Below are 72,089 nucleotides of genomic sequence, written 5' to 3'. Positions count from 1 at the left end.
GTAGTCGCTCTGGGAAAAGTCCTTGCAGAAAAGCATGCAGGCTAAGCTCCTCACAGGCTGCCGCTGGAAACTCCGGGTAGCCACGACGAGCATACAGCAACACGTCTGCTGCAAAGGTGCCCAGGCTCTCCCCCGATCGACGGCTCCGGTTGGTTAGCTGCTCTCTGCTCTGATCAGTGGAGTGCCGCTGCCCGAATCGCCTTTCGAGTGCACGTTGAGGGCCTGGAGCTCATGCTGCTCTGCCGGGGCTAGGTCAAGGAGTATCTGCAGTGCATCTCCCTCTAATGCTAGCACTAGGTGTGTAGCAGTCTCCTCTTCACTCCAGCCACTATGTCTGGCAGCCAGCCGCACTTGTGAGAGGTAGGGCTCTAGCGGGGTTAGCCCGTTGTATTTCGGTACCTTAACTGGTGTGGTAGGCATGACTGCTCGCGGTTGGGGGCTCGGCGTGTAGGTCGACAGGTCGCGGTGCGCTCGCGCCATCGGGACCCGTCGGGGGACTGACATGGCCATTATATTAATCCTCCCACTGAGGGAAAGGGATAATAAGTTCTAGCAGGTGATGTCCTTTTTCAGACTCTTCAACATTGGCAGGTAGTTTATTTTATAAAGATCTTTGTAACAGCCGGAGATCCAGATTTCGAGGAATTTAAACTTTTTATTATTTATTTTGAATGGTATTAGATTAAATGGGATATTTTTTGCAGCTGCATTGATTGGGATGAATTCACTTTTCTGACGATTTATTTTGTAGGCAGACATTGAACCGAATCTTTGTAGAGTGCTTAGTAGTTTCGAGGTGTTTAGGGTGGGGTCAGTTATAAAAAGCAATATATCGTCTGCGTAAAGAGAAACTTTGTATTCTTGGCCTCCTTTAACGACTCCTGTGATACTGGTTCTTGCCGTATGGCATTGTTAATGCTGTATGAAACAGAAATGAAGGAGAAAATGTTTTTGTTCATCTGTTTTTATATAAGCTTTGTTTGATTTGTTGAGTATCTGAGGCTGAGACCACGGGACTGTAAAAACATGATTGCCAGGCTTCATTTCTGTACTGAACAGTCATTTTAAGATTAGCTAGTAAATAACCATTAGCTAATGTTTTTCATGAGACTAAAGTCATCTCACTTTGGTAATGTAAATATAATATGGGAAATATTAAAGTTATTTTTATATTAATCATTATTAGTTATTACAGCAGTGAACTTGAACTTTGTCAAATACTGAGCTTCAGTAAAGATTCAAGTTGCATTTATTTATATTTCCTATCACCTTAAATCGTCACTCAAAGACAATTATCTTTGACAGTGTATATATAGATGTATTATATATAAGATACAAATATTGTTATTTCATTTTGTTGGCATTACTAAATTAGTCTCAATTCTTATACATATGTGTAACAAGAAAATGTCAGAGCTGTGATAACTGTTTCTGATAGAATGAAGAGTAGACTGATATATTAAATATTCCTTTATTGGGTGAGAAAATCAGACCATGTCATAACTGCTTTAAGTCATACAGAATAGATATCAGAGCCTTAAACAGGCTGACTTCTGCTAAATGGGTCAAACTGGGCAAAAAGTATACAAACACATAACATCATTATAGAATATGATGTAACACTATAGATCAACTTACCTCAGAATATATAAAGCATATAAACAATTACAGCAATGCGATGCAACAAACGCAGCAGTACTACTAATCCACAATATTCAAAGCTTCATATAACTGAAACAAACATGGGCACTTATTTTCAGGTCCATTCTGCTGCTGATACATACTTTAGGTTTCTGAATATTCTAAACATCACACACACTCCTTTGTGCCTTTTGCTTTGCCCTGTCCAGATGTTTACCATAAAGGACAGTGACTATATTAGAACTTATAGGTAAATGAATACCACAAACATAAACTAACTTCAATGTTAGTGCTTTCAAAGTCTGGGGTAAAACCCAGATGTGGCCATGTAGAGCCAACATATATCAAACACTTCTGAGCTAAATTTTTACAACAGACTGATAGATCTTTCCTCTATATCTATGCAGTGTACTGTACTCTTTACTATTGTAGGGCAATAGACCCATTTAAACAGTGTAAACCCTCTCAAAGGAATTTACAATCATCTTTACTTTGCCCACATCAGTGATTGGGGAAACCAAAACAATCACATTAAACACTGGAAGAACTACCTCATTCTTTAGGTGCTTCAGGCATATTTGAGGCCAATCAAAAATCCCTCAATGAAATGTGACGAACCCAAAATCTTACCTATACCTCCTCCCTCACAGAGAGAATTATTATGACCTTGTTTTCTGCTTGATCGTCACCTAAGGATTTACATCCCTGATAAGGAGGAGTCCCACTGTGTGTTCAATGTCTCCCATTACAATGGCCTCACTGTGTTAACATTCCACATGCATGCAAACTGGTGACAGGAGTGCTCTTACTATAGTAAAGTGAGAAAGTGATATTACTTTAACTAATGTGATATGATTAAATATGTGATTAATACATGAGAAGAAAAATCTGCCTCCACAACACCTACAGGCCAGTGGACACTCTTTCACTGATGAGGATGTACACATCCTGGACAGGGAGGAACGCCGGTTTGCGTGTGGAGTCGAGGAGGCCATCTACATGAGAAGGGAAAGACCATCTCTGAATCGAGCAGGGGGCCTAAGGGGACATCTTTCGCCATCTTACAATGCTGTGATTGCAGCCATTCTCCAACTCTCTGTGAATGGTACTCATGGCCATTGATCAGTGGTCATGAGAATTTACATAATTATGATGAAGGAACTGACCTACCAGCCCATTGTTCCTTCAGTGGTTCTAGTTACTGTTTACAAGATTGGGGAAACCTGCAGTCAGCTGAGACTGAAGAAGTCACTTGGATGAGTGACGAAACGTTTCTCCCACTGAAAACACTACGTCCTGATGAACAGAATCAACTTTTCGAGATTTACTTACCTGGATGATTGAGCATGCATCAAGAAGAATTTCGAATGGATTACCTTGCTGAATCCTTTTAGATAAGGGACTTAGGACTTACTATCTAATCGTGTCCCACATAGGTGATGTTCTCCAGTGCCCATTGTAATGCGGAGAAGCTCACTTTACGATTGTTGTATAGTTAGTTCCAATCATGCAAAAATAAAAAATGTAATCCGATCCATTAAATATCACGAAAGCACCTCACAAAACTTGCAACACGCCGTAACTCACCTCAGAACGTTAGCACGTCGAGCAGTATGCATCACGTGATAGAGCAGCTGTGGCATGCGGGACCTGTCCTGGTCTGGATAGCCTGTGGAGCTTCGCTAGCAACCCGGCATTTCATCTCCGACAAAGTTATCCCAGAGAGAAGTAAAGCAAGTGTGTAAGTCCATCTCTGAATGTTTGTAAAGCTTTCCCACGTTAAGCTTAACAAGCGACTGCCTCTCGCTCTCCGGCTGCTACTTCAATCGTGAAACTGCTCAATGATCAGCTGATCGGCTTTTCTGTCGCGAGTCCGTCTCTCTTGTTTGTTTTTGGCCCACTTTGCACCAGAAAGAGGAAACCAGCGGCTGAACAACAGCAGCATGTTTAAGCTTGATAAGCTGTTGTTAGAATTTATTTAATATTACTTTCTACACCAGGATCTTTTTCTACGTAGCTGACGGCTGGTAACTGTGCAGGGGCGGATCTAGCAAAGTCTAGCCAGGGGGTCCGATAGGGCATGAACAGGGAAAAGGGGGCACAAAGACATACTTTTCTTTCTTATTCTCATTTAAAATGTCGAGCTTTTAATAAATAATTATCTGACACCCAAAGTTTTAATTTGATGTAAAAGGAATAGAAGTCAATTACTGTATATAGTGACTATTAAGTCTAATATGTATACCCTAGTAAGCTATAGTACTTTTTACTTTGGGAAGGTACCATCTGTGCAGTCTGCAATTTTGTTGAAGAAAGATGTTGAATCTATTTAATATTTCTTGAAAAAGAATTGATTTCTGTGCATTTTTTTTCACACTGCATCAAATTAAGGTTGATTACGTCGATTAAGCATCATGAGGTGGCACGTGAGGGGTGGTTCCCTATTTTTTATTTATTTATTTTTGTTGTTGCTGGGAGTTGGAACCCTATTAGTTAGGTTGCTTAATATTTACGCTAAGTACTCTTTAAAATACCAGAATAGGGAGGATGGTGTAGGTTTAAGTTTATTAGATTGATCAGTATTGCTGAACTATGAAATTTTTTTTTGTATACAGGTATAACAGAATAGCTTTAGTGTAGTTGTTGTTTTAAACTTGAGTATGAACTTGCAGACTTGCAAAATGCAGCAAGATATTTTAAAAAACAGTTTTGTTGATTAAAAAACACTATATCGGATTCATATCGGTATCGGCAGATATCCAAATTTATGGTATCGGTATCGGACATAAAAAAGTGGTATCGTGCCATCTCTAATAAGTTTATTCCCATGTAACCAGGTGTATGTCATGGTAAAGCATCCCTCACACATTTGAATTTGAATGTATTTATTTAAAAGGCACAGTGCAGTTTGACATAGTCCAAGTACAAAACATGAAACTGATGTAACGGACATAAGTTTATAGCTATTGCAAATTTTCAACAATTGTCACTTGTTGGGCTTACAATCAAAATAAATACATTTTACCATAAAACATACATTTTCATAAAGCCAAAATACATCGTTAATACAACTACAATTAATAGACAATAAATAAAAATAATAACATTAGTTAAAATGAAAACATCTCTGATTTCCCTTTAACCAAACTTTAACCTTCAATGGAAAGGATCTGATGTCTGTAATCAATTTGATTTTGGTTGGAAGTGGGTTACACAGATTACAAGCCTTTATGGAAAATGCCGACTGACCAAATTTAGATCTGCGATATGATATCTTGCAGTTTCCGTTCACCATGCTTCTAGTAATACAATTACTATCTTGTCTCTGGATGTATCTATTAAGACACTCTGGGGCCATCCTATATATACCTTTAAAGACTAATTTAAGAAAACACAAATGATTAAAACTCTTAAAACTAAGTAAATTATATTTCTCTAAAATGTGACAATGATGCCAGGGCTGCACGATTTTGCATAATATGAGAATCACGATTTTTTTTGCTTAGAATTGAGATCACGATTCTCTCATGATTTTCTTTTCCAATATAAATATTTATTGCACTTATTAACTGCACATCAACTTTGTAACAGTTGAGACTGAACATAAAAACAATGTCTCAATTGTCTACTCTTACTTACAAAACCTTAAAATACTTTTAAGAATAACATTTTGAACAGTATTCTTTCCGTGTGTAAGCTGATGAGAGAGGTACGTATTAGGTATTTTTCTTAAAATGTAAACCACAACTATTACCAAAATATAACACTTAGTTTGGCTGGACCATAAGTCTGTCATTGCCGTGAAATGTTGTACTGCTTGTAATTCGATCTCCACACTTGCCCGACACTGCGTGTATAGAGCAGGTAGTGCAACATTTGAAAAATAGTTGCAGGACGGAACTGTGTAGTGTTTGGGTGTTGATCATTTTCCTAAATCCCTCGTTTTGCACAGTGTTGATGGGAGCCATATCTTTAGCCAGGTGATAACTGATTCATTGCGGGTCATAGAGGAGATTTGTATCTTCTGTATCACGTGGTATAAGGCTCTGCCCTTGTCATTTGTTTTTTTTTTGTTGGTTTTTTTTGCCTGTCCCATTTGGTTCTTTAGAATTGTTCTTGAGAATTTAGAATTGCTGTCAGAATTGTTGTCTGAAGACCAACAAGGATACCCAATGGATTTATTTTGCCAAATGGATCATCGTGGCATTGCCGTATTGGTCCATTTGATCGACCTTTGTTTTTATTATTTATTTTATTTTATTTTCAGTTGTTACAGACGGGACAGACATGAGTGAGGGATAGGAAAGGGAGAAAGAAAGAGGAAGGAAAAGAAAAACAGAAGGGGAGAGGGACAGTGAGAAAGGGGAAAAAATAATAATAAAATCTCCTGGATCACCTGTTGAGAGAGAAAGAATAGAAAACAAGCAAAAAAAAAACCCCAAATCAACATACTAAACACAACACCATCGCATTAATCTAGCTAAGTGTAAACAGCAGTAAATACTAAATATTCAATGTTGTTGTGCAGCACGCAGGTCAGACAGCGCACAATGTGCTTTAAAGTAGCAGCCAAGAAAGGTGTAATTTAAGTCTACGAACAGTGAACACCCGTGTGCACACCTGTGTGGATCAGCGTGCTTGTATTCAAATGGTTTCCACATGTAATGGTCTGCAAGAGGATGTAGAGACCCATAGCCCTGTCCCCCAGGGCATGAAGCAGGCATGGAGGAGATCCAGGCCCCAGACATCCACAGGCCCCAGAGTGTGAGAGCCCAAGGAGGACCACCGGAGGGACATCCGTGCCACCCTCATGGGAAGGGCTGAGGATCCCCAGATGAGGCGTCACCCAGTAGCCACCGAGCAGAAGCTAGAGGGGGCAGCACCGGCGTGCCCGCCAGCTCTGCCGGCAGCCAGGTATGCCAGAGTGAACCAAGCTGCAGGCCCAGAGGCCGGAGGCCTGAGAGTCCCCTGCACCCCTGAGGAGGCCTGACCGAGCAACAGGCACCAGGCCCCGCCAAGTAGCCACCGGGAGTGAGCTGGTACATACCTGAGCGCCCAGCCCTGGACACCAAGAAGCACCAATGCACCGACCCCTGAGGGCATCGGTCACGGCAGGGAGTGTGGTGAGGGGAGATAGGCCTTGGAGGGCCTGGGAGTTCCCAGAGAGGTGGAGTCTAAGACCCGACCTGACATATTGACATATAGACACAGACAAACAGGCACACACAGACACAAACATGCATTCCCACCCTCATGCACACATATACAAACACTCAGCACTCACCCAATGTCAGGATTGACATAAATGGACATGTACACATAATCCCACTCCCCAAACATACTCTATACCCCGGGTCCAGGTACCCTCGCCCCCAGAGGGGGAAACAGAACCCAGACCCAAGAGATGTTACCCTTCCCCCGAGGGTGGAGGCAAGCAGACCGTCCCAGGCTCCGCAGCAGCAGGGAGGCCAATCGGACCTTCTATATCCCACGATTCATTGTGGGTCATAGAGGAGATTTGTTTGAGAACCTGGCTTCTGAAGCTTGCTTCTGTATCACGTGGTATAAGGCTCTTCCTTTGTCATTTGTTGAGCAGGAAGAGTGAGCGTTTGTTTTCATTCAGATTATGTCCCGGATCAAAATGCGGTACAATCGTCATCTTTTTTTTACCTTTTTTCTTTTTTTTCTTAAATCGTTGTCATTTGGATATGAGATCACACATAAGTATGAATTGAGATTGCCATTTTCTAGCATTTAATTGTGCAGCCCTAAATGATGCCATCGAACAGATTTGACATACCACACAGACGTTCAAAATGAAACAGGAGACATGAGACGCAGACATGACAATACAAACTTGATAACATAAGACACGCAGCATGAAACACAAAGGGTGAGGGAAACTTAAATACAGGGGAAGAAAATAAAAGAGAAATCTATACTCAACAAAAATATAAACGCAACACCTTTGTTACTGCTCCCATTCCCCATGGGATGGACGTAGAGACCTAAAATTCATTCCAGATACACAATATAACCATCCCTCCCAAACAGTGGTCACAAATCAGTCCAAATGTGTGGTAGTGGGCACATCTGCTATATTGAGATAATCCATCCCACCTCACAGGTGTGTCACATCAGGATGCTGATCTGACATCATGAGTAGTGCACAGGTGTACCTCAGACTGCCCACAACAAAAGGCCACCCTGGAATGTGCAGTTTTTTGCGCTATTGGGGGTCTGGGGACCCAGAACCGGTCAGTATCTGGTGTGACCACCATTTGCCTCATGCAGTGCAACACATCGTCTTCGCATGGAGTTTATCAGATTGTCAATTGTGGCCTGTGGAATGTTGGTCCACTCCACTTCAATGGTTGTGCGAGGTTGTTGGATATTCGTGGGAACTGGTACACGCTGTCGTATACGCCGGTCAAGCACATCCCGAACATGCTCAATGGGTGACATGTCCGGTGAGTATGCTGGCCATGCAAGAACTGGGACATTCTCAGCTGCCATCTGCCCTGAACAATGTGAACCATGATTCATCCGTGAAGCGCACACCTCTCCAACGTGCCAGACGCCATCGAATGTGAGCATTTGCCCACACAAGTCTGTTACGGCGACGAGCTGGAGTCAGGTCAAGACCCAGATGAGGACGACGGGCATGCAGTTGAGCGTCCCTGAGACGGTTTCTGACAGTTTGTGCAGAAATTGTTTGGTTGTGCAAACCAATTGTTCCAGCAGCTGTCTGGGTGGCTGGTCTCAGACGATCTTGGAGGTGAACCTGCTGGATGTGGAGGTCCTGGGCTGGTGTGGTTACACGAGGTCTGCGGTTGTGAGGCCGGTTGGATGTGCTGCCATATTCTCTGAAACGCCTGTGGAGACGGCTTATGGTTGAGAAATGAACATTCAATGCACGGGCGACAGATCTGGTTGACATTCCTGCTGTCAGCATGCCAATTGCACGCTCCCTCATTGCTTGTGGCATCTGTGGCATTTTGCTGTGAGACAAAACTGCACATTCCAGGGTGGCCTTTTGTTGTGGGCAGTCTGAGGCACACCTGTGCACTACTCATGATGTCAGATCAGCATCCTGATGTGGCACACCTGTGAGGTGGGATGGATTATCTCAATATAGCAGATGTGCCCACTACCACACATTTGGACTGATTTGTGACCACTGTTTGGGAGTGATGGTTATATTGTGTATCTGGAATGAATTTTAGGTCTCTACGTCCATCCCATGGGGAATGGGAGCAGTAACAAAGGTGTTGCGTTTATATTTTTGTTGAGTGTAATAACCAATTGAACTTCACTGACCTAAAGAACTTAAACATAAACCATTGTAATTTAGCGCCCAGCTATCTTTCTGAACTACTCCATTCATACAATCCCAACACAGCACTTAGATCATCAATCACAGGCTCCTAGCACAACCTAGGACTCGAATGAAGTCGAGAGGTGACCGGGCCTTTGCATCCGTGGCACCTAGACTCTGGAATAACCTCCCCGTTCATATTCATACTGCCGAGTCTATCCAGTCTTTTAAATCACGTCTTAAAACTTATTTTTTTACTTTGGCTTTTGATTCTGTTTAGTTGGCTGGTCTAGCTTGTTGTGTTGTTACCTATTGTTTGTTGTCCTCTTCTATTGTTTGTTTTAACTGTCTCGTGCTTTTACTGACTGTGAAGCACTATGGTCAACACTGTTGTTTTAATATGTGCTATATAAATAAATTTTGATTTGATTTGATAAACATCAAAAATGAACTAGAACTAAAAACAATGGCTCAAAAGACCCAGGAACGTGACAAATGCATAAATAACTGAGCTGCTAAAGTAGGTATATACAGGGAGTGCAGAATTATTAGGCAAATGAGTATTTTGTCCACATCATCCTCTTCATGCATGTTGTCTTACTCCAAGCTGTATAGGCTCGAAAGCCTACTACCAATTAAGCATATTAGGTGATGTGCATCTCTGTAATGAGAAGGGGTGTGGTCTAATGACATCAACACTCTATATCAGGTGTGCATAATTATTAGGCAACTACCTTTCCTTTGGCAAAATGGGTCAAAAGAAGGACTTGACAGGCTCAGAAAAGTCAAAAATAGTGAGATATCTTGCAGAGGGATTCAGCAGTCTCAAAATTGCAAAGCTTCTGAAGCGTGATCATCGAACAATCAAGCGTTTCATTCAAAATAGTCAACAGGGTCGCAAGAAGCGTGTGGAAAAACCAAGGCGCAAAATAACTGCCCATGAACTGAGAAAAGTCAAGCGTGCAGCTGCCAAGATGCCACTTGCCACCAGTTTGGCCATATTTCAGAGCTGCAACATCACTGGAGTGCCCAAAAGCACAAGGTGTGCAATACTCAGAGACATGGCCAAGGTAAGAAAGGCTGAAAGACGACCACCACTGAACAAGTAACACAAGCTAGGGCTGCTCAATTAATCGAATTTTAATCACGATTACGATCTGGAATTTCAACGATCATTAAAAATGACTGAGCCGATTATTAGCCCCTCCCTCATTTATCCGCGACACCTTAAAGGCCGGTCCGTGAAAATATTGTCGGGCATAAACCGTCCGTGGCGCAAAAAAGGTTGGAGACCGCTGATTAAGAGGACCCGAGGGAAGCTCGGAAAGCTAAGCAGAAGTTATTTGGAGAGGAGAGTGACTGCTGTTGGTTGAAAAGAGAGGTAAAAAAAACTTCAGTGGTGTTGCACACTATTTTATATTATTTTTTAAAGTCATTGTTAACCCTTTAAAGCCGGTCAGAGCAGCACGCTCCGTGTTGTGTAACTATTTTTAAATCCCTGTAGAACCGGAACCGTGTAAGCTAGCGCAATAATTTGTTTTGCATATGAAACCGGAGGAGTTGTACTTACATCTGATGCCATCAGCTTGTCCTCGGTCACGGTTTCCTTCCACATATAGCTTTGCAAAAACTGCATAAAAAGCGCTTGCAGGAACAAAAACATAATACTCCAGAAACAGGCTTTGCCGATCCATCAGCTGTTCGTAACACTTCCCACAGTGAAATGATGCACCTGCTGTTTTCTTTGCAAATTTGCATCATAGGATTGTTTTTTTGTTTTTCCTGCAGTATATAAAAACTGTATCTCCAAAATAAAACTATGAAGACACTCAAAATAAATTTCCTGTTGTTGTAAACTATTTTTTGCAACTTTATTGTATTTAAAGTTTTGAGGGATAAACCTCTTAAATTTCTCCAAGTAGAAATATATGTAAACAAAACAAAAGCGATTTTCAATATTTTTTGTAGTTTATTGCACTTTTTTGCAATTTATGTAATTACTATGGACTTAATGCATACATATTATTAAAATATGGGCTATAACAGTTGTATTGATGTATAGCAACTTGAAATGCTCCCACAAATGGCACTACAGCATGTAAAAAAAAAAAAAAAAGCTCTGGTGGACTTGGTTCTATAGTACCCGTTGCCTACTGGTGGTGGTCAGAGGGCCACGAACACATCCATGCGAACACATCGTCTTCGCATGGAGTTTATCAGATTGTCAATTGTGGCCTGTGGAATGTTGGTCCACTCCACTTCAATGGTTGTGCGAGGTTGTTGGATATTCGTGGGAACTGGTACACGCTGTCGTATACGCCGGTCAAGCACATCCCGAACATGCTCAATGGGTGACATGTCCGGTGAGTATGCTGGCCATGCAAGAACTGGGACATTCTCAGCTGCAATCTGCCCTGAACAATGTGAACCATGATTCATCCGTGAAGCGCACACCTCTCCAACGTGCCAGACGCCATCGAATGTGAGCATTTGCCCACACAAGTCTGTTACGGCGACGAGCTGGAGTCAGGTCAAGACCCAGATGAGGACGACGGGCATGCAGTTGAGCGTCCCTGAGACGGTTTCTGACAGTTTGTGCAGAAATTGTTTGGTTGTGCAAACCAATTGTTCCAGCAGCTGTCTGGGTGGCTGGTCTCAGACGATCTTGGAGGTGAACCTGCTGGATGTGGAGGTCCTGGGCTGGTGTGGTTACACGAGGTCTGCGGTTGTGAGGCCGGTTGGATGTGCTGCCATATTCTCTGAAACGCCTGTGGAGACGGCTTATGGTTGAGAAATGAACATTCAATGCACGGGCGACAGATCTGGTTGACATTCCTGCTGTCAGCATGCCAATTGCACGCTCCCTCATTGCTTGTGGCATCTGTGGCATTTTGCTGTGAGACAAAACTGCACATTCCAGGGTGGCCTTTTGTTGTGGGCAGTCTGAGGCACACCTGTGCACTACTCATGATGTCAGATCAGCATCCTGATGTGGCACACCTGTGAGGTGGGATGGATTATCTCAATATAGCAGATGTGCCCACTACCACACATTTGGACTGATTTGTGACCACTGTTTGGGAGTGATGGTTATATTGTGTATCTGGAATGAATTTTAGGTCTCTACGTCCATCCCATGGGGAATGGGAGCAGTAACAAAGGTGTTGCGTTTATATTTTTGTTGAGTGTAATAACCAAATGAACTTCACTGACCTAAAGAACTTAAACATAAACCATTGTAATTTAGCGCCCAGCTATCTTTCTGAACTACTCCATTCATACAATCCCAACACAGCACTTAGATCATCAATCACAGGCTCCTAGCACAACCTAGGACTCGAATGAAGTCGAGAGGTGACCGGGCCTTTGCATCCGTGGCACCTAGACTCTGGAATAACCTCCCCGTTCATATTCATACTGCCGAGTCTATCCAGTCTTTTAAATCACGTCTTAAAACTTATTTTTTTACTTTGGCTTTTGATTCTGTTTAGTTGGCTGGTCTAGCTTGTTGTGTTGTTACCTATTGTTTGTTGTCCTCTTCTATTGTTTGTTTTAACTGTCTCGTGCTTTTACTGACTGTGAAGCACTATGGTCAACACTGTTGTTTTAATATGTGCAATATAAATAAATTTTGATTTGATTTGATAAACATCAAAAATGAACTAGAACTAAAAACAATGGCTCAAAAGACCCAGGAACGTGACAAATGCATAAATAACTGAGCTGCTAAAGTAGGTATATACAGGGAGTGCAGAATTATTAGGCAAATGAGTATTTTGTCCACATCATCCTCTTCATGCATGTTGTCTTACTCCAAGCTGTATAGGCTCGAAAGCCTACTACCAATTAAGCATATTAGGTGATGTGCATCTCTGTAATGAGAAGGGGTGTGGTCTAATGACATCAACACTCTATATCAGGTGTGCATAATTATTAGGCAACTACCTTTCCTTTGGCAAAATGGGTCAAAAGAAGGACTTGACAGGCTCAGAAAAGTCAAAAATAGTGAGATATCTTGCAGAGGGATTCAGCAGTCTCAAAATTGCAAAGCTTCTGAAGCGTGATCATCGAACAATCAAGCGTTTCATTCAAAATAGTCAACAGGGTCGCAAGAAGCGTGTGGAAAAACCAAGGCGCAAAATAACTGCCCATGAACTGAGAAAAGTCAAGCGTGCAGCTGCCAAGATGCCACTTGCCACCAGTTTGGCCATATTTCAGAGCTGCAACATCACTGGAGTGCCCAAAAGCACAAGGTGTGCAATACTCAGAGACATGGCCAAGGTAAGAAAGGCTGAAAGACGACCACCACTGAACAAGTAACACAAGCTAGGGCTGCTCAATTAATCGAATTTTAATCACGATTACGATCTGGAATTTCAACGATCATTAAAAATGACTGAGCCGATTATTAGCCCCTCCCTCATTTATCCGCGACACCTTAAAGGCCGGTCCGTGAAAATATTGTCGGGCATAAACCGTCCGTGGCGCAAAAAAGGTTGGAGACCGCTGATTAAGAGGACCCGAGGGAAGCTCGGAAAGCTAAGCAGAAGTTATTTGGAGAGGAGAGTGACTGCTGTTGGTTGAAAAGAGAGGTAAAAAAAACTTCAGTGGTGTTGCACACTATTTTATATTATTTTTTAAAGTCATTGTTAACCCTTTAAAGCCGGTCAGAGCAGCACGCTCCGTGTTGTGTAACTATTTTTAAATCCCTGTAGAACCGGAACCGTGTAAGCTAGCGCAATAATTTGTTTTGCATATGAAACCGGAGGAGTTGTACTTACATCTGATGCCATCAGCTTGTCCTCGGTCACGGTTTCCTTCCACATATAGCTTTGCAAAAACTGCATAAAAAGCGCTTGCAGGAACAAAAACATAATACTCCAGAAACAGGCTTTGCCGATCCATCAGCTGTTCGTAACACTTCCCACAGTGAAATGATGCACCTGCTGTTTTCTTTGCAAATTTGCATCATAGGATTGTTTTTTTGTTTTTCCTGCAGTATATAAAAACTGTATCTCCAAAATAAAACTATGAAGACACTCAAAATAAATTTCCTGTTGTTGTAAACTATTTTTTGCAACTTTATTGTATTTAAAGTTTTGAGGGATAAACCTCTTAAATTTCTCCAAGTAGAAATATATGTAAACAAAACAAAAGCGATTTTCAATATTTTTTGTAGTTTATTGCACTTTTTTGCAATTTATGTAATTACTATGGACTTAATGCATACATATTATTAAAATATGGGCTATAACAGTTGTATTGATGTATAGCAACTTGAAATGCTCCCACAAATGGCACTACAGCATGTAAAAAAAAAAAAAAAAAGCTCTGGTGGACTTGGTTCTATAGTACCCGTTGCCTACTGGTGGTGGTCAGAGGGCCACGAACACATCCATGCGAACACATCGTCTTCGCATGGAGTTTATCAGATTGTCAATTGTGGCCTGTGGAATGTTGGTCCACTCCACTTCAATGGTTGTGCGAGGTTGTTGGATATTCGTGGGAACTGGTACACGCTGTCGTATACGCCGGTCAAGCACATCCCGAACATGCTCAATGGGTGACATGTCCGGTGAGTATGCTGGCCATGCAAGAACTGGGACATTCTCAGCTGCAATCTGCCCTGAACAATGTGAACCATGATTCATCCGTGAAGCGCACACCTCTCCAACGTGCCAGACGCCATCGAATGTGAGCATTTGCCCACACAAGTCTGTTACGGCGACGAGCTGGAGTCAGGTCAAGACCCAGATGAGGACGACGGGCATGCAGTTGAGCGTCCCTGAGACGGTTTCTGACAGTTTGTGCAGAAATTGTTTGGTTGTGCAAACCAATTGTTCCAGCAGCTGTCTGGGTGGCTGGTCTCAGACGATCTTGGAGGTGAACCTGCTGGATGTGGAGGTCCTGGGCTGGTGTGGTTACACGAGGTCTGCGGTTGTGAGGCCGGTTGGATGTGCTGCCATATTCTCTGAAACGCCTGTGGAGACGGCTTATGGTTGAGAAATGAACATTCAATGCACGGGCGACAGATCTGGTTGACATTCCTGCTGTCAGCATGCCAATTGCACGCTCCCTCATTGCTTGTGGCATCTGTGGCATTTTGCTGTGAGACAAAACTGCACATTCCAGGGTGGCCTTTTGTTGTGGGCAGTCTGAGGCACACCTGTGCACTACTCATGATGTCAGATCAGCATCCTGATGTGGCACACCTGTGAGGTGGGATGGATTATCTCAATATAGCAGATGTGCCCACTACCACACATTTGGACTGATTTGTGACCACTGTTTGGGAGTGATGGTTATATTGTGTATCTGGAATGAATTTTAGGTCTCTACGTCCATCCCATGGGGAATGGGAGCAGTAACAAAGGTGTTGCGTTTATATTTTTGTTGAGTGTAATAACCAAATGAACTTCACTGACCTAAAGAACTTAAACATAAACCATTGTAATTTAGCGCCCAGCTATCTTTCTGAACTACTCCATTCATACAATCCCAACACAGCACTTAGATCATCAATCACAGGCTCCTAGCACAACCTAGGACTCGAATGAAGTCGAGAGGTGACCGGGCCTTTGCATCCGTGGCACCTAGACTCTGGAATAACCTCCCCGTTCATATTCATACTGCCGAGTCTATCCAGTCTTTTAAATCACTTTGGCTTTTGTAGCAAGTACATAAGCTAAAATAATTTAAGTTGGTTATGAATAGTTGGGCTAATTCAGAAGATATCAGATTCGGCTCTAGGAGGTGAGTGAAGTACAATAAACGTACAACCACAAATATTGTGATTACAAATGTTATTTATAGTGAAAACAAAGTGCAACTACCAAACACCAATATTTACAAAATCTGCAGACAAGGAAAAAATAAAACAATTCAAGCTTGTAAAATATCCGCTGCACGGCAGTGCATGAACCTCGTCCAACCTCTGGCAACAATGTCCATAAAGTTTATTTCATGAGTGATATAAGTCCAACGCGTATGACAGTCTAGACAGGTTGAAATTTGAAGTAGGATGATCAGCACTAAGATTCCAAAGCTGAAATCTCAGAAGTGAGATTTAGGGGACTAAACCAAGAGGGGAGAGTGTAGGCCGCAGCAGCCTCCTACCAGACCGCAGGAAGTTGTAGCTGGGGTTCTGGCTCGTTGGGCCTAGCTCGCCATCCAAAGTAGTGGTGTCGCTGTGGTCTCTCCAGGGCACCACTAGCCTGCACTACAATCACAAAACCACTATTAGCAAAATTCATCTAAACTTCCCAAGCTAGCTTTAGTTCCAGTGTACACATAAAATCCATGAGAAAATACAACAAATACATATCCAACCATTGTAATGAATTAAAACATATGACAATCTCAAATAACAAAACTACAGCCACATAAAGTGAGAGCAGTAGTAATGCAGTAAGCCTCAGCCATCCCATCAGCTAATAGCACTGGCATACTGATACAGGTTACACAAACAAACATTCAGACTCACTCACCATTCACTACGTGCGATGTCACATACGAGCCCCACGCATCTACCCACGGCGGTATCAAAATACTGTTGAACGCAATCCACAATTAATTCAAAACAAGTCAAGATAGTAAACAGCGAAAAGCGCTCGCCCTACGTACCTGTTGCTTCCATCCGCTAACGCCTCTCCCCCGCGTCTTTTCGAGACGACAACCCGGAAGGCATATATCGGTGCCTCGCGAATGTGATTGGTCACAACAGGCATGTGCAGACACGCGCCATGACGCGTCGCGATGCCTTCACGGGCACGCTCCCAATTGGAATTTAAAATTTCGGTTTAGTTATAGATGCAGCTCTTTTATTTTTTTATGTGGGTTACATTTAGTTGGCTGGTCTAGCTTGTTGTGTTGTTACCTATTGTTTGTTGTCCTCTTCTATTGTTTGTTTTAACTGTCTCGTGCTTTTACTGACTGTGAAGCACTATGGTCAACACTGTTGTTTTAATATGTGCAATATAAATAAATTTTGATTTGATTTGATAAACATCAAAAATGAACTAGAACTAAAAACAATGGCTCAAAAGACCCAGGAACGTGACAAATGCATAAATAACTGAGCTGCTAAAGTAGGTATATACAGGGAGTGCAGAATTATTAGGCAAATGAGTATTTTGTCCACATCATCCTCTTCATGCATGTTGTCTTACTCCAAGCTGTATAGGCTCGAAAGCCTACTACCAATTAAGCATATTAGGTGATGTGCATCTCTGTAATGAGAAGGGGTGTGGTCTAATGACATCAACACTCTATATCAGGTGTGCATAATTATTAGGCAACTACCTTTCCTTTGGCAAAATGGGTCAAAAGAAGGACTTGACAGGCTCAGAAAAGTCAAAAATAGTGAGATATCTTGCAGAGGGATTCAGCAGTCTCAAAATTGCAAAGCTTCTGAAGCGTGATCATCGAACAATCAAGCATTTCATTCAAAATAGTCAACAGGGTCGCAAGAAGCGTGTGGAAAAACCAAGGCGCAAAATAACTGCCCATGAACTGAGAAAAGTCAAGCGTGCAGCTGCCAAGATGCCACTTGCCACCAGTTTGGCCATATTTCAGAGCTGCAACATCACTGGAGTGCCCAAAAGCACAAGGTGTGCAATACTCAGAGACATGGCCAAGGTAAGAAAGGCTGAAAGACGACCACCACTGAACAAGTAACACAAGCTAGGGCTGCTCAATTAATCGAATTTTAATCACGATTACGATCTGGAATTTCAACGATCATTAAAAATGACTGAGCCGATTATTAGCCCCTCCCTCATTTATCCGCGACACCTTAAAGGCCGGTCCGTGAAAATATTGTCGGGCATAAACCGTCCGTGGCGCAAAAAAGGTTGGAGACCGCTGATTAAGAGGACCCGAGGGAAGCTCGGAAAGCTAAGCAGAAGTTATTTGGAGAGGAGAGTGACTGCTGTTGGTTGAAAAGAGAGGTAAAAAAAACTTCAGTGGTGTTGCACACTATTTTATATTATTTTTTAAAGTCATTGTTAACCCTTTAAAGCCGGTCAGAGCAGCACGCTCCGTGTTGTGTAACTATTTTTAAATCCCTGTAGAACCGGAACCGTGTAAGCTAGCGCAATAATTTGTTTTGCATATGAAACCGGAGGAGTTGTACTTACATCTGATGCCATCAGCTTGTCCTCGGTCACGGTTTCCTTCCACATATAGCTTTGCAAAAACTGCATAAAAAGCGCTTGCAGGAACAAAAACATAATACTCCAGAAACAGGCTTTGCCGATCCATCAGCTGTTCGTAACACTTCCCACAGTGAAATGATGCACCTGCTGTTTTCTTTGCAAATTTGCATCATAGGATTGTTTTTTTGTTTTTCCTGCAGTATATAAAAACTGTATCTCCAAAATAAAACTATGAAGACACTCAAAATAAATTTCCTGTTGTTGTAAACTATTTTTTGCAACTTTATTGTATTTAAAGTTTTGAGGGATAAACCTCTTAAATTTCTCCAAGTAGAAATATATGTAAACAAAACAAAAGCGATTTTCAATATTTTTTGTAGTTTATTGCACTTTTTTGCAATTTATGTAATTACTATGGACTTAATGCATACATATTATTAAAATATGGGCTATAACAGTTGTATTGATGTATAGCAACTTGAAATGCTCCCACAAATGGCACTACAGCATGTAAAAAAAAAAAAAAAAAGCTCTGGTGGACTTGGTTCTATAGTACCCGTTGCCTACTGGTGGTGGTCAGAGGGCCACGAACACATCCATGCGAACACATCGTCTTCGCATGGAGTTTATCAGATTGTCAATTGTGGCCTGTGGAATGTTGGTCCACTCCACTTCAATGGTTGTGCGAGGTTGTTGGATATTCGTGGGAACTGGTACACGCTGTCGTATACGCCGGTCAAGCACATCCCGAACATGCTCAATGGGTGACATGTCCGGTGAGTATGCTGGCCATGCAAGAACTGGGACATTCTCAGCTGCAATCTGCCCTGAACAATGTGAACCATGATTCATCCGTGAAGCGCACACCTCTCCAACGTGCCAGACGCCATCGAATGTGAGCATTTGCCCACACAAGTCTGTTACGGCGACGAGCTGGAGTCAGGTCAAGACCCAGATGAGGACGACGGGCATGCAGTTGAGCGTCCCTGAGACGGTTTCTGACAGTTTGTGCAGAAATTGTTTGGTTGTGCAAACCAATTGTTCCAGCAGCTGTCTGGGTGGCTGGTCTCAGACGATCTTGGAGGTGAACCTGCTGGATGTGGAGGTCCTGGGCTGGTGTGGTTACACGAGGTCTGCGGTTGTGAGGCCGGTTGGATGTGCTGCCATATTCTCTGAAACGCCTGTGGAGACGGCTTATGGTTGAGAAATGAACATTCAATGCACGGGCGACAGATCTGGTTGACATTCCTGCTGTCAGCATGCCAATTGCACGCTCCCTCATTGCTTGTGGCATCTGTGGCATTTTGCTGTGAGACAAAACTGCACATTCCAGGGTGGCCTTTTGTTGTGGGCAGTCTGAGGCACACCTGTGCACTACTCATGATGTCAGATCAGCATCCTGATGTGGCACACCTGTGAGGTGGGATGGATTATCTCAATATAGCAGATGTGCCCACTACCACACATTTGGACTGATTTGTGACCACTGTTTGGGAGTGATGGTTATATTGTGTATCTGGAATGAATTTTAGGTCTCTACGTCCATCCCATGGGGAATGGGAGCAGTAACAAAGGTGTTGCGTTTATATTTTTGTTGAGTGTAATAACCAAATGAACTTCACTGACCTAAAGAACTTAAACATAAACCATTGTAATTTAGCGCCCAGCTATCTTTCTGAACTACTCCATTCATACAATCCCAACACAGCACTTAGATCATCAATCACAGGCTCCTAGCACAACCTAGGACTCGAATGAAGTCGAGAGGTGACCGGGCCTTTGCATCCGTGGCACCTAGACTCTGGAATAACCTCCCCGTTCATATTCATACTGCCGAGTCTATCCAGTCTTTTAAATCACGTCTTAAAACTTATTTTTTTACTTTGGCTTTTGATTCTGTTTAGTTGGCTGGTCTAGCTTGTTGTGTTGTTACCTATTGTTTGTTGTCCTCTTCTATTGTTTGTTTTAACTGTCTCGTGCTTTTACTGACTGTGAAGCACTATGGTCAACACTGTTGTTTTAATATGTGCAATATAAATAAATTTTGATTTGATTTGATAAACATCAAAAATGAACTAGAACTAAAAACAATGGCTCAAAAGACCCAGGAACGTGACAAATGCATAAATAACTGAGCTGCTAAAGTAGGTATATACAGGGAGTGCAGAATTATTAGGCAAATGAGTATTTTGTCCACATCATCCTCTTCATGCATGTTGTCTTACTCCAAGCTGTATAGGCTCGAAAGCCTACTACCAATTAAGCATATTAGGTGATGTGCATCTCTGTAATGAGAAGGGGTGTGGTCTAATGACATCAACACTCTATATCAGGTGTGCATAATTATTAGGCAACTACCTTTCCTTTGGCAAAATGGGTCAAAAGAAGGACTTGACAGGCTCAGAAAAGTCAAAAATAGTGAGATATCTTGCAGAGGGATTCAGCAGTCTCAAAATTGCAAAGCTTCTGAAGCGTGATCATCGAACAATCAAGCATTTCATTCAAAATAGTCAACAGGGTCGCAAGAAGCGTGTGGAAAAACCAAGGCGCAAAATAACTGCCCATGAACTGAGAAAAGTCAAGCGTGCAGCTGCCAAGATGCCACTTGCCACCAGTTTGGCCATATTTCAGAGCTGCAACATCACTGGAGTGCCCAAAAGCACAAGGTGTGCAATACTCAGAGACATGGCCAAGGTAAGAAAGGCTGAAAGACGACCACCACTGAACAAGTAACACAAGCTAGGGCTGCTCAATTAATCGAATTTTAATCACGATTACGATCTGGAATTTCAACGATCATTAAAAATGACTGAGCCGATTATTAGCCCCTCCCTCATTTATCCGCGACACCTTAAAGGCCGGTCCGTGAAAATATTGTCGGGCATAAACCGTCCGTGGCGCAAAAAAGGTTGGAGACCGCTGATTAAGAGGACCCGAGGGAAGCTCGGAAAGCTAAGCAGAAGTTATTTGGAGAGGAGAGTGACTGCTGTTGGTTGAAAAGAGAGGTAAAAAAAACTTCAGTGGTGTTGCACACTATTTTATATTATTTTTTAAAGTCATTGTTAACCCTTTAAAGCCGGTCAGAGCAGCACGCTCCGTGTTGTGTAACTATTTTTAAATCCCTGTAGAACCGGAACCGTGTAAGCTAGCGCAATAATTTGTTTTGCATATGAAACCGGAGGAGTCTGATGCCATCAGCTTGTCCTCGGTCACGGTTTCCTTCCACATATAGCTTTGCAAAAACTGCATAAAAAGCGCTTGCAGGAACAAAAACATAATACTCCAGAAACAGGCTTTGCCGATCCATCAGCTGTTCGTAACACTTCCCACAGTGAAATGATGCACCTGCTGTTTTCTTTGCAAATTTGCATCATAGGATTGTTTTTTGTTTTTCCTGCAGTATATAAAAACTGTATCTCCAAAATAAAACTATGAAGACACTCAAAATAAATTTCCTCTTGTTGTAAACTATTTTTTGCAACTTTATTGTATTTAAAGTTTTGAGGGATAAACCTCTTAAATTTCTCCAAGTAGAAATATATGTAAACAAAACAAAAGCGATTTTCAATATTTTTTGTAGTTTATTGCACTTTTTTGCAATGTATGTAATTACTATGGACTTAATGCATACATATTATTAAAATATGGGCTATAACAGTTGTATTGATGTATAGCAACTTGAAATGCTCCCACAAATGGCACTAGAGCATGTAAAAAAAAAAAAAAAAAAGCTCTGGTGGACTTGGTTCTATAGTACCCGTTGCCTACTGGTGGTGGTCAGAGGGCCCGGTGGCGCCAGTGTCCGGCAGCCTCGCCTCTGTCAGTGCGCCCCAGGGTGGCTGTGGCTACAATGTAGCTTGCCATCACCAGTGTGTGAATGTGTGTGTGTGTGAATGGGTGGATGACTGGATATGTAAAGCGCTTTGGGGTCCTTAGGGACTAGTAAAGCGCTATATAAATACAGGCCATTTACCATTTACCATTTAGGTCTTAAAGGGTTAAATAAATATCGTCAAATAATCGTGATCTCAATTTCAGTGAAAATAATCGTGATTATCATTTTTGCCATAATCGAGCAGCCCTAACACAAGCTGAAACGTCAAGACTGGGCCAAGAAATATCTCAAGACTGATTTTTCTAAGGTTTTATGGACTGATGAAATGAGAGTGAGTCTTGATGGGCCAGATGGATGGGCCCGTGGCTGGATTGGTAAAGGGCAGAGAGATCCAGTCCGACTCAGACGCCAGCAAGGTGGAGGTGGAGTACTGGTTTGGGCTGGTATCATCAAAGATGAGCTTGTGGGGCCTTTTCGGGTTGAGAATGGTGTCAAGCTCAACTCCCAGTCCTACTGCCAGTTTCTGGAAGACACCTTCTTCAAGCAGTGGTACAGGAAGAAGTCTGCATCCTTCAAGAAAAAACATGATTTTCATGCAGGACAATGCTCCATCACACGCGTCCAAGTACTCCACAGCGTGGCTGGCAAGAAAGGGCATAAAAGAAGAAAAACTAATGACATGGCCTTCTTGTTCACCTGATCTGAACCCCATTGAGAACCTGTGGTCCATCATCAAATGTGAGATTTACAAGGAGGGAAAACAGTACACCTCTCTGAACAGTGTCTGGGAGGCTGTGGTTGCTGCTGCACGCAATGTTGATGGTGAACAGATCAAAACACTGACAGAATCCATGGATGGCAGGCTTTTGAGTGTCCTTGCAAAGAAAGGTGGCTATATTGGTCGCTGATTTGTTTTTGTTTTGTTTTTGAATGTCAGAAATTTATATTTGTGAATGTGGAGATATTATATTGGTTTCACTGGTAAAAATAAATAATTGAAATGGGTATATATTTGTTTTTTGTTAAGTTGCCTAATAATTATGCACAGTAATAGTCACCTGCACACACACATATCCCCCTAAAATAGCTAAAACTGAAAACAAACTAAAAACTACTTCCAAAAACATTCAGCTTTGATATTAATGAGTTTTTTGGGTTCATTGAGAACATGGTTGTTGTTCAATAATAAAATTATTCCTCAAAAATACAACTTGCCTAATAATTCTGCACTCCCTGTAGTTCTGACTTAACACAAAACAATTCAGATTCGCCTTGACCGTCTTAGCAATCTTCTTTACATGCTTGTCCAATTTAAGACGTAAATCAAAAATTATTTCTAAAAACTCAAAATATTTGGCCTTCTTCGTTCCTTACCTGGATTTTAAACTCATCATTTATCTGATCATCAGGAACAAGAAACTAAGAATCTGTTAGTCTCACTCATTTAAACCCTCTGCTGCATTCTGTTCACCCCTGCTATCATTCAATCATCTTTCCTAATATAATATTAGTCCACTAGTTCATATATCATGGTGGCACGGTGGTTAGCACTGTTGCCGCACAGCAAGAAGGTCCTGAGTTCAATTCCAACATCAGGCCGGGGTCTTTCTGTGTGGAGTTTGCATGTTCTCCCCGTGTTTGCGTGGGTTCCCTCCGGGTACTCCGGCTTCCTCCCACCGTCCAAAGACATGCAGTTTGTGGGGATAGGTTAATTGGAAAATCCAAATTGTCACTAGGTGTGAATGTGCGAATGAATGTGAGTGCGAATGGTTGTCTGTCCCTTTGTGTTGGCCCTGCGACAGACTGGCGACCTGTCCAGGGTGTACCCCGCCTCTCGCCCTATGACAGCTGGGATAGGCTCCAGTGCCCCCCGCGACCCTGAAAAGGATAAGCGGCAGCAAATGGATGGATGGATGGATGGATGGATAGTTCATATATCGCTTCTCATCTTAGTAAGTGAACCGAACAAGATGATAAAATCAGAAACACAGGTTTAAAATACCATCTGGTATTCATGAGCTTCATTGCATGTGTGTGTATGTGTTAGTGGGATTAAAATATTCTGTGCTTATGTATGTCGTTTTAATTACTTTCCCCTTTTTCTGAAACAAATCTGTTTACTACACCTTCTTGTTTCAGAAACATCTAAAGAAGAAAGTCTCTATTGTAGTCAGGCACAGCTAAATTCTGCTTGTGAGTTAACCTAGCCAACCACACTGTGTGTGATTGTAAATGTACCCTCTCATGATGTGTGCCACTTCATCTATGTCCTCTATTTGTACCACCATATGGAGAACCACAATAGCCACACACACATCGAAATACAGAATTCTTAGATGCTTAGATGATAAATTGTAGAATAAATTCTCCATTTGTAAAATAAATTTAGAATTCCACATTAACAAAGTGAGTTTCAAAATGTTTTGAAATTACCATCCTAGGGGAGCTAGGATGGTAATGAGGTGCTTGAAATGTTGTAGGTGGCTGAGTTTATACTGCTACCAATGAGACTGATCGGGACTCCGTCTTTGTGGATCTATGGAAGTCCATATATACAGGGTGTAGCATCCCCTGGGTAAAGGTGGTGATATGCAGGGGGTCAGGGGTGTTTCCCTTTCAAGTTCTTGTAGGCAACTGATGACTTTCTTTTTGTAGTTGCTTCTGGGGTTTCACCTTGAAGCTTAATAGGTATTGTTGTCACTGAGGAGTTTAGTCATGTTTATTTGCTCTGCTTCTTTTTGTCAGGGATAAAATACAAATATATACTTTTTGTGTCCCAGCTGAGTAACAGGAGGAGAAGAGTCTGGTGGTGCAGCAGAGGAACAATTTCAGCCATTTGGACTCAGCTCAGCCACTACAGAGGAAACAATGACTTCAACACAAAAGGTGAGAAAAACATCACAATTACACTGTTATTGAAACTGTGTGCACAGCTGGTCTGTTTTTAAAAACCTGTTAACAGCAGATTTATCTTTTCCATCCTGGGCTCCTCCATATATACAGGGAGTGCAGAATTATTAGGCAAATGAGTATTTTGTCCACATCAACCTCTTCATGCATGTTGTCTTACTCCAAGCTGTACAGGCTCGAAAGCCTACTACCAATTAAGCATATTAGTTGATGTGCATCTCTGTAATGAGAAGGGGTGTGGTCTAATGACATCAACACCCTATATCAGGTGTGCATAGTTATTAGGCAACGTCCTTTCCTTTGGCAAAATGGGTCAAAAGAAGGACTTGACAGGCTCAGAAAAGTCAAAAATAGTGAGATATCTTGCAGAGGGATTCAGCAGTCTCAAAATTGCAAAGCTTCTGAAGCGTGATCATCGAACAATCAAGCGTTTCATTCAAAATAGTCAACAGGGTCGCAAGAAGCGTGTGGAAAAACCAAGGCGCAAAATAACTGCCCATGAACTGAGAAAAGTCAAGCGTGCAGCTGCCAAGATGCCACTTGCCACCAGTTTGGCCATATTTCAGAGCTGCAACATCACTGGAGTGCCCAAAAGCACAAGGTGTGCAATACTCAGAGACATGGCCAAGGTAAGAAAGGCTGAAAGACGACCACCACTGAACAAGTCACAATACAAAAATACAACTTGCCTAATAATTCTGCACTCCCTGTACAGAATCTACTGCTGTTAACAGCAGCTTTATCTTTTCCATCCTGGACTCCTCAATATATACAGAATCTACATTCACAACCAAAGACCACAGAAGTTACAAGAAAATACAAAGATCATATTTTCTCTACACACATTGAAACAACAATATCATCACTTTAATTTTTTCTGAAGTAAAAGATTTTCTCTGCTGATTGATATTTTTTCAATAATGTCATTTTCATTACAACTCTCATTGTAGCACATCATTGTAATGTGATACTATTACCAGAAGGCGGTGGAAACACACCAACAATGTGTTTGTTGACATGTTTGATTCCACCAATGGAGGGAGTTACAGTTTGTTCCACGACTGCATTTCACTCACTGCCTGTGTTTGTATCTCTGTCACTGCAGGACCAACATGGAGCGAGAAGTCAGCGCTCTCAGGAGGCTGACAAACCTCACAGAAGAAAAGGAGAGAAAACCTACAGCTGTGATGAGTGTGGGAAGGATTTTACCCTGGCTGGAAGCCTAAAAACACACCAAGTCATCCACAGTGGAGTTAAAGCATACAGCTGTGAGTTGTGTGGAAAGTCTTTTACCCAGGCTGGAGTCTTAAAAAGACACCAAATCATCCACAGTGGAGTTAAAATTTACACCTGTGACTTGTGTGGAAAGTCTTTTACCCATGCTCAAAGCCTAAAAACACACCAACTCATTCACAGTGGAGTTAAACCTTACAGCTGTGATGAGTGTGGAAAGTCTTTTACCCAGGCTGGAGTCTTAAAAAGACACCAACTCATCCACAGTGGAGTTAAACCTTACAGCTGTGATGAGTGTGGAAAGTCTTTTACCCAGGCTGGAAACTTAAAAACTCACCAACTCATCCACAGTGGAGTTAAAGCGTACAGATGTAACTTGTGTGGAAAGTCTTTTACCCTGGCTGGGGACTTAAAAACACACAAACTCTTTCACAGTGGAGTTAAACCTTACAGCTGTGAGTTGTGTGGAAAGTCTTTTACCCAGGCTGGAACCTTAAAAACACACAAACTCATCCACAGTGGAGTTAAATCTTACAGCTGTGAGTTGTGTGGAAAATCTTTTACCCAGGCTGGAAGCTTAAAAACACACCAAGTCATCCACGGTGGAGTTAAAGCGTACAACTGTCACTTGTGTGGAAAGTCTTTTAAATATCCTCATCAGCTGAAAAAACACCAACAGATCCACACCAGAAAGTAACTCTACAAGTGCAGTTACTGTGAGGATGTATTTACCTTTTTATCCTGTATTTTTAACCTGATTGTTTGGAATAAATATGATCAGTAAACTTATGGAGTTATACTGAATGAACTGTTTGGAAAAATGAAGACTCATCACTGTGGTGGTGGGAAAGAGTTTCTCTGTGATCTTTGTGGAGACAAAATGAACTACTGCAAAGAATGTGGGAGAGGCTTCCACACACCAAGTACATTAAAAATACATGAACTGTTCCACAGTGGGGTCAAAAAGCACATCTGTGACCAGTGTGGGTCATCCTTCACCACTGGACATGAGCTCAATGACAAAGCATAAGGGAATCCACACAGGAGAGACACCATACAAGTGCAGACACTGTGACAAAAGCTTCTCACAATCAGGTCATCGTAACAAACATGAACGTACACACATGGAAGTGAACTTCAGCTGTGACCAGTGTGACAAGAGCTTCAGGAATCTCAGTTCATACTCCGAACACAAACGATCCCACGCTGTAAATAAACTGTTTCACTGTTACCTGTTAAGTCTAATTGTTGAATGTTGCCATTGTGTTTCTTAAATTTGTACAGTCTTAGTTTAAGCAGTAGGATCAAAGCCATCTCTTTGATCCTGACCACCTCTCCAGCCACTCTGTGCCGGGGAGGTTTTATTGTAGATACATCCTATCTGAAAGATCTGTTTCTTTTGATGAAAGCTTCCTGGGGTTTATGACCCTTTGGTCAGCAGGAGGACACACACACACACACACACACACACTCACATTCTCACATAACACACACACACACACACACACACACACACACACACACATTCTCACATAACACACACACACACACACACACTCAGTGTATACATTTACATACAGTGCCTTGTCTTTGTAACCAAAGGGGGGTTGCAAGGGGAGGTGTTTTGTAAACTATTGTTTGAAGTTTGTCAATAAAAAGGCAGCGAGAGGAGGCCACCATTTGGGGTTCATTGTCGTGCTGGACACAGATGAGGGCTTCCCTTGCGCAAGAAATCGATCGAACATTGTTGCCTTGCTTTTCTTTCATGGGAATAAGTTCTGGATACAGCGGGGTCTGAGTTTAGACCCAACATTACCAATGTGGAAAAACCTTCACTTCATTATCTGCTCCGTGCAAACATCAGCCTGATCATGCAGGACTGAAATCACTGGATCACAATGAATCTGAAGAGAGAGAAAGATCCTCTTCTGGTTTCAGGCTCAGACTTACAAACCTTGAGATCAGGCTCCACAGAGTTCAGATGGAATCTCCTGTAAAGAGTGTCAGCTGATGCCACACTTGGATCTGATGAGGTAGCTCTGATTTCTGGACCTGCAGTGAATAATCCTGAATGTTACATTTAGGAAGCTGCATGTATAGATATGCATATCAAGTTTATTATTTTTCCTTTGAGGGATTTAATTCTCTAAAATGTTATCCCTGTTACATTTTAGTCCTTGTTTCCTTAGGACACAGTAGTGTTTAGTAGTTGTATTCATTTTATGTGTTACCTAAGTTAAATTTCAATCCTTCCTTCATATTTAATCTTTTGCTGAGGTAAAATCTTCTCTTAAATCATTTTCTCCCAAAACTACAAATGTTTTCACAGCAGTTGCTCTTAAAACCTCCAAAATGAACTAAATCTGTCCACCAGCTTTGAAACAACACCTGCTGTGACTTTATGTCCAGAAAAAAAGAAACTCAAGCTGAACTGGTTTTGGGCTGTACTTCAATGTAATGCCAGTTTGTACCAGAAGATGAAGCAGTGAGTCAGTGTAACCTTTATTCAATTAGGCAAAGACCACATTCATATTCACAGTGGCAGCAAAGAAATGTTGAAAGTTAAAAACAGCAGCACACATCAGGACCAATTTAAAGATCACAGGTGACTACTTTTACTTAATTCAAATTCCTTCAAATTTTGGCTCCTCCTTTCACTTTAGTGTATTTACTGTATCCTTGAAGTCCACATGTTGTTTTTTAATGAATTCATTTTGATCCACATGTTCTGCAGCTGTTTCCCTGTTGATTTGATGTTTGTATTATGAAATCTTGATAATATTAAAGTGTTAGTTATATTTGATGAACTCTGTGTAAAATTTGTCTTATTAAACAGTTTGTTGTGAAAATGAAGAAATGGTCTCAGAACAACTAGTTTGAGCCATGATTTCAGATTCAAACTAATTTAACTGTTTTCAGTGGTACATGTGGAGGTTTATCAGAGGAGGCGACTTGGCTGTTCTCCACTCACACAGAACAGGGTTCCTGCAGCTCATTAAAAACTCTAAAATGATCTTCAAGGACTAAAATATTTGATTTTTCTCAAAAACCTGCTGTGGGCATGACGCTTTTAGAGTGTGTGTTTAAGATGCATTGTGATTAACATCTCACACATTCCAATAAAGCAGATGTTCCTGCATTGCAACAGCGCTTTGCAGATGTGTTCTCCCCCTTGCCCGTGTGCACGACTCTCATGGAGCACCACTTTGAAACGCAGCTGATTGGCAGATTCCCTTGTCTGCAGAGTCCAAAGACAAAAACGGCCTCCTCCACTCTGTGTGGTTCGTACCAATTCGTCACACTTCCGTTTGGCTTGTTGGAAGCCCCGGCCAGTTTTCAGCACTTCCTGTAGCGATAGCTGCGTCCTCACACTGCATATGCTGTTTCTTACCTGGATGATGTCATCATTCATAGTGATACCTCAGTGGAGCATGTGCAGTGGTTGGTCACGGTCCTGGATTCCCTGAGGCAGGCAGTGCTGATGGCAAACCCGAAGAAGTGTGTGGTTAGAGGGAGGTACAGAGTTTTTTGGTACAATTTTGAGACCCCATTTGTAGGCTGATTACACCACAGCGATGTGATGAAGGCTGTCCCAATTCCAAATGCGGCCGGAAATGCGCACTTCATTTCCCCGGACTTGAAGGAGTCAGGTGTATCATTCGTGGACTACAGGAGGAATGCTGACCCACATCCACCCATCCACATTAAGGGGATGGCTGTGGAGCGTGTGAGCAGCTTCAAGTTCCTGGGAGTCCACATCTCCGAGGATCTCACCTGGACGACCAACTGCTCCAAGCTGGTCAAGAAGGCTCACCAGCGCCTCTTCTTCTTGAGGACTCTGAGGAAGAACCACCTGTCCTCAGACATCCTGGTGAACTTCTATCGCTGCACCATCGAGAGCATCCTGACCAACTGTATAACAGTCTGGTATGGGAACTGCTCTGCCTCAGACCGGAAGGCGTTGCAGAGGGTCGTGAAAACTGCCCAGCGCATCGCCGGAGCACCACTTCCTGCCATAAAAGACATCTACAGGAAGCGGTGTCTGAAAAGGGCTGGGAAAATCATCAAAGACCCCAGTCACCCATCACATGGACTCTTCACCCTCCTGCCCTCTGGGAGGCGCTACAGGAGCCTCCGGACTAAGACCACCAGGTACCGGAACAGCTTCTTCCCCACAGCTGTCAGACTCCTGAACTCTGCCTCCTGACATCTGACCCACGTTAACACATGGACTGAACATACACACACACAATGGACAACTGTACCCTCAAACACACAATAATAACATGGAGTGAACCACTACTCACAACCACTAGCACTTTATATAGCCTCTGTAGAAATTATATCTCACTTATCTTAACTGCACTACTGTATAGCTCTGTGTAAATAATCATTCTGTACATTCGATAATTTTTAACCCTACAACTGTTTGCAGCTTGCATAGTTCCCATTTCTGTATAGCTGTATATCTCAAATTTCTGTAAAGTTGTTTATTTCATATTCTGTATAGTTTTTCATATTTATATCCTGTTCATAGCCTGTACATAGCTTGTACTCACTACAGCCTGTACATACTTAGTTATAGAATATTCACAACATACTTCATACCGTGTACATTATAACATACCATAATAGACCCATTTCTGTAATATACTCACATATCTATAAAGTTGAATTCTATTCATTCGTGGCGCAACATATCCCAGAATTCATAGCGCAGCCTTTACTGTGGCTAATAAAAAAAAGGCAGATGGCAGAAGCGTGGTGGCTGAAGAGTAAACTTTCGAGTATTGAATTTTTCAACCTCATCAGTTAATGCTGTCCATGCAGATATTATAGATTTGTAAATGATTAGCTAACAATCTTGTCAACACAAAGTTCTTTATTGACAGGCAGTGGGGAGAGGGGACACCTGGGCAGTGTATTTACTGCATATAATGTGTTATCAACCTTTTCATCTTTTCTCATTACCCACAGCTGCCTCCACTTCTGTTGGGCTTAGGCTACTCACTAGGGCTGGGTATCATCACTGATTTCTATAATTGATTTGATTAAATTCAATTTTGACTCAGTAAGTGTTTCAAAGTAACTGAGGATAAAACACAAAACAACAGCAAGCTAATCATTTTTCAATTTGGCATAATTTAAAAAAAAAAAGTATTAAGCAGAAAAAATATAGCTTTCTTTAGGCCGGAGAGGAACAAAAGCTGCAGCTCAGAATCAGTTAGATGTTGACTTTCTGCCCCGACGGCGTGTCCGTGTTCATGTCGCCGGGTGAGAAACACGACATGTCACTGATGCATTGGGTCCGCGCTTTGTGTTCATGTCTTTGTGTGGAATCTGTTCACTTGCTCTCATTTATTGTTTGTTTGGTGGTCATTGTAATAGTTTTGTGAGTGCCTGGCGTTTCTGGCAAAATACATAGAATAAATGACTGAATGAATAAATGGAGCTGCTGCAGAAAAAGCACGATCTCCTCTAAGTTTATGCTCAGTCCTGGGTACATTCAGGAACAGCTGATCAGCTGATCTGAGAGACGTGGGCGCTTCATAGATACAGAGAAAAACCCAACAATCATATGACCCCCTATGAGCAAGCACTTTGGCGACAGTGGGAAGGAAAAACTCCTTTTCGACAGGAAGAAACCTCCGGCAGAACCAGGCTCAGGGAGGGGCGGGGCCATCTGCTGCGACCGGTTGGGGTGAGAGAAGGAAGGCAGGATAAAAGACATGCTGTGGAAGAGAGACAGAGGTTAACAGATATGATTCAATGCAGAGAGGTCTATTAACAAATAGTGAGTGAGAAAGGTGACTGGAAAGGAAAAACTCATCATCATGGGAATCCCCGGCAGCGTACATCTATTGAAGCATAACTAAGGGAGGATTCAGGGTCACCTGGTCCAGCCCTAACTATATGCTTTAGCAAAAAGGAAAGTTTTAAGCCTAATCTTAAAAGTAGAGATAGTGTCTGTCTCCCAAATCCAAACTGGAAGCTGGTTCCACAGAAGAGAGGCCTGAACACTGAAGGCTCTGCCTCCCACCAGTGTGTGAATGTGTGTGTGAATGGGTGGATGACTGGATATGTAAAGTGCTTTGGGGTCCTTAGGGACTAGTAAAGCGCTATATAAATACAGGCCATTTACCATTTACCATTCTACTTTTAAATACTCTAGGAAAAACAAGTAGTTCTGCAGAGCGAGAGCGAAGTGCTCTAATAGGGTGATATGGTACTACAAGGTCATTAAGATAAGATGGGGCCTGATTATTTAAGACCTTGTATGTGAGGAGCAGGATTTTGAATTCAATTCTGGATTTAACAGGAAGGCAATGAAGGGAAGCCAAAACAGAAGAAATCTCTCTCTTTCTAGTCCCTGTCAGGACTCTTGCTGCAGCATTTTGGATTAGTTGAAGGCTTTTCAGTGAGTTTTTTGGACATCCTTATAATAATGAATTCTAGTAGTCCAGCCTGGAAGTAATAAATGCATGAACTAGTTTTTCAGCATCACTCTGAGACAGGATATTTCTAATTTTAGAGATGTTGCGCAAATGGAAGAAAGCAGTCTTACATATTTGTTTAATATGTGCGTTGAAGGACATGTCCTGGTCAAAAGTGACTCCAAGGTTCATCACAATGTTACTGGAGGCCAAGGTAATGCCATCCAGCGTAAGAATCTGTGTTGTGGCCATTTTTGTTGAATGCTTTTGGAAAGTGATTGGTTTATTAGTTTATGGACCCTCCCATTAATTAAGAGATTAAGAGCACCCGGGATGGGTGTGGTAAAGAGGTTTTTGTTTTGTTTGCCAAATGTCAGATGGGAGGACGGGAGGGTTAAAAAATGATTTTTTGACCACTTTTGAATTGTTAAAGAAAATTAAGTTAACTTTCGTTTAAGTTTTAAGAAGTTATTTGGCTGATTTCTGTTTGTATTTTTTTTTCCTGAAATAAACGGCATATGATTTTAAAACAATGAGTCAGAAGTGCGTTCCAAAACAAACCTCCCGTTGCTGAGCTGCAACATGAAACATTTGTATTAAACAATTATCTTTTGGACCTTGTGAAACGAATTTTCTGGTTAAAATGGAGGAACAAGAAAGAGAGCTTTTTAATTTAATTAAAAAACGCAGAGCGAAGCTTGGCGTTCTGACAAGAAAACGAAATGACATTAATGCTCTCATTGATGCTGGAGAATCAAAAGCCTCCATAGATGAACACATGAGAACATTTAATGATTATTTGGGAGAGTTTATGGACTCACAGACTTCAGTTCAAAAATTGCTGAACGATGATGAAAAAGAAACAGATCACAGCGATTGGTATGAACCTAAGCTGATCAGTTTTAAAGACTTTCTGCATGAAATCGACACTTGGTGAACTGCAGACCCTGATCCACAAAAGGATGAAGTTGCAGCCTCTAATGTTGAATCAAAGGTAGCATCTCATGACAGTGACATTGCGCCGCATGATAGTGTCTCACAAGTAGCGCAAGAAGCGAGCGACATGATTTCTGAACGAGTTGCTAAACCTGGCAGCAAGGGCTCTAGTAAAGCGCCCAGTAATGTTACTGCAGCCTTAAGTTTAAGGAGTAAAAGCTCGCGTGCGGCTTCAATTGCGCTGATGGAAGCTGAAGTGGAAAGAGCTGCTTTAAAAGCGGAGGTGGACGCACTGCAAGAAAAACATGCACTCGAACTGGAAGAAGTTCAATTAAAAGCAAGAAAAGAAGCATTGGCTCTAAGAACTAAGTTGATTAAGGCTGATGCAAAAAGGCAAATTCTCACCTCTGCTCAGGATCGGCAGAGCCTTGCATCCAGGGCTGAGGTTGAATCAGAAGGCGGGATTACAGCGCCTTCTGGAACATCTACAGAGTTCATACCTGCTGCTACAGCTCGAAAGGCTCCAAGACCAAAGAAAACCCCTTTAGTTCATTCTCCTTTGCCAATGCCCCTAGAGACACATGCGCCTGCTGGGGTCAAACCAGAAGGGGAGAGCCCAAGGCCAATCTCTTCACAGGTTGATGTTCACAGCAGTGCCCTAATAGAGATTATGACAAAGCAAAATGAGATTACTCAGATGCTTGTAAACCAACAGAGGTTGTCACTGCTTCCAGCTATAGACATTCCTGTTTTTGGTGGTGATCCTTTGCGTTTTAGATCCTTTCTTAAGGCTTTTGAACAAGAAATAGAGACTAAAACTGATAATATGCAGGATAGGCTTTATTATTTAGAACAGTTTACTACAGGACAGCCCAGAATTTTAGTGAGAAGTTGTATGCACATGAGTCCACAGACAGCTTATGTTGAGGCAAAAAGGCAGCTTGAGTGGAACTTTGGTAACAGAGCAAAGATAACGTCTGCATTTATAGACAAGGCTCTTAACTGGTCAGTTTTAAAGTCTGATGATGCTTCAGCATTACGTGCTTACACATTCTCTCTAAGAAGCTGCTTCAACACAATGGATGAAGCTGGGTTTCTTGATGAGCTGGAAAATTCAACCAATATGAGGATTCTTGTTTCAAAGTTGCCTTTTAGACTTCGTGATAAATGGCGACTAATAATCGTTGATATAACAGAAAAGTGCGATCGCAGAGCAGGGTTTAAAGATCTTCTTGATTTTCTTGAAAAGCAAACAAGAGCTGCATTAGATCCTGTTTTTGGAGAGAGTCAAAACACAAAAGAAAAGATAGCTTCAAAACCATCAAAGACACCGCTTAAAACTAAAAGCAGTAGCTTTGCTACTTCTGTAGCTGTAGTTTCAGAACAGATCAATGACAAACTCAAACCGGAACGGATTCAGATAAGCCATGAAGATAAAGGGTTAGATCAAACTCGGTGCTTGTTTTGTGACCAAACTCATTTTTTGGACGTATGTGACTTATTCAAACTAAAGGCCAACAAAGAAAAGGTGACATTCCTTAAGAGTAAAGGTTTATGCTTTGGTTGCTTACAGAGAGGCCACATGAGTAAAGCTTGTCCACATCGTTTGACGTGCCACACCTGTAACAAAAATCACCCTACTGTTCTCCACATAGACTCAAATGAACGGCAGTGGCAAGCAGTTAAAGCTGAATTTAAGGAATCATCAGTCTCAAATGCTCTTGTTTCTTTGAACTTTGGTAGCTATACTGGGGCCGGGGCTAATGAATGTGCCTTGTCAGTTGTTCCAGTAAAAGTGAAGTTAGAAAATGGGACGAAGGTTGTGGAGACGTACGCCTTTCTTGATCCCGGCAGCTCTGCAACGTTTTGCACTGAGGCGTTGATGATGCAGTTAAATGCATCTGGAAAAAAAGTGGAAATCATGTTAAAGACTGTGGGTCAGGAAAGGCCAGTGAGTAGCTATAAACTTTTTGGTATGGAAGTAGCTGCTTTGAAACAGAATGAGTATTTGAGGTTGCCTGATGTGTACACTCAAAAGTTTATTCCTGTCACTAAAGAAAATATCCCTAAAGAAGAAAACTTAAGAAAATGGCCTTACTTAAAGGAGGTTGAGTTGACACCGATAAATGCTGGCATTGGGCTGCTTATTGGTGTGAATTCTCCCAAAGCGCTGGAACCTTGGAGAATCATTAACAGTGAGGGTAATGGACCCTATGCTGTGCTAACTCGTCTCGGTTGGGTTGTCAATGGGCCACTCAGTCAGGGTAGTGAACGGGATGAGCATGATGCTAGTTTTGTCCAGGTAAACCGCATTTCTATAAGTAGTTTAGAGGAAATGCTGGTTAAGCAGTATAATCAAGATTTTGTGGAGAACCAGTGTAATGAGCGTGCAGAAATGTCTGTAGAAGATAAACAGTTCATGAACATAATGTCAGAGTCAGCTGTACTTAAGGATGGCCATTATTACTTGAAATTACCCTTTCGTAAACCTGAAGTAAGAATGCCAAACAACAAGCAGGTGGCTCAGCAGAGGGCGCAATATCTGCTAAAACGGTTTCAGAAGGATCAGTTATTCTTTGAAGAATACAAAGAATTCATGCACAATGTTAGTATGGAGGGACATTCAGAAATCATACCACAAGAACAGTTGAAGAATGAGGAAGGAAAGGTGTGGTATATACCTCATCATGGGGTCTACCACCCCCGCAAGAAAACACTGCGTGTTGTGTATGATTGTGCTTCAACATTTTCTGGAACATCACTGAACAAAGAGCTATTACAAGGCCCAGATCTGACTAGCACTTTATTAGGTGTGCTGATTCGCTTTCGGCAGGGTCCAATAGCACTTATGACAGACATTAAAGGGATGTTTCATCAGGTCAGAGTAGCTGAGGAACACGTAAACTTTTTACATTTTCTCTGGTGGCCCGATGGTGACATCACAAAACAGCTGGTGGAACATAGAATGCTGGTCCACATTTTTGGTGCAGTATCCTCCCCCAGCTGTGCCACCTATGCACTACTAAAGACTGCTGATGACAACCAACATCTGTACCCAGAGGAGGTTATACATACAATCAGGCATAGTTTTTATGTAGATGACTGTCTTAAATCTGCTCAGTCTGTTGAGCAGGCCATCTCACTTTATCAGTAGCTTACTGAGGTGTGTGCCAAGGGGGGATTTAAGCTCAATAAGTGGGTATGTAGTGATCGCTCTGTCCTCTGTCAGATCCCGGAGGAAAATAGAGCCACAGGTGTAAAGATGCTGGACCTTAGTCGGGATCAGCTACCCACAGAAAGAGCTCTCGGTGTGCAATGGGATATTGAACGTGATGTTTTCACATTCAGTATTGTGAACAAGAACAAACCACTTACAAGACGTGGTATTCTGTCCAATGTCAGCTCCATTTATGACCCTTTGGGTTTCTTAGCTCCAGTCATTCTGCCTGCAAAACAAATTCTGCAACATCTATGTAAACTGAGGTTTGGCTGGGATGAGACAATACCAGCAGAAATGGCACAAACCTGGCAAAAATGGGTTGAGGATTTAGTTCTTCTTAACAAGTTTAGTATTGGTAGATGTGTCACACCCAAAGGATTTGGGGAGATAGAAAGTGCACAGCTGCATCACTTTTGTGATGCCAGTGAAACTGGATATGGTGCCGTATCATATCTTAGGCTATCTAATGGCAAGCAGGAAGTGTGTGTTTCCTTTATTATTGGTAAAGCAAGGGTGGCGCCGTTAAAACAAGTCACCATCCCACGTCTTGAGCTGGCTGCTGCAGTTTTAGCTGTGCGCTTAGACAAAATGCTATCAGTTGAACTTAATCTTAATCTGAGTGAGTCAGTCTTTTGGTCTGACAGCACAACTGTGCTACAGTACATTGCAAACACAACCATTGTTGAAAACAAGCAGTTCTTTGAATCTTTGGGCTGAAGGAGGGACAATACTCGGTGTATCAATGCTCAATCAACAATCATTTATTTGCATACAATTCAACAATAAGAGCATTAGAACGTCCGGACGGGAGAGATGCTACCAGAGGGTCAGGCACATGTCTCAAAATGGTGACGGGTTGCTCAGCTTTTTATAGTCTCTAGTGGCCCCCAGCTAGTCGTAAAAGCCAAAACATCACATTTTTTCTCTGTTACAGCGCCTAAGTTATGACCTCGGCAGTTGTTTCTCTGCTTTCTGTAAGGTGGGGGTGTGGAATGTGGTCTGTCTATCTCCCCTGTCTTAGACACAGAGTCTCCTGCTTACAACCTTCTCTTCATGATTCAACAATTAAGCATGTCAAGAAAACAGTGTAACACATTCCCAGCAGATCAAGGATACAGAGTGATGCACATTTATCTAATGAACTAATATGTGAATATGTTCTGTTAACTCAAAAGTATAATGAGAACTAAACTACATACAGCTCACACACTCTATTTTAAAGGGTATAATGTGATCTACAGCAGTATTCTAATTCAACTACTTTGATTACATATATAAGGTAACATATAATAACAGAATAATATCACAATACCCTCTTTTGATCTCTCATTAAAGAGATCACTAATAACAAGCACTTCAGCGTTGCAAGGTCCAGGTTTTCTTGATCCTGAGGCCCTCTGTCCCCTTTTAACGGGTGGACCATATGGGGGATGACCTCTGTGTTCACGCAGTTCAGATGCAAGCAAAGTTAGATTTACAACCATAACAGCAGTTACAGATGACACTCCCATCACTCCCCATTTTCCCACAGCTTTATTTTGGTGCTCCAGTTTTCCACTCCCATTTTAATGCCCCCTTATACCTTTCAAATGTACTTAGACTAGAACCTCTGTCTAAGGAGCTTTTAACCTTTATTTCTATTGCTGCAGCTACCAGTGTCTTCCAGTTGGGTGATTCTCAGCTTCTTTCTTCGACCTCCGGGGTTAGACCACCCTTTAGTCATTGCACAGTTCTGGGGATTATTCCGCCCCGATTTCAAACAAGGATCTGTGTGTTTTGGGTTCACCGGCGTGTCCCCCTTTTTGCCAAGAGCCTCTCGAACCTCGTTGGTCTGGTGTTCCTGGTTTTCGCCAACCCCTTCATTGTTATTGCTGTGTCTGTGGGATCCATCTTTTCCAGGAGCCCAAACGTCATGACACTTGACCCCAGTTGCTGTCTCGGCAGTCCCTACATCTGTCTCTGCTGTGAAGGGTCCTCACATCTCCGTGTCCCCCGTCTGGTGTCTGTTCCTTTCTCTGCAAGAGACAGAAAACCAAAACCTCTCTCCCTAGCCTTGATAATCTAATATTGTTATCCATTGTTGTTCTAATGATTCAAATTTGGTTTAAAATATTATTTTCAGAACCTATTCTAATCATAATCTATGTGTGTGCAAAAGAAATAAAAAATTAGTGAACCCTTTCTAAGTCTAACACATTATAAGCTTAAGTTTTACCATAGCTAATTTATTAAACACAGAAATAACGTCATAAGATGTTCATAAAACCATTGTTTGATGTTCGGACTCAACTCCCCCTTTTTGACACACTCCCATGTGTCAATTCATTGGAGCTAGACAATTAAAAGAGAAGGTTAGTGACATCATATCTCAGAAAGTATCAGAAATTCTTCTCTCGAGTACCGTTGCTCCAGCCTTGTCATCCCTGAGGATCTTCGATCCCGAAAATGTCCCTTCTCCTCATGTAATAAAGTCTGTCATCCTTCCATGCCCTGGTAACTGGTCCATCCAGAGCTGTAACATTTTGAAATGTACATACAACAAGCCAAACCACACCTTGGTCACACCAACCCTTTTCTGCCCCGAAGATGTCCAACACCATCTTAGTCTGGACCAGGGTTGTAATAGTTTTGCAATTTTCATCAGTTTTTATTTTTATTTAGCTTCGACTTCAGATTTTCAATTTTATATCAGTTTTAATTAGTTTTTACCAATTCTTTGCTAGTTTAGTGTAGTTTTTATTTTCTGAAAATCCTTAGTTTCAATTTAGTTTTATTTGTGTTTTGCAAAAATTAAGTGTAACAAAATCCCAGTTCCATCATATCAGTCATGCTCTTCTGGTTATCCTTGGGTGTTGAGACTAATAACTATTAACTCTTGCCGCACCGTGTGGTCCTAATTTTGGTTCAAGTGAATTGATAACCTTTTGAAGGCGATTGTTTCACACCTTTATTTAGATGTCCCAGTCCTGTTGTCTCGGGATCCATCACGCTGCCTTATCTGGGGTTAGCTGTTTTCTGGGGATGCGGGTTGAGTGGGTGAGCTCTTCAAGGAGGGGGAGTGTGCTCCCCCTGATGACCCAGTATTTCATTTTTGCACACTGTAGTACACATTCTAGTTTTTGCTTGTAGCTCGCATACTCTACTTGCCACTCCTCTAATTCCTGATGTTTCTTAGAGAGGGCAACAGTACCTTTAAAATTATATCACATGTGTGGGGGTGTGGCCTTGCCAATTGTTTTGCCCACCTTTTCAAAATGGCTGGCGTGCCCACAAGCATATTTCATGGAAAAAGAAAGGTAAGCTTGATATTAACATTTAAAATGTTTTGTTAAACTCAGATTTTTATTTTATTCTTTTTTTGCAAGTACCCCTCCTCGGTGGCGAGAAACTGTTGGTGTGGTCAAGTGGGTGCTCTAGAAACAAACGCTCAGGACAGAACAGTTATCAGTCATGTACTTCCTACAAATTTTGCATATGTTTTATTCCATATTGATCCTCTGAGTGTAATGGTACATTTTAATTTGAATTTATCCAAACTAAACACAATATTTCTTTATTTACTTTGCTCTTGTTCTTTTGCAGTACCACATCCTATCAAATGTCCCTGTCGATTATATTCTACATTTAATAACTTACTATTTCAAGTGAGAACCTAAATCATGTGGACCAATGTTTATTATTGCATATCTCTATTCTGAATGTGGCCAGTCATTCATAGGTATTGTTCAATTTTGGCGATTTTCCTCTATAACATTTAATTGACTTTTTACAGTGGCCTGCTATGGTTAATAATAACATATTCCAGTCATGAGTGATATCAATAGTTATCTCCACTGTAGCATTTGGCATTCCCAATAATATAACATGATACCTTAATCAAAACACAGCTACTATAGCACAGTTTTCTTAATGCAAACATCAGTAACTCAAAATCAGCAACCACAGTGTTAAGTCTGCAGTTCATACTTATGTGAAGCTAGAGTCTCCTCCTCCAGTCTCTCTTATCCTCCTGCTCCTGAAAAAACAAAACAAAACAAAGTGAAGCATCCACCCTTCTCTTGTCGGCTGGGTGAATTGTTTATGAATTGTTTATTGGCATTTACTAATCCTAAAGTGGGTGCAGTCCTTGTCTCAGTATCAAGTCAGTCAAAACTTTTAGTCGTCAGTCCATCACAGTCCATTCGCATGCATACCTCCATACACATTCATACCAGATGTTGCTGATAATGGAGTCTCACGCGCAACCTATTCGAGCATCCATCACCAGCAAGTTGACGTCATCATTTTAAAGGAAAACAATTCCTTGTTGTTTTTTGGGCCGGATTGACTCGGTGCAATCCTTTTAGACTCAGAACTTCTCAGTGTTCCCTATAAGTGAATTTCTCCCAAGCCAATTACAATCATAGAGAAGCACACTTTGCAACTGTTTACAGTAATAATATTTTATAGCGCTTTAAATTTCAATCTTTCAGGCCTTGTTTAAAGAGCTGATTGTTAAATCATGAACTCACAAAATATCAACATATCACCACCGGTGGATCTCACCTCTCAGATGTTTTTTTTCTCCAGTGCACTGTAACAAAAACGAAAACAGACATAACCAACAAAATACTACTAAAATAACACAAATTAGGGCCCGTTGCAGACATGTCCAAGCATAAAACTATCCCTCTCTCGCTTACGAGAAAGAACACAAGCCAAAGCTCACTGATAAAATCAAGCTAGCGCTAAACAAAACCAAACAATCAACCAGAAATTCACAGGAACATTTTGCTTCCTGCCGGGACAATATTGTGTGGGAATGAGAACCTCAGGTGCCGTAACACCTTTTGTTCCTCCTTGAATTAAAACTCAATCACAGAAAATGCCGTACTCCGACCTAACCTTACACTATTACTTCATCATTTTCACTCTGTGCCACTGTTCCTCATCAGGGCTGTGTGAAGCACAGCAAAGAATTCAGTCAAGGCCTTGAGCCATAAACAGACATCACGCACAGACATTGTTTTCATAACCAAACCGTTTTAGAGCTTATTCCTAAAATCTACATAAATGCCTTCTAGGTGACATATAACACATTCTAAGTAATCAATGGCTCCTCATAATAATTATGCATTGGGATGTTTGTGTGCAGCATTTTGCATATCAGCATAAGCAAAGCATTCTTCATTGCATCAGCGTGTATGTGTGTGTGTGTGTGTGTGTGTGTGTGTGTGTGTGTGTGTGTGCGTGTGGATCACTCTTTATTGCACAAGCGTGTGCATGTGTATGTGTGTGCATCACTTCTCAGTGAATCAACATTCCCGTGTGTGTGTGTGTGTGTGTGTGTGTGTGTGTGTGTGTGTGTGTGTGTGTGTGTGTGTGTGTGTGTGTGTGTTTCTCTTCATTCTGAATCTGTGTGTTTGGAGACGTGTGTGTGTGTGTGTGTTTCTCTTCATTCTGAGTCAGTGCATGTAGATGTGTGTGTTTGTGTGGGTGTTTGTGTTCATCACTTTCCTGTTCTGGTGTTCTGGGTAAACCACGGCCTGAAGCATGCCCTGGGGTCCTGCCCCCCCTCCTTTTCAGTTTGTTTGCGACCATTGCTGCTGCTTCTGCTCAAAATTCAGTCCGTCCTGGTTCTGACCCCAATTGGGGCAGTCCTTTCTCCAGGGTCGATGTTCACCGCAGGTGAAACCTGCATCTTCTTCTGTGTTTTTGTCCATTCTGAGGTGCCTTCTGTCCTCAGTTACTCCTCTTGTCTCGGTCACGCCCTTTTTCGCCACCCGATCATCCGTGTTGGTCCATCACTGTCCTGCACAGTGTGAATGCAAAGTTATCAAGGTCAGCATTCTTTCGCTCGGCCTTACTTTTCATTCGGGCTTGGCGGGCGTCTCGTCACAGCTCTGTCAGCTGACGCAGTCTGGGAATTTTCCCCCGTGTAGTGAAACGGGCCTTAGGTTTAGTGCTCTCCGTCTCGGCTGCCTGAGATCACATTCCTGCAGGTCTGTTGACATTCTCAGGTCGTTGTTGTGGGTCCAGCTGTTGCAGCATTTGGTCAGTGTCACGTATGGGGGAGAGCAGGAGTCCAGTCAGCCTCGGCTTTCAGGGCCGGCAAAGCAGCCTGTAATTAAATATGTATAGAAAAAACAAAAACAAAACAAAACAAAAACAAACAAAAAACAAAAACAAACGAACAGGAAAATGATGTTGTGTTGGCTGTGTTATTCAGAGGGGAGGCAATGGGGCCAGGCCCTGTGTCAGCCTTCTCTCCCCCTTTTTTTTGTTTTTTGTCTCCCGATATAATCAACTCCTAACCCCCCAAGTTGACAGGACAACACCGGTATATGTTAAAATTCTTAAGATCATGTTTAAAAGCCCAAAAAAGGAACTTTCTTTCATTCAGTAATCACTTTTATTAATCAATCAACAGAAAACATGTCACAATTTGAATCTTTTAACCACTAAATTTGTTGTGTCTTGCCTGGTTGGTTAGACCAGTGTTCCTTTTTTTTTTTTTAGTTAAATTGTTGTCCTGCAACCCAGAGGGTTTCTTTGTCAGTAATGTATAGACTTCATCATTTAAGTATGTTAATTTTTCTTTAACCTTGCTGGAAAATCTTCACGTGTTCATGAGTGTAAGCTGTTTCTTCATTGGGTGTATGTGCATTTGTATAAAAGCAGGTTAATTTTATCTTTTCTCAAACTAGGCGTTACCTTAAAAGGAGCCTTTCTCTCAGATTTCTCTGCTTGTGTGTGTTTTTGTTTCACCTTTTGTTGTGATGCTCCGGACGCCTTCCCAACCTCCACAAGTCCGTTGGCCCCAATTTTATGTGTTAAAACTTCTCTTAATTTCTCCTCTAATTCTCTCCTCGCTGCTGTCTGTTTCACAGCTGCTGATTCGTGCTGGGTGTGGTTCCCATTACCTATAATTTTGCTTCGGCCGCTGTGCTTGTGGGGGCAGTTGGTCCAGGTCCGCAGCTTCCTGTATTAACACACTAAGAGATTTATTTTAATTTCATTTTCATCACTGTTAAACAGATAAGCAGGCAACACGCCTACCTTGACAGTGTAAACTGTACGCCAGTCTCCCAACACATTCCTCTCTCTACTCCTCCATAATTCTCCACTGCACACCTCTTACTATCTCTCCTTTTTTATTTTTATTACACCACAAAGTAATACACCCAATTATGCCCGTCTATCTCCATGTGGCTCCAAATTCCCTCTTTATTCTAATTTCACACTCGTCAGGGGACAGGCACACAACAATTTCAACCACTGAAACGAGGAATTCAACCTTTTTATATTTCTTTACTAATCTAGACTCAACGTTTGTTCGCAAAATGTGTCTTGTTCTAGTCCGGAAATAAATGTGAACCCGTGATTACACGGCCGTTCCAGTGTTATTTCCGTAGCTATGCGGGGGCCCTCACCTCCCCAAGTCACCACCTCGGCACCCGGACAACGCCGGTCCTGGCCACGCGTCCACGGACAGGAGGGTCGCCACTCCTAGGGCAAAGTTCCACAGGTACACTAGGCATCAACCTTTGATCCTAAAATGTGTATTTGCTCTAATGTCCTCCTAATCAAACACATTAACCGTCACTGTCACTGTGTTCACGCTTCACACTCCACACAAAAACACACTCAGAGCGCACCTCAGTCACACTCTCACTCAGTGCGCGCTTCACCCACAAGACAGCACCCAGAGCGCGCCTCGCAGCTTCACACACTCTCTCACCCAGAGCGCGCTTTGACACTCACACACAACACTTTTCCTCAGCGGGAATTTTACACAGAAACCTCTGAGCTCAACTATTAGATCTTCTGAAAGCACACTGCACCATAGACCAAAATACCCTTTTCTCTGCGCTTATGACCGCCACAACGGAGCAAAGTCGCATCATAAAAGTGATGCTTGCATCCCCGAAGTTATACCAGACATCATAAACCAGGTTTTGCTCTATGTACTTCTTTGGCAAGTAAAATTTTACTTTGTTTTATGACCGCAGCCCTTAAAAAAAACTCGACTGACACCACAAACCACCGTCAAACCTCTGTTCAATGTACTAAAATTAGCACCAACCACTACTGCACTTCACGGCCGCATCACCGGAACACGGCCGTATCATAAACCAAACCTACGGACGTGTTTCGCTCTCGCGTTGCCAGCGTTCAACCGCACCGTGAAGCCAGCATCTGCTTTTCCTTAAATCAACTTCTATTTCACAGCCGGCAAGAGCCAGGACGTAACCGACATCATAAACAAACTTCAAACCTCGACTTCAATGTACTGAACTAATGGCCGCGTCTTCAGAATAAATTCTAATGTATTATTGCTACAGAAGCCAGTATTAGACAAAATTAAATGTGGAAGGTAAAGTGGCTGCACTCTAGTCCAACGTAGTATGTTATTAGTATCTCGGTAGAAGCAGATTACTGCAATCTAGACCAACGTAGTATGTTATTAGTATCTCGGTAGAAGCAGATTACTGCAATCTAGACCAACGTAGTATGTTATTAGTATCTCGGTAGAAGCAGATTACTGCAATCTAGACCAACGTAGTATGTTATTAGTATCTCGGTAGAAGCAGTTTATTTAACACCCTGGAATTCAGCCTCAACTTATGTTGTTAGTATCTTGCGCCAAAAACCAGACACCGACAAATTTACTGTGAAAATACATGTGACTCAGCGAACAGATTAATTTGGAAAGCCCAATATGCACATTTGGTATTTATAATACAACAGGCTGTGCTTACCTTTTTATTTTTGGACCGGTCCTCTGTTCACCTCGCCTCACGATCTCACCAAAGGTCAAATCTACACCTCCTCAGCACACCAAAGATCCGGGTCATACGGCACCAAGTTGTTGAAAACAAGCAGTTCTTTGAATCTTTGGGCTGAAGGAGGGACAATACTCGGTGTATCAATGCTCAATCAACAATCATTTATTTGCATACAATTCAACAATAAGAGCATTAGAACGTCCGGACGGGAGAGATGCTACCAGAGGGTCAGGCACATGTCTCAAAATGGTGACGGGTTGCTCAGCTTTTTATAGTCTCTAGTGGCCCCCAGCTAGTCGTAAAAGCCAAAACATCACATTTTTTCTCTGTTACAGCGCCTAAGTTATGACCTCGGCAGTTGTTTCTCTGCTTTCTGTAAGGTGGGGGTGTGGAATGTGGTCTGTCTATCTCCCCTGTCTTAGACACAGAGTCTCCTGCTTACAACCTTCTCTTCATGATTCAACAATTAAGCATGTCAAGAAAACAGTGTAACACATTCCCAGCAGATCAAGGATACAGAGTGATGCACATTTATCTAATGAACTAATATGTGAATATGTTCTGTTAACTCAAAAGTATAATGAGAACTAAACTACATACAGATCACACACTCTATTTTAAAGGGTATAATATGATCTACAGCAGTATTCTAATTCAACTACTTTGATTACATATATAAGGTAACATATAATAACAGAATAATATCACACCATACGGTTCAAAACGTATGTAGCTAATAGAGTTTCCACCATTCATGCTTTGACAAAAGTTGAGCAGTGGAGGTACATCAGTTCAAAGCTGAATCCAGCCGATGCAGCCACAAGAGGAATGACAGTTGGCTGTTTCCTGAAATCGTCCACCTGGATCAGTGGTCCAGAATTTCTCAGTAAACCTGTTGGTCACTGGCCTGTAGGCATGAATTGTGTATCTGTCCATTTGGAAGCTGACCCAGAAATAAAAGGGGAGGGCCTGATGTGTGCAGCTGTGCTGAAAGAAGATGTGTGTCCCACTACTAAGCTGCTGTTGTACTTCTCCAGCTGGACAAAATTAAAAAGGTGTGTGGCATGGATCCTGAAAGTAAAAGAAAGACTTAAACTGCAAACAAGGAAAAGACAGAAGTTGCTGGGCACGCACTGTGGAAGTCAAATATGTGTTAAGCAAGAGGATAAATGGAACACTCTGCTCAAAACTGAGGATTTGTCCAAGGCTGAGGAAGCTATAGTGAGCTTTGTGCAGAGAAAACATTTTGCTGATGAAATGACTGCCCTAAACTCTGGCACTGTAAGTAAGTCAAGTCATCTGTATAAGCTTGATCCTGTAGTTGCTAATGGTGTCTTGAGAGTGGGTGGAAGACTGAGCAAAGCGGATTTACCTGAGGAAACAAAACATCCTGCAATTTTGCCAAAAGAAAACAATGTTTCAAAGCTTATTCTTCAGCATATTCACGAAAAGATTGGTCACAGAGGAAGAAATCACATGCTTTCAACCCTTCGCCGTCAATACTGGATCCCTCATGCTAATTCAGCAGCTAGAAAAATAATCAGAGATTGCATAGTGTGTCAAAGACGACGGCAAAAGCCAGGTGAGCAGAAAATGTCTGATCTTCCTATTGACAGAATCTCAGCTGATCTTCCACCATTTACTTATGTTGGTGTTGATTATTTTGGACCAATAGAAGTAAAGAGAGGCAGGAGTCTTGTTAAGAGATATGGAGTTCTCTTCACATGCCTAACCTGTCGTGCAGTCCACCTTGAGGTGGCACATTCTCTTGATACAGGCTCCTGCATTAATGCCATCAGGAGATTCATCTGCCGCAGAGGACAGGTCAAAGAAATCCGGTCAGACAATGGAACCAACTTTGTCAGCTCAAATCGTGAGTTAAAACAAGCTATGTTAGAGCTAAACCAAAGTAAAATCCAAAAAGGTTTAGCACAGGATGGCATAAAGTGGACCTTTAACCCGCCCTATGGGGCCCATCATGGTGGAGTATGGGAGCGCTTGGTGCAAGAAATAAAGAGAATATTATACTCTATCACAAACCAGCAAGTACTAGATGATGAAACCTTGCATACAGTTTTTTGTGAAGTGGAGGCTATACTGAATGACCGCCCAATCACACCTTCTTCTGACGATCCCAATGATGTAGAAGCTCTTACTCCAAATCACTTGCTCCAGTTAAAAGGCAAACCTGTGCTGCCACCAGGTTTATTTAAAAAAGAGGATCTGTATCTGCGAAGACGATGGAAACAAGCCCAGTATATTGCGGATCTATTCTGGAAAAGGTGGGTGAAAGAATACCTTCCTATGTTGCAGGAACGACAGAAATGGAACAAGATTCATAGGAACTTTTGCATTGGTGATGTTGTGCTTGTTGTTGATGGAGCTGCACCAAGAAATTCTTGGCCCATTGGCCGCATCACTGAAACCATGGCCGATGCACACGGAGTAGTTCGCCGTGTTAGAGTTAAGACACGAACAAATGAGCTGGAGAGGCCAATCAACAAAATATGTCTCCTGGTGGAGGCCATCTAGAGGAAACAATGAATGTTTGCCTCCAACTGAGCCAAGTTCTGGAACCTCTGGCTCTACATTTACACTGACACTCACTTTGCCCTACACTCCATTATACAACATACACCTTTTTTGAATACACACAAAGCAAACACATGAACATCAGAGACTTGAAATCACAGAACATTGACCTTTCCTTTTGTTTGTTTTTTAAGAAGACCTATACGGATGGACTGCTGAAGAAAATTGTTGGTATTGCATTTGGTGATGGCCACTTAGAAAGAATTAATTCATGTTACACAGGAATTAGGGGCTGGAATGTTGTGGCCATTTTTGTTGAATGCTTTTGGAAAGTGATTGGTTTATTAGTTTATGGACCCTCCCATTAATTAAGAGATTAAGAGCACTCGGGATGGGTGTGGTAAAGAGGTTTTTGTTTTGTTTGCCAAATGTCAGATGGGAGGACGGGAGGGTTAAAAAATGATTTTTTGACCACTTTTGAATTGTTAAAGAAAATTAAGTTAACCTTCGTTTAAGTTTTAAGAAGTTATTTGGCTGATTTCTGTTTGTATTTTTTTTTTCCTGAAATAAACGGCATATGATTTTTAAACAATGAGTCAGAAGTGCGTTCCAAAACAAACCTCCCGTTGCCACCCACGGCCTTTCCTTGGATTTTTTTTGTTTGGAAAGTAAAAGGCCGCGACAATCTGGTTAGATACCATATTTCTAAGATTTTCAGGGCTGAGTACAATAACCTCAGTTTTATCTGAATTAAGAAGCAGAAAGTTAGCGGCCATCCAGGTCTTTATGTCTTTAAGACATTCCTGCAGTTTAACTAATTGGTATGTGTTATCTGGCTTCATAGATAGACAGAGCTGGGTGTCATCTGCATACCAGTGAAAATGTATAGAATAGAATAATCCTTTAATTGTCCCACAAGGGGAAATTTGATATGCTATGTCTTCTAATGAAACTGCCTAAGGGAAGCATGTATAATGTAAACAGAATTGGTCCTAGCACTGAACTCTGTGGAACACCATAATTAACCTCAGTGTGTGAAGAGGACTCTCCATTTACATGTACAAATTGGAGTCTATTAGATAGATATGATACAAACCACTGCAGCACAGTACCTGTAATACCTACAGCATGTTCTAATCGCTCTGATAGGATATTATGGTCAACAGTATCGAACGCTGCACTGAGGTCTAGCAGGACAAGCACAGAGATGAGTCCACTGTCAGAGGCTATAAGAAGATCATTTGTAACCTTCACTAAAGCTGTTTCTGTGCTGTGATGAGCTCTGAAACCTGACTGAAACTCTTCAAATAAACCATTCCTCACCAGATGATCTGTTAGCTGTTTGACAACTACTCTTTCAAGGATTTTTGATATGAAAGGAAGGTTGGAGATTGGCCTATAATTAGCTAAGATTGCTGGGTCTAGAGATGGCTTTTTGAGTAAAGGTTTAACTACAGCCAGCTTGAAGGCCTGTGGTACATAGCTGATTATTAGAGATAGGTTGATCATATTTAAGATCGAAGAATTAATTTACCAGCTGGAGAACCAAAGGTCCAACTGTAGGTAACACCTCCTATAAGAGTCGAGGAGGGACAGCATCATTTGGAGACCCTGCAGGCTTAAAACGATCAACAGTTTCCTTTAACCGTTTAAAGCCGGTCGGAGCGGGCACGCTCCGTTTTGCATAACTATTTTTAAATCTCGGTAGCACTGGAACCATGAAAGCTAGCGCAATAATTTTTTTTGCATATGAAACCGGAGGAGTTGTACTTACATCTTATGCCATCAGCTTGTCCTCGGTCACAGTTTCCTTCCACATAAAGCTTTGCAAAAATTGCATAAAAAGCACTTGCAGCAACAAAAACATAATATTCCAGAAACAGGCTTTGCCGATCCGATCAGCTTTTCGTAACACTTCCTACGTCCATCAGCGCGAACTATCACATATGCGCCATGACCTGCCCAAAACCGGAAGTGACGTCATTTTCACAGAAATTTAGTTCTTTACCATCAGGGCCTTGTAAGCCTATACTGGTGTTTTTAAAAGTTATGTTTGACTTTATGACTTTCTGTGTCGTTTCTGGGATGCTTAGGATACATATTGCACTGCTGGAAATAGTTTATTTTGATGCATATGCTATTTATTTTTGCAAATTTGCATTATAATACTTATTTTCGGTTTTTTTGGGTTTTTTTTTTGCAGTATATAAAAATTGGTGAATATCAAAAATAAAACTATGAAGACACTCATAGTCTTCATAGACAACTCTGTCGTTCAGCCACTAATTGGTGCTGCTCGGGTCAAAGTTGGGGCTGTATCAAGACACGAGGACTAAACCCCAATTCAACCAGACCCAGAACTGATCTGGAATTAAAACTGGACTGCAACAGTTTAAAATCAGGACTACTTAGGATTTAACCAAGACAGAACCAGAATCAGAACTAGATGATAGTAGCACTAAAAATCATCATAGACCTGCACTGCACCTTTTTTTTAATTCTACCAAAGTCCACTATTTAGATTGAGAAAAGTTTATATAATTATTTAGCCTTGTTGTGCAAACAAGCCTGCAGAACGTAATAAATATAGAATTTGAAAAATAACAAACCTAAAAAGAAACACTAGGTATGAGATACATGAGTACCTATGATACGGTGATACTTTTGGTAAACAACCATGTGACTACCATGTGTGTCTCACCTGCTCTTGTTCATCTCTCTCCCTCTCTGTTTCTCTCTCTCTCTCGCTGTTCCTCTCTCTCCCTCTTTGTGCTGACAATCAAGCTAAACACCAACATCATCAAATATACAGTTGAAACCAGATATTTACATACTCTTCAGATAGGAGAGGAGAGATGCATCAGTACAAACTGTTTCATCCTTTAAACCTAAACTCTGTGAACAGTTGACTGTTCGATGTGCTAAAGAACAGAAAAAACATTATTTCCCATCAGACCATGAGCAACATTCAGGCATGTAACACAGTAACACTTTTATTTTTTACATATTCAGCAGAAAGAGTTAGCTGTGTGCACTATAAAAAATTAAGAAGCGTAATTCATTTCTGCTTGGTTTCACATAAACTGTATTATTAAGGAACAATAAGTGGGGCTCACCTCAAAACAATCAGTATAAGATTTGACTGGAGAGTTTTAGGACAGAGCCAAACTTTTGGAACTGAAATAACAACTTTGAGCGGATCAGAGACTTGTTTTGATAACATCTCCCCCTAAAACAATAAACTGTCCTCACTATCACAACCACAGCAGGAACAAGACAGGATTCTGTGGTAGATTTTGTGCAATTTGTAGTAAATTGTGCACCACAGACTTTGTAATTTACATTTGTGCAGTGCTTTAAGTGGCCCAAAAGAGGTGCCGGTACTCTATTTTTTTTCCGCCTCCCCTGAGGTAACAACAACTATATTGAATGGGTTTTATATACAACAGTCAACAGACAACCTTATACAAAATAATAAATCATTTTATTAGTTTGTGGATTTGCTTGAGCTAGAAAGAGCTACTGAACATAAATAAAATGTGCAAAAAGGTATTGAATTTTTTTTTAACAAAATGTACATAAAATAAATTATAAACTAATTTGTATTTTGTTCTCTCTTGAGTCACTGCTGCTATCAGCAGCAGCACTTGTAAAGTTTTTTTTTTTTTACACAAAATGTACATAAAATAAATTATAAACTAATTTGTATTTTGCTCTCTCTCTTGAGTCCCTGCTGGTATCAGCAGCAGCACTTGTAAAGTGTACCTGCAGAGCTTGGTAGTTCTCCCATACTACTTTCACTGTTCTCTCACTTGAAGCAACCCAAACATAATAACCATAGAACAGTAGAACATAATCTTGAGTCTTGAAGATGGTTCATTTCTTTACCCCTGAAAAATATACAAAAGCAGATTCAGCAAAATACAATCACAGTACACCAAATGAAAAATGAGAAATACTGTACAAATCATTTTACCTAGAAAAGGCTCCAGCATGTTTTGGGCTCCACTTTCCTTTCACTTTGGGCTTCGCAGTTTGTGGATGCTGCACTTCTCCTCCCTAGTGCCAGCCATGTCTGCACATATGTTTGTGCGTTAAACTGATCCAAGGGTGGTCCGTTGCATTTCAGGAAAATCATATTTGAAAGCCTTTTGATGTTGAGAGAGTTTCTTTTATCTGTCAAAGTATCATTCATTGAGCTGAAAGCTCGCTCGCATTCACTTGTTGATACTGCAATGGTGTGGACAGCTGTAAGAAGCGGCTTCAGGGCTGCTGGTGTCTTGGAAGCTTTAAGGTCTTTATACTCCCTAAATCCTAGGACACTTTCCCTCTCCCCAACTCTGAATCTCTGACATAAACGTCTGACCGCTGCATCCCCATATTGAATATCTAGAGATGCAGGCCAGGAGTCAGACTGGAGGACCTTGATGTCTGAGAGGAGGTGACTATCTGTCTTTTCAGATGAGGTTTTACTGACATGGGAGGAAGTTGTTGGAGTCATCCTGCACTTAACATTTTCAGCCAGCCTACGGAAAAATTGGCCATGGTTGATTTTTATAACCCTCTGATTTTCATGTAGGCATACATTTCTGAAGATTTTCTCCTTTTCAGCTTCAATGGCAGTTTGTGTGTAGGGACCAGGTGTGGATACCATTGACTCAAACACCCGGATTTGTCGGTCCAGCTGCCTGTCGGCTTGATCCAAAGTCATGTCCCATCTCTGGAGCATTCTTGAGAGGTCACTGAGTTCTGTGAGAGCGTCATACATGATGCCAAGATTGACCACAAAAGAAACAGTAGTGAGAACATCATTGAGTCCTTTGTATTTTGCTCTCTCTCTTGAGTCCCTGCTGGTATCAGCAGCAGCACTTGTAAAGTGTACCTGCAGAGCTTGGTAGTTCTCCCATACTGCTTTCACTGTTCTCTCACTTGAAGCAACCCAACGCACTGATAAAACACGGCCTATCACAAGGAGACGTTGTCCAACATTGTGAGCACTCTCGGTTAACTCCCTTTGGTTTTTTGGTGATGCATGGTAGAGGGAGTAAAGCTGATCTAAGAATATTTTAAAGTGGTTGATTCCTCCTACCTCCTTCAAAACATCACAAACTGCCAGTTCCAGTCTGTGATTGGAACAATGCCAGACAAACAGGTAAGGGAATTTGGAACAAAGCTGCAAATGCCAACAAATGTTCCTGTAGGTAGTGACGGTCAAAGCCATTATTATGTAGACATCCTAACAGTGCTTCAGTGATGTCCTTTGCTGTGGTCCCCTGCAGCTCAATCAGTTCAAAAAATATTGTGTCTGGATTTTCACTGGAAATAGCTGACCGCAGGCACACGACAAGCACAGACTTTCCACTTATTGTAGTGGATTCATCAATGAGCACACACAATTTTCTTTCATTCATCACTATGTCATTGACTACCTTCTTTTTCATTTCAGCTGCAATGTGATCCAGTATACTTGCACATGAGTTATTAGAGTGCAAAACTCTGCCCATCTTGACACCATTTAAGACTTGCAACTGGACATCTATTGGCATGTCTGTAAAAGGACGCCCATGCTTGCCAATCTTATAAGCTGTTCTAAACACATTGCAAGTTGAAGCGTAGTCAGCCTTTCTCATATCTTCAATGTGTTTTTGCATTGTATTTTGTGTTGCCTTCTCTTTTATTTCAACTGCTTTCTTGTGATAAATTGAGTCTCTGTGCTCTTTTATTTTCTTTCGTAGTGAGTTTTGTTGTGCAGCCTTGTCCCTTCCAAAAGACGAGATTAAGCACCCACTCCACTCCTGCGACACTCTCTGCCCTTGCTGCATGTCCACGCGAGCACAAACTTGACTACACACACTACAACCCAACTTTTGATTTCTGCTGATCAGCCACTTGTAATTTGTGGAGAAATACCGGACTTGTGCTTGGGACCAACATTCTGGCCACTCATGCTCACTAACGCGGCTGTTGTCATCGGTAGAAATGGTGTCATTCTCGTCCTCGTCGTCGCCAAAAGTGCCGTCGTCCGCGGCTGAGGCACTGGTGCAGCTTTCATTAGCTTGCGTCTGACCTGCAGCGATATCATTCTGGCTCGGTGGGGTGTCAGCCAGCGAGTCCTCTGATTCTGACCTTGTTCTTTTACTACTCAGAGTCTGAAGCCAGGAGAGCATATTAAGTGTTCATTGTTTTTGTATTTTAACCGAGCAGCTGTTTGCGCGTTTTACACACCCTCTCCGGACCACGTTGAGTTGTTGACATGACATCGGCAAAAGCGACGCATGCGCTTTTCACTTGTAAAACACATTGGTGTATGGGTAATGTAGTCTCTGCTCTCGGTGGGACGAATTAGGAAGCGTGCTTGTGAAGGGCGCTCTGAAAAGCGGCAGCGCAGCCAAACGATTATAACAGATGTGCAAATGAGAGTACCGGTACGCTAAAAGCACGTTCTGGGCGCATGGAGAGGTGGCGGTACTCTCAAGAGCTATATTTAGAAGTGGCGGTACTGAGTACCGGCGCGTACCGGCCCACTTAAAGCACTGCATTTGTGTCAATCATTTAAATCTTCTTCTCCTGAAAGTGAAACTCTTACAAACACATTTGTCATAACTTCAGTCTCAAACTGACACTGAGTCTCTTCAGTAAATCCAGCAGCTTTTTAACATCAAAAGACGTCTTTGAGCTGCTGCAGATGTTAGTAAATCTGACCCTAAAGGTTCCTTCTTCTTTAAAATTCAAACTTTGTAATGAAAGGATATTTTGAACAGGCTGTTCTCGTTTATATGACCTCCATAAAACAACAGGGTTAGAACACATTGTGACGAAGTAAGAGTTTGTTTTGTAGTCCATCTTCTGCACAATGTAGTTTCAACGGGCGGACATCCGGTGTCACATCGCTCCTCTCTTTCCCTGAGTCCTTAGCAAATCTCCTTCCCACGATTTTCATCGAGGCCAAGGAAAAGAATTTAGGAAAATGAGATAGGCGCTACTTTTGAAATAACACCCCACGTGGTTACCTTGTGACCCTGAGTCACGTGACCTCGCAGCAACAAATCACAGCAGAGCCGGAAAAGGGGGCGGAGCAAAGTGTCTGTGCAGGAGAGGAGTCGAGCAGAGAGAGCTGCTTTTTCATGAAACGGGAGTAAAGTAGTGAACTTACAGAAACATATAACACTACCAACGTTTGGATCGATGTCTGCATCGATCTGCACACCCTTGTGTCCTGGATTGTAGCTGTAATCAACGGGAACCACGTGGGTCTCTGCTCCCTCATCTGTTTCCTGTGTTTGGAAAGAGTTCCAGCTTCATCACGGAGTTTCTCTCGGTTTGTGGGCTCATCTAAAGGTAAGCACCGAGCTAACTTTAATACGGGTTCAGTTTATGTTGAGTTTAGCTCTTTTCAGAATAATAGATTGCTTGGGATACACTGGAGTTAGACACACTGTAGAGTTTGTGATTGCTTGCAACATTATGAAATGGCGGTTGCTAGGGGGTAAGAATACATTATAGAAAAATAGTCTTGGAGTATGAACAAAAGGATGGGGTGCAGGGCAGGAGAACAGCCAACCCCAGGACAGGAAGCCACAGGTACAAGCCTGGGGGAGGGAAATCAGCCGTTAGAATAGGATTTCATAGGATAATCTCCAGATGCATCTGTATTTTATTTTCTTCCAGCGCAAATAAAGACGTCTGATAAAATAAAGACACTGTTTAGTCTTAATGTTTATTACGTATTATACACAAATGCAATAAGCAGCAGGTGCTATAGGCATCTGGAAGCACCTGTATATACAATTCTAACATGTGATTACTAGGACTCCCAGGCTTCTACCGTTCTACCTTTAAAAGCTAAGCTTTAGCTTCAGCCAAGTGGAAGCTAAATTGGCTAGTCATTCATATGTAAATTAGGTTGTTACCTAGGAATTCTGGAGGGAGGGGAGTGGGGGTGTGTGAATGAGGGGGTGGGGGAGCTGCTAAAAGCTGTGAACTTCCTTTTGTGTTTCATCTTGAAGCATTCTCAATCATCAAGAGTGGACTATTCAACATGAACAACAAACGGAGCATGTTCATTGGTTCATGGACCTCCCTGAACTAATGGCATTTATTGCAATTGTCATCTTGCGGGGGGTTTACAGGGTTCCATCTGTAAATGACTGCTGGTCAGCAAACCTGGGAAACACACAGATAATTGGAACTATGGCACGAAGCCGCTTCCAAGATATGATGCAACACCTACGCTTTGATGACAAGTCCACCCGCTGTGATCGAGCAAAGACTGATAAGTTCAGTCTGATAAGAACCAGATATTTATGTATTCTTCAGATAAAAACAGATACACTTTTTAATTGTAACATCAAATCAGACTAAATTTCTTTAGATTGATGAATATAAAAAAACACATTTGTTAACTTTAAGAGTAAAGAGAGAAACTGTCTGTATTTCTTAATTGCAAATGGCACCAAATTGTATTCAAAATTGAGCCACACTTATGGAGCTCCACAATCCTTTTCCTGGTGTTTTGGTTGACATCTCTTGATTTTCCCATTTCAAAGAAACAGGCTCTGTGTTTTGCCTTATATACATCCAGAGCTGTGCCACCAATTTACTCACATGGACTCTACTAACCTATCAGAAGCTTCTTCAGCTCAGAATGGAATCGTCTGCAGTTTTCTTATTAATTAACAATAAACTTAGTGTATATGTACTCCTAAATTTGATGAAAGTGATAAAAATAGAAGCTCTGTCTCTCTTTATTCAGACATTTAATTAATTCAAAAGATATTTCAATATTTATTTATCCAAAACAAAACAAGTTTACTCTAAATTGATGTTGTACAGTAAAAAAATGTTCTTCTGTTTTCCACAAAATGTATGTAAATATCTGGTTTAAACTGTGAATATACTGCTGTGTATTGAAGTTCCTCTTGTTTTGCATAGATATACTGAACAACATACAAAGCATAATATATAAAATAACATCTACCAGAGTTTTTTCTTTGAAAGAAGCCCCTTATATCCATTCTTATATTTCAGTACATAACTGAAACCGATTTATTTAGCCGTGGAGGGTAACAACTGAAAAAATGAAATAAACACACATGTAAGCTAAGACTCTCTAAAGAAACAGCATTGTTGTTGATCGTCTTTTCATTTCGCCATTTGTTGATTCACTTGAAGAGCAAGTAACGTAATATGGGTCAAGCGATCAGTTTGATATCAATCTTTCGTGATACACCGTCATATTTACATTATTTGTACAGTACGAATGATTTGCTTTGGTACCTGGTTGAACTTTAGTTCTCCTCTGTCTGGTTGGCTGCGTTTCTCCATCAGCTCACTCGCATCACAGGCTGCAGCTCCCCCCATGCGAGTCAGTGTCTGAGCTCAGATCATACCAATATTAGGAGGATTTATGCACAGTCGTAAATTCCCACAGTGTGGGCTATGTGCTTCGAATATTGTGTGACATAAATAAATAATAAAGCTAAAGACATAAATAAAGCTAAAATACAAAGGTTTGGACACCGGTTTGTAGGGATGGGTATCGAAAACCAGTTCTTGTTGAGAACCGGTTCCCACTGTTTCAATTCCTTGGAATCGTTTGCCATTTTTGCAAACGATTCCCTTATCGATTCCAGTCGCCCCGAATGACGTCACCACGTTGCGGAGCGTCATTTACCTGGCAGGAAACACGGCGCGTAAGCGGCTCAAACGCTCAAAAGTTTGGTTATACTTTATGAGAATTGATGACAACAGGGCAACTTGCAGTACTTGAAAAGTAGATATTTCATTTAAGGGAGGAAACACTGCAAATATGCAAAAGCATTTGCTCACAAAACACGCGATGACCTTAAATGAATGTCGTGTTTTTAATTCCGCTCCGGACTCGTGAATCTCAACCCAGCAGCAGCAGTAACGTTTGCACGTCCTCTTCCGTTAATGCGGCAGGTAAATAATCAACTAACAGTGCATATTACACTCAACAAAAATATAAACGCAACACCTTTGTTACTGCTCCCATTCCCCATGGGATGGACGTAGAGACCTAAAATTCATTCCAGATACACAATATAACCATCACTCCCAAACAGTGGTCACAAATCAATCCAAATGTGTGGTAGTGGGCACATCTGCTATATTGAGATAATCCATCCCACCTCACAGGTGTGCCACATCAGGATGCTGATCTGACATCATGAGTAGTGCACAGGTGTACCTCAGACTGCCCACAACAAAAGGCCACCCTGGAATGTGCAGTTTTGTCTCACAGCAAAATGCCACAGATGCCACAAGCAATGAGGGAGCGTGCAATTGGCATGCTGACAGCAGGAATGTCAACCAGATCTGTCGCCCGTGCATTGAATGTTCATTTCTCAACCATAAGCCGTCTCCACAGGCGTTTCAGAGAATATGGCAGCACATCTAACCGGCCTCACAACCGCAGACCTCGTGTAACCACACCAGCCCAGGACCTCCACATTCAGCAGGTTCACCTCCAAGATCGTCTGCGACCAGCCACCCAGACAGCTGCTGGAACAATTGGTTTGCACAACCAAACAATTTCTGCACAAACTGTCAGAAACCGTCTCAGGGACGCTCAACTGCATGCCCGTCGTCCTCATCGGGGTCTTGACCTGACTCCAGCTCGTCGCCGTAACAGACTTGTGTGGGCAAATGCTCACATTCGATGGCGTCTGGCACGTTGGAGAGGTGTGCGCTTCACGGATGAATCATGGTTCACATTGTTCAGGGCAGATGGCAGCTGAGAATGTCCCAGTTCTTGCATGGCCAGCATACTCACCGGACATGTCACCCATTGAGCATGTTCGGGATGTGCTTGACCGGCGTATACGACAGCGTGTAGCAGTTCCCACGAATATCCAACAACCTCGCACAGCCATTGAAGTGGAGTGGACCAACATTCCACAATTGACAATCTGATAGACTCCATGCGACGATGTGTTGCACTGCATGAGGCAAATGGTGGTCACACCAGATACTGACCGGTTCTGGGTCCCCAGACCCCCAATAGCGCAAAAAACTGCACATTCCAGGGTGGCCTTTTGTTGTGGGCAGTCTGAGGTACACCTGTGCACTACTCATGATGTCAGATCAGCATCCTGATGTGGCACACCTGTGAGGTGGGATGGATTATCTCAATATAGCAGATGTGCCCACTACCACACATTTGGATTGATTTGTGACCACTGTTTGGGGGGGATGGTTATATTGTGTATCTGGAATGAATTTTAGGTCTCTACGTCCATCCCATGGGGAATGGGAGCAGTAACAAAGGTGTTGCGTTTATATATTTGTTGAGTGTATGTTAGCGCGATCTGTCTTATTACAAAACCTGACATTACTGTGCATTTAGGTGATCATGATGAGAGAGACAGAGTCTGTCTGGCTCAGATGCTGGCAGTTCTTGCTGCAGTCTACCGGTAGCGTCTCCTTTCAGGCCAGGATAGACTAATGTCACCGAGCAGAGACTAAGTTTGTGGTAAAAGGCTGCCACAGCAGATGCCCCCGATTTTCGGTAAGTGAATGTGTTTAATTGTAGGCAGGGACATTACTGGATATTCTTGTGTAATTGCTACAGAATAATTTATGTTATACTTTGTTATTGCTACAGAAGAATATTTATTTTATTATTTTACATTTACAATTTTTTTTCCTGGGGACCCTGTGACACCCCATTGAAGAGCCATAGGCTGGATCTCTTAAGATCTCACTGCTGGGTTTGTAAGGCCATGTTACTTGTAAATTTCTATCTTGTTCAAAGAGAAGATATAAAACAAAGTTCTAAGCTTAGTGTTCTCCTTTTTAAAAAAGAATCGATAAGAGAATCGATAAAGAATCGAATCGTTAAACAGAATCGAAAATGGAATCAGAATCGTGAAAATCTTATCAATACCCATCCCTACCGGTTTGCATGTTTCCCTACTGTAGGGGTCTCTGCAAGCATACTCTGAGAGGGTACAAGATGACAACTTTGGAATTCTACTAGAAACAGTCGATCATATTTGTTTGTCAAAGCTGAATTCAGGGCAAACTACGCTAAATTAGCATTTTTAGCTAACACCTACAATAAGATTAAAGGTACTGTATGGCTATCATTTGTTAACATGACGCTTGTTCCTATACATGTAATACATTTATTAGTAACCTGAGAGTTTATCCGCTGGTCATTCGACATGACAAATGACTTCTGAAGTCTTAATTCAGCTCAAGATGCTGTAGGCCTGCTAGCAAAACGTAGTTCTATTAATCTGCACTCGACTACTCTTGAACCGGAACCGGATTTAAGTCCCAAAAAACTGAATTTTGGAACTGAAATTGAATTGTAGAACTGAAACTGAATGGTGAGAAGTGAATCTGAAATTATTCGAAAGCTGAATTTTTAAAGGATAAAATGCGGTTTCAAAGAAAATTAATTCGTTTTCAAAATATAAAATTAAATTTCAATTTAGTGATGATCATTTTCAAACCAATAAATTGAATTTCAAATTAGGATAATTCATGTTCAGTATTTTAAAGCATTTATTCAAGTTACAATTCAGATTCAATCTGAGCAATTCAAATTCAAATTTAACTTATTCATATTCAGGTTCTGATGGCACAGATTTCTGCCCATAGAGGCTTCATTCAAGAAACACCAGGAAGACTGAAGCTCATGGCATTGATCAAGCGGAACTCATCATCTTCACCAGCAGCTCCCTCACTGGGAAATCTTCAGTACTCCTCATCTTCATGAACACTGTGATGGAGACTTTTGGTTTGTGTAACGTGTAACGTCATAAATACTCGGATACTCTCCAGAGTCTCCGGACATTTACAGATCAGCAGCTCTTTGAAACACCAAACAGGGCTATGTTAATGCTGATATATAGTGACACAGTTACATGGGTGATTAATCCTTTTGACTTTTTGTCTTTGACTTCATCAATAAAACAGCTGCAGCTTTCACTGACAGCACATGTGGTACTTTAACCTTTGTACTGTTTTCATCAGTTAATTTTGCAGTTAACATGTGAACATGTTGGATGATCTGTCTGCTGTCATTGACTGGTGCTGAGGTCTGAACCTGAGGGCAGCTCCTGTAATCGCAAAGAGAACAGAACCATCGCAAACTGAATTATAAAGTCTATCTCTTAAATCTGAAATAAAGCTGATCCTTCTCTCCTCACACGCTCAGGATCTGAAGTTCTTCTCTTACATTTTTTCAGTTCTACAGTTTAATCCATAGTTACAGATTAATGAGGAGTTACTGAGGTACAAGCTTAAAAAAATAAAATAAAGTTGGTGTTACTGTCTTTACACATGTGGAGACTGAATGCACATATTTAATAATCAGCTCTGCGCAGGAGCTGAATCAGAGTGCAGCCTGTTGCTTTTACAGTATAACACTTGTAATGAAAGTACAGTAACGATAATTAGTGACAGAGCAGCCCGGGACGGCAAATTTGCTCAAACTATATAAAAGGTAGTCCCACTCCACCCGGTCGAATGGCCTTCTCAGCATCAAGTGACAGTAGGGCTTCAGGTGTAATCCTTTGAGGGAAGGTCATGAATTATGCTTAAGATGCGTCTAATGTTGAAGAAAGAGTGTCTGCCCTTGATAAAGCCGTTTTGGTCTGTGGAGATGATTGTTAGTAACACGACCTCTAAGCGCTGTGAAAAAATCTTTGCAAGAATTTTTGCATTGGTGTTTAGCAGTGAAATCGTCCAGTATGAGCTACATTTGAGAGGGTCTTTGTTCTTTTTAAGAATGAGTGGAAAAAAACCCTTCTCTCATAGTTGGAGGGAGAGTGCCAGATGAATAGGACTCCAAAAAGACTGACAGCAGAAGTGGTGCAAGTTCGTTAGAAAATGTCTTTAAAAATCCATCTGGTCCAGGGGACTTGCCACTTTGCATTCCACCAATCGCCATCATGACCTCCTGGATAGAGAGGTCCCTTTCGAGTTCAGTAACCAGTTTTGGGTCAACTGTGGTTATACTGAGGTAACTAAGGAAACTGTCCATAGCAGACTCATCTTGGTGTGATTCTGCGGTATTATAAATAAGAGTAAAATTGTTGGAAGCAGGAGTTGATTTCTGCATGGTCTGTATGCTTTAGGCCCTGTTCATCAGCTATTTCAGAGATGAACTGTTTGGATGACTTTTGACATATATGATGTGCTAAGACACTGCCAATTCCCTCCTCATAGAAAGTACGTCTAGACTTTAGGATAGGTTGCTCCACTTGCTTTGTTGAAAAAAGATCAAATTTCATTTTGAGGGTCTGACGTTCTTTAAGGGTGCTTTCCGATGGTGAGTGACTGTAGTTTATATCTAACCGAAAAATATCATATAATAGCTGTTTCAAGTGCTCAGTGTCAGCTTCTTTTCTTGCTGCTGAAAATGAGATAATTTGACCCCGAAGATAGGCTTTCAGTGACTCCCATATGACTGAAAAAGACATCCCAGGGGTCTGGTTTGGTTCAAGAAAGTCTCTAATCTCAGATTTTCTAAAATTCATGAATGCTTCATTAGAGAGTAAAAGAGGATTAAAACTCCAGGGGCAGTATATGCGATTGGCACTAGGGATGTGCATTCTCATCACTAGGGGAGCATGGTCTGAAATAACAATAGATTGATAATTGCAAGTTTCAACCAGTGGAAGAGCACGTTTATCAATAAAAGAAAAAAATCTATCCGAGAGAATGTTTTGTGGACAGGAGAGTAGTAGGAGTATGCCCTTGATGAAAGGTTATGAAAACGCCAAAAGGCAACAATGCCGTGGGATTGGAAAAAGCATGTAATAATTTCTGCGGGTTTTGATTTAGGAGTATCCTTATTAGATCATTGGTCTAGGCTAGAAAGCACAGCTAAGATGAGATTGTGTGTTATCATACAGTGGGGCAAAAAAGTATTTAGTCAGCCACCGATTGTGGATTGTGCAAGTTCCCCCACCTAAAATGATGACAGAGGTCAGTAATTTGCACCAGAGGTACACTTCAACTGTGAGAGACAGAATGTGAAAAAAAATCCATGAATTCACATGGTAGGATTTGTAAAGAATTTATTCCTAAATCAGGGTGGAAAATAAGTATTTGGTCACCTCAAACATGGAAAATCTCTGGCTCTCACAGACCTGTAACGTCTTCTGTAAGACGCTTTTCTGTCCCCCACTCGTTACCTGTATGAATGGCACCTGTTTGAACTCATCATCTGTATAAAAGACACCTGTCCACAGCCTCAAACAGTCAGATTCCAAACTCCGCCATGGCCAAGACCAAAGAGCTTTCGAAGGACACCAGGAAAAGTATTGTAGACCTGCACCAGACTGGGAAGAGTGAATCTACAATAGGCAAGCAGCTTGGTGTGAAAAAATCAACTGTGGGAGCAATCATCAGAAAATGGAAGACATACAAGACCACTGATAATCTCCCTCGATCTGGGGCTCCACGCAAGATCTCATCCCGTGGGGTCAAAATGATCATGAGAACGGTGAGCAAAGATCCCAGAACCACACGGGGGGACCTGGTGAATGACCCGCAGAGAGCTGGGACCAAAGTAACAAAGGTCACCATCAGTAACACACTACAACGGCAGGGAATCAAATCCCGCAGTGCCAGACGTGTTCCGCTGCTGAAGCCAGTGCATGTCCAGGCCTGTCTGAAGTTTGCCAGAGAGCACATGGATGATACAGCAGAGGATTGGGAGAATGTCATGTGGTCAGATGAAACCAAAGTAGAACTTTTTGGTATAAACTCAACTCGTCGTGTTTGGAGGACGAAGAATACTGAGTTGCATCCCAAGAACACCATACCTACTGTGAAGCATGGGGGTCGAAACATCATGCTATGGGGCTGTTTTTCTGCCAAGGGGACAGGATGACTGATCCGTGTTAAGGACAGAATGAATGGGGCCATGTATCGTGAGATTTTGAGCCAAAACCTCCATCCATCAGTGAGAACTTTGAAGATGAAACGAGGCTGGGTCTTCCAACATGACAATGATCCAAAACACACCGCCCGGGCAACAAAGGAGTGGCTCCGTAAGAAGCATTTGAAAGCCCTGGAGTGGCCTAGCCAGTCTCCAGACCTCAACCCCATAGAAAATCTGTGGCGGGAGTTGAAAGTCTGTGTTGCTCGGCGACAGCCCCAAAGTGTCACTGCTCTCGAGAAGATCTGCATGGAGGAATAGGCCAAAATACCAGCTACTGTGTGTGCAAACCTGGTAAAGACCTATAGTAAACGTTTGACCTCTGTTATTGCCAACAAAGGTTATGTTACAAAGTATTGAGTTGTATTTTTGTTATTGACCAAATACTTATTTTCCACCCTGATTTACAAATAAATTCTTTACAAATCCTACCATGTGAATTCATGGATTTTTTTTTTTTTTTTTCACATTCTGTCTCTCACAGTTGAAGTGTACCTCTGGTGCAAATTACTGACCTCTGTCATCATTTTAGGTGGGGGAACTTGCACAATTGGTGGCTGACTAAATACTTTTTTTCCCCACTGTATCTGCAATTTTTGAGAGTAAATTGACAAAGAAGTTTTCATCATCCCAGTTCGGAGCATAAATGCTGGCTAAAATTAGTCTGAGTCCATAAAGTTGGCCAGCAACAATAATATAATGGCCCATGGGATCAAATAAAATGCTTGATACAGCAAAAGGGATGCTTTTACCAATAAGGATATCCAATCCTCTTCAGAGTTAAAGTTGGAATGGAATGTTTGGCCAACCCAACTATTCTTCAGTCTATGTTGGTCTGCTATACAAAGGTGAGTCTCCTGCAGAAAAGATATGTCAGCGTTGAGATTTTTGAGGTGTATAAGAACCTTTTTGCGCTTAACAGGGTGATTCATAGACTTAATGTCCCAGCTTACAAAGTTGGCTGAATAACCAGTACGCTTCACCTGTTTGTTGACAGCAGCCATAGAGTTATCTAATCAGAGAACAACATTATGCATGAATATGCACCCCCAGACTCCGAAAGGAGAAAAAAAGAAGAAAGAAAGAAAATAGAAAAAATTCTGGCAGTGTCCCAAACCCTGTCACCATGTAGAACCCGGTGACCCTGAATCCCCATCTGAACAAGACCACACATTGGAATGCTGGCATTGGGGAAACACTAGGACCAAGAAAAAAACAAAAGACAAGAAACAAAACTGGCAGCTGCCTGGCTATCACTCCGAATGAAATAACATAGCACCTTAATAAACACCTTAAGTAGTGCAAACGTCATTTATCCAGCCTTAACATGATGTGGTATTAACGAAGTACTTACACTGTCCACTAGAGCTGGGCGATAGAACGATAACGATATCTATCGCGATATAACTTTTACTCGATAGAGGAAAAAAAAAAAAAAAAAAAAAGGTCAGCCAATCCAAATTAAGTAGCGCAGAGCCGAACCAATCACAGCCACAGCGTCACGTCGTGTGACTTGTTACCTACAGCACAAGTGCCAAGCCGCACATTGTGTATTTGTTTGGGAAGCAGCCAGCGACCGTAATGGAGGAAATGAGTGTGCCGACTAGAAAAATCAACCGAGCGTGTCCGAAGAGAAAAAAGATGATGGTTCCAATGCCGGAGAGATTGTCGAACGGAAGAGCCATAGAAGTTCCGTAGTGTGAAGGTATTTCGGCTATTTCAAGTCTGACAAAAAACAGAGTAGCGTGCACTGTAAATTGTGCCGAAAGCAAGTCTGGAAATACAATAAACTGGTGCATGCGTCACACTGTGCGCCACGTTATTTTTTCGGTGAAATAAATTTCTACAATACTGTTACTGTTAATTCTACTCGCTGCAGTGTTTAAATGCTTACATATACACACAGTTACTGTCCCTCCACACATACGACTCAGTTCTGCTTCTATGCCCCAGCTTTGTTTACTTTTTCCCACCGAGGCTTCTAGACTTCTGATTGGCCAACATTTCTGCACGATTAGGAATCTAGCTCCACCTGCTGCTTTGGCATGTTCATAGCAGCGTTTTCCTTCATTTCTGCCTTTATGTGTGGACGGGATTATTTTTTTAAAACGGAAAATTTCCGTTTTCAAAAATACCCGTGTACGTGTGGACATAGCCTCAGTCTCTGACTGGAAGCGCTAATTCGTCATTCAGCTTTTGTCAGACTAAAGTAACTGTTAAAACTGTTTGAAAAGCTCAGCTATACAACAAGGAGAGATTGATAATTTCCTTTTAGTTCTCAGTTTATTTGATATTGACAAAAGTTAGTCAGTTTTGTCTGTTCTTCTGTAAAACAAACTAAGACTTATTTTTAGAATTAATATTTTGTTTCTAAGTGGAATTGACAATTTAGTAGTCTGTTTCGTTTGTTCTATTTTGAAACTTAAACGCTTTAGCGGCTGCCTTTTGTGTAGTTTGCAATATTTGCCTTTATTTATCTGAAAAAGTCTCATGTTCCTTAAGTACATCTACCCTGTTGAACTTCATCCATCCATTCTCATCCGCTTAATGGATGAACTTATTATGGGAAATAAATATTTAAATAAAAACAAGCTGCTGATTATTTCACATTTTACTTGTGAGCAACGGCACATTTAAATCTTACAAATATAGTTATTTGGCTTATATCGTGATATATATCGTTATCTCCTGGAATGAAAAAAAACATATCGTGATATGAAAAAAATCTTATATCGCCCAGCTCTACTGTCCACCAAACCATGTGTCTTGCGAAGCCCATCATCTGCGACTGGCTAGAAACAAGTCAGTCAGGAGGGGAACTTCACCCGGCAGTTTCACTTGGTAAGATGACGTTTTTCACGTACACCATTGCCTTCTCTGGATCCAGAAACTCCTTACTCTCGCCCCTAAAAGATATACGCAGTCTCTCTGGAAACATTATTCCATAGCGGACATCTTGACGCCCTCGAAGCAGGTTCCTCACGTCCTTAAAAGCAGAGCAAGCTATGGCAATGCTCGCGGTGTAATCAGGAAAGATGGCCACAGGGTTCCCCTTGTGTTGCAACTGACCCCGCTCCCGGGCCTGCCGTAGCACATTGACGCAGTCTTGGTAATGGAGTTTGGCGATGATAACTTGAGGTTTCCCGTTAGATCTTCTGGGAGCAAGGTCTCTATGTGAGCGGTCCACCAGGATTTCTTCATCCAGTTGCAGAACATCTTTCAATAGAGTAGAAACTGAGCTGGTCGAGCTGGAACTGGCATCCTCCGCAACACCCACAATACGAATATTGCACCTCCGCATTCTTGACTCCATAGCTCCATTCTTTTCTTTTAAGCAAGCCAGCTCAGTCTGTAATCCTGCAGCCGTCTCTTGGAGGCTGACAACCTTGTCCGACCATAATGATAAACCCTCTTTCAGGTGGCTAGTAGCGGACTTGACATTGTTAATTTCGGAGCGGACTGCTGCTGTGTTGTTAGCAATCTCCGTCTTAACTTCTCTTAGTTTGTACTTGAGGTAGTCGAAATCCTCTGCAAGCGGACTTGTCAGTACTCACCTGATAATCGTGGAGATATCATCTTTCAGAGAGGAGAGGATGTCCGATTTCAGACCTTCATACTCCATTGTGTTTCCTGACTGCGAGCTAGGCGACAAGCTAGGCGACAAGCTCCCACTTGCTTAAGTATAAGTATGCCGGCCCCTCGGGTTTAGATGCCCTTCCGGTTGTAACCACTGGTCCGTTTTTCCCCGTCGGTCACAGGTGTTAGGGGGAGTGATAGTTCGTTTAAATTATCCTTTAAAAGGGGCTTGGAATTGTTAAAATATAAGCTAGACAGGCGTGAGCCCAGTTCAACATGCCTAACTCCATTGTCGGCTAGGTAGCGCCCCCGAAGTCGGCGTACTTCAACAGCTCCTGAATGAAGTCTTCGGCTGCTCTCCTCGGTGTCTGTTCACAGTTTATTGTGATCACGTTGAGAGAAGGTTGAGAGGGTGTTTGGAAAAAAACACCAACTAATCATTAGCTCAGCATGCTGGGAGAAGTTGATGGTTTGCTCGCTTGTTCAATTATTTCCATTTTACTTTGACTGCAGATGTAACCAGACATATTCCAGCAGGATTTGTAAAAAGCATTTTAACAGACACACAAAGCTGGAAAAGTCTTCATAGTCTTTTTTTCTTTAGGTTACGAGCAGTTGTCTAAGCATTTCACTGCATATCGTACCGTGTATGACTGTGTATGTGACAAATAAAATTTGAATTTGATTTGAATTTGGTGAACCTCTCGGCTTGTGATTGGGAGCGTACGCTCCCGTCTACGATGACATTTGTACGTGCTGCTGAACACTTTAAGGTTTAAGATTTAGGGCAGTGCTGCTGTCTGTTCACCTTGTTGACTCTTGAAACCGACACCTTTGCTCTCGAACTGCATTTGTCTTCTGGGATACATTGATTGTCCTCGAAGCTTGTTCTTTAGTGTAAGATATACATGGGGATGAAGCTGAATAATATTCAACCAAAACACAGGCTCGGTGTGGTTCCAATTATGTTAATCTATCATTTTAGAATAGAATAGAATAGAATTCAACTTTATTGTCATTGCACATGCACAGGTACAGGGCAACGAAATGCAGTTTGCATCCATCCAGAAGTGCTTTAGTGATATAGGTATATTACAATATATATTAGCAATAGTATAGATATGTAAGTATATTACAGAAATGGGTCTATTGTGGTATGTTATAATGTACACATTATGAAGTATGTTGTGAATATTCTATAACTAAGTATGTACAGGCTGTAGTGAGTACAAGCTATGTACAGGCTATGAACAGGATATAAATATGAAAAACTATACAGAATATGAAATAAATAACTTTACAGAAATCTGAGATATACAGCTATACAGAAATGGGAACTGTGCAAGTTGTAAACAGTTGTAGGATTAAAGATTATTGAATGTACAGAATGATTATTTACACAGAGCTATACAGTAGTGCAGTTAAGATAAGTGAGGGTGTAGATAGTTTCTACAGAGGCTATATAAAGTGCTAGTGGTTGTGAGTGGTGGTTCAGTCCATGTTATTATTGTGTGTTTGAGGGTACAGTTGTCCATTGTGGGGGTGTGTATGTTCAGTCCATGAGTTTAACGTGGGTCAGATGTCAGGAGGCAGAGTTCAGGGGTCTGACAGCTGTGGGGAAGAAGCTGTTCCGGTATCTGGTGGTCTTAGTCCGGAGGCTCCTGTGGCGCCTCCCAGAGGGCAGGAGGGTGAAGAGTCCATGTGATGGGTGACTGGGGTCTTTGATGATTTTCCCAGCCCTTTTCAGACACCGCTTCCTGTAGATGTCTTTTATGGCAGGAAGTGGTGCTCCGGCGGTGCGCTGGGCAGTTTTCACGACCCTCTGCAACGCCTTCCGGTCCGAGGCAGAGCAGTTCCCGTACCAGACTGTTATACAGTTGGTCAGGATGCTCTCGATGGTGCAACGATAGAAGTTCACCAGGATGTCTGAGGACTAGGGATGGGTATTGATAAGATTTTAACGATTCCGATTCCATTTTCGATTCTGTTTAGCGATTCGATTCTTTATCGATTCTCTTATCGATTCTTTTTTTTTTTTTTTTTTTAAAGGAGAACACTTAGAACTTTGTTTTATATCTTCTCTTTGAACAAGATAGAAATTTAGGAGTAACATGGCCTTACAAACCCAACAGTGAGATCTTAAGAGATCCAGCCTACGGCTCTTCAATGGGGTGTCACAGGGACCCCAAGGAAAAAAATTGTAAATGTAAAATAATAAAATAAATATTCTTCTGTAGCAATAACAAAGTATAACATAAATTGTTCTGTGGCAATTACACAAGAATATCCAGTAATGTCCCTGCCCACAATTAAACACATTCACTTACCTAAAATCGGGGCATCTGCTGTGGCAAATGGGTTCAAGCCTTTGACCACAAACTTAGTCACTGCTCGGTGACATTCGTCTATCCTGGCCTGAAAGGAGACGCTACCGGTAGACTGCAGCGAGAACTGCCAGCGAGCGCCAGCCAGACTCTGTCTGTCTCTCTCATCATGGTCACCTACATGTACAGTAATGGCAGGTCTTGTAATAAGGCAGATTGCGCTAACATAATATGCACTGTTAGTTGATTATTTACCTGCCGCATTAACGGGAGAGGACGTGCAAACGTTAGCGCTGCTGCTGGGTTGAGAGTCACGAGTCCGGAGCGGAATTAAAAATGCGTGTCATCGCGTGTTTTGTGAGCAAATGCTTTTGCATATTCGTAGTGTTTCCTCCCTTAAATGAAATATCTACTTTGCAAGTTGCCCTGTTGTCATCGGTTCTCATAAAGTATAATCAAACTTTTGAGCGTTTGAGCCGCTTAGGCGCCGTGTTTCCTGCCAGGTAAATGACGCTCCGCAACGTGGTGACGTCATTCGGGGCGACTGGAATCGATAAGGGAATCGTTTGCAAAAATGGCAAACGATTCCAAGGAATTGAAACAGTGGGAACCGGTTCTCAACAAGAACTGGTTTTCGATACCCATCCCTACTGAGGACAGGTGGTTCTTCCTCAGAGTCCTCAAGAAGAAGAGGCGCTGGTGAGCCTTCTTGACCAGCTTGGAGCAGTTGGTCGTCCAGGTGAGAAAGGGCTCATCACACAGCCTTGTGGTCATTGTGATGGTAGATGAGCAGTGGTTATCCAGCCGGACATGTTGGGGGCGGTTGGTCAGGAAGTCCAGTAACCATTTGCAGATGAGGGAACTGATGCCCAGATCTGTCAGTTTCCTGATGAGTTGTGAGGGGTGGATTGTATTGAATGCTGAACTGAAGTCTATAAACAGCATTCTGGCGTAGGTGTTGTTGTTGTCCAGGTGTGAGAGGACAGAGTGCAGTGCGATGGAGACTGCATCCTCTGTGCTCCTGTTCTGGCGGTATGCGAATTGGTGGTGGTCCAGGGTGTGGGGGAGACAGAATTTGAAGTGTGCTAGGACCAGCTGCTCTAAGCACTTAGTGATGATGGGGGTGAGTGCTACTAGTCATTGAGGCAAGATGGGTTGGAGTTTTTGGGTATCGGGACGATGGAGGTGGATTTGAAGCAGGCCGGTACCACAGCGTGGGCCAAGGAGAGATTGAATATGTCTGTGAGCACTCCTGCAAGCTCCCCAGAACACGCTCTGAGAACACGCCCGGGGATGTCATCAGGACCTGCAGCCTTGTGGACATTGATCCTGCTCAGCACCGCTCCTACATCGGTGGGGGAGAGAGTCAGAGGTTGGTTGTCTGGCGTCATGTCTGCTTTGGTTGTGGTTGTGGGGTTCCCTCGCTCAAAACGAGCATAAAAGTTGTTGAATTCGTTGAGAAAGGAGACATCAGAGGATGCGGGGGAGGGTTTGGTGGTCCTGTAGTCTGTAATGGTCTGGAGTCCTTGCCACATGCGTCGGGGGTTGGAGTTGGAGAAGTGTTCTTCTACCTTCTTTTTGTAATGGTGTTTGGCTTTTTTGATGCCCTTCTTTAGATTAGCCCTGGCTGTGCTGTAGGCGTGTGCATCTCCTGACCTAAAGGCGGGGTTGCGGGCCTTCAGGAGGAGACGAACATCCCGGTTCATCCAAGGCTTCTGGTTGGGGTACATGGTGATCCGTTTCTGGGTGGTGACACTGTCTGTGGTTTCGGAGATGTAATCCAGTACAGATGAGGCGTACTGGTCCAGGTCTGTGTGGGTGAACATATTCCAGTCTGTGTTTTTAAATCTGTCCTGGAGCACTGCCTCTGTCCCCTCTGGCCACACTTTAATTGTCTTCACAGCAGGTTTCACACGTTGGATGAGTGGTGAATACCTAGGTGTGAGGAACAAGGAGAGATGGTCCGATTGTCCAATGTGGGGGAGGGGTGTGGCTTTGTAGGCTCCAGCCAGGTTGGAATACACATGGTCTAAAGTCTTGTCTCCTCTGGTGTGGCAGGAGACATGTTGGTGGAATCTGGGGAGGACTGTCTTTAAGTTGGTGTGGTTGAAGTCGCCAGCAACAATAAAAGCAGCCTTGGGGTGTTTATTCTGGTGTTTGTTAATGGCTGCAGAAAGTTCTTTCATGGCCAACCTAGCATTAGCGTCGGGGGGTATATACACGGCAGTGAGTATGATCGAAGTGAGTTCTCTGGGGAGATAATAAGGTCTGCATTTGACCATTAA

At 42.0% G+C, this 72,089-nt stretch overlaps 2 protein-coding genes and 1 long non-coding RNA gene across 4 annotated transcripts; 1 reads left to right on the top strand and 2 right to left on the bottom strand.

Annotated features, from left to right (window-relative positions):
* Positions 1 to 15,747: 15,747 nt before the first annotated feature.
* LOC113011217 (uncharacterized) lies at positions 15,748 to 16,755 on the bottom strand. 2 transcript variants are annotated; one of them, XR_003270491.1, is made up of 2 exons: positions 16,583 to 16,755; positions 15,748 to 16,178 (listed from the first exon to the last, which is right to left on the bottom strand). It is a non-coding gene; the product is annotated as an uncharacterized LOC113011217 (long non-coding RNA). The 2 variants fall into 2 exon arrangements; XR_003270490.1 differs by lacking the exon at positions 16,583 to 16,755 and adding an exon at positions 16,447 to 16,573.
* Positions 16,756 to 36,635: 19,880 nt separating this feature from the next.
* On the top strand, positions 36,636 to 47,982 carry LOC113014968 (uncharacterized). Its single transcript, XM_026156857.1, has 4 exons — positions 36,636 to 37,356; positions 46,158 to 46,336; positions 47,195 to 47,323; positions 47,834 to 47,982. The coding sequence occupies exons 1-4, from the start codon at positions 36,725 to 36,727 to the stop codon at positions 47,980 to 47,982; spliced, it is 1,089 nt and encodes a 362-aa protein (XP_026012642.1). The 5' UTR covers positions 36,636 to 36,724.
* Positions 47,983 to 51,700: 3,718 nt separating this feature from the next.
* Positions 51,701 to 54,551, bottom strand: LOC113010514 (E3 SUMO-protein ligase KIAA1586-like). The gene is made up of 2 exons (XM_026149609.1): positions 51,959 to 54,551; positions 51,701 to 51,872 (listed from the first exon to the last, which is right to left on the bottom strand). Exon 1 carries the CDS (start codon positions 53,201 to 53,203, stop codon positions 51,959 to 51,961), a length of 1,245 nt encoding a protein of 414 aa, XP_026005394.1. The 5' UTR covers positions 53,204 to 54,551; the 3' UTR covers positions 51,701 to 51,872.
* Positions 54,552 to 72,089: the final 17,538 nt, after the last annotated feature.

This window comes from Astatotilapia calliptera, chromosome 3 (assembly GCF_900246225.1).
Source record: "Astatotilapia calliptera chromosome 3, fAstCal1.2, whole genome shotgun sequence".
NCBI classification, from domain to species: domain Eukaryota; kingdom Metazoa; phylum Chordata; class Actinopteri; order Cichliformes; family Cichlidae; genus Astatotilapia; species Astatotilapia calliptera.
The sequence above is the reverse complement of the archived record's forward strand: the minus strand, read 5'-3'. Positions and strand labels throughout refer to the sequence as shown.

Excerpts from the sequence above, each read along its gene's own strand:
- LOC113014968 (XM_026156857.1), top strand. The coding sequence starts at position 36,725 with ATGCTGGACCTTAGTCGGGATCAGCTACCCACAGAAAGAGCTCTCGGT. Across the intron at positions 37,357-46,157 it reads CTACAGTACATTGCAAACAC|CACCATACGGTTCAAAACGT; the intron begins AACCATTGTTGA and ends AGAATAATATCA. Across the intron at positions 46,337-47,194 it reads CAGTGGTCCAGAATTTCTCA|TCCACCTTGAGGTGGCACAT; the intron begins GTAAACCTGTTG and ends CCTGTCGTGCAG.
- LOC113010514 (XM_026149609.1), bottom strand. The coding sequence starts at position 53,203 with ATGGCTTTGACCGTCACTACCTACAGGAACATTTGTTGGCATTTGCAG.